Here is a 72,089-nt window from a genome sequence, read left to right on the forward strand (position 1 = left end):
TGGGATGATTGAAGATTGACTTCATTATCCCTGTTATTATGATTCCATTGGCTCGTTCTATGAGTCCATTTGATTCCGGATGTCTCACTGTTGCAAAATGTATTTTTGTACCAATTTGGTCACAAAAAGCTTTGAATGTTTTGGCATAAAACTAAGTTCCATTATCAACTGTGATGGCCTTCGACACACCAAAGTGACAAACAATATTTTGCCAGAAAAACTTTTGAACTGTGGCCGAAGTGATTGTAGCTAGAGGTTTAGCTTCAATCCACTTTGATAAATATTCCACCGCTACTACAACATATTTTAAATTTCCTTGCGCTGGTGGAAGTGGGCCTAGTAAATCTAGTCCCCACCTTTGCAATGGCCAGGTGGGTTGAATTAGTTGAGTTAGAGACGAAGGTTGCTTCTGATCTCTGGCACACTTCTAGCAGTTTCACACTTTTGAACTATATCTGCTGCATTCGAAGCTGCCTTCGTCCAATAAAATCCTTGTCTGAAGACCTTTCCTAGTAAAGGCCTAGACCCAATATGAGCTCCTTACAGTCCTGTATGTATCTCCTCCATCATTTCTTGTCCTTTGGTTCTAGACAAACACTTTAGTAATGGGGAGCAGACTCCTTGTTTATACAACTCTCCCTCTATGATTACATACGGTCTTGTTCTAGCTTCCATTCTTTTGATGTAAGCTTCGTCATCCGAAAGACAATTACCTTGCAGGAAAGACACAATCTCAGTCCTCCAATCTTCGTTGTGTACCGGCGAGATTGTGAGCACTGCTCTCTCCATGAGCTCGACTGAAGGTGCTTTTATTGTTTCAAAAAATACTTCCGGAGGTAACGAAAGCCCTTGTGCCGCTGACTTAGCTAATAAGTTTGCATGTTCATTTTCTCCTCTTGGGATATTCTTTACAGAGAAGCCTTCGAAAGAGGCTTCCATCCATCGGATTGTGTCTAGATACTTCTCGAGCTTCGGGTCTCTTGCTTTAGTGCTTTTGTCAACGTGACCCAAAATAACTTGTGAGTCGGTTTTAAGGATTGCCCTTCTTATCCCCATTGCCTTAAGCTTTCGAAGCTCCAAGAGAAGGGCTTCGTATTCCGCAATGTTATTTGTGCAGTTGAATTCCAGCCTTGTTGCATAGCAGGTTCTGATCCAAGATGGTGAAATGAGAATGACAGTTGCTCCTACGCCGAATGTTCCCCATGACCCATCGCAAAACACGGTCCAAGCTTCATCATCTTTTATTCTTTCTTCGTCCTGAGCCCCTGGTGTCCAGTCAGCGATGGAATCTGCTAATGCCTGAGACTAAATTGTAGATCTATGAACATAATCTATGGTGAATTCATTAAGCTCTGCAGTCCACTTTCCAACTCTTCCTATGGCTTCTCTGTTTCTTATTATGTCTTTGAGAGGCTAAGAAGAAGGTACTATGATATGATAAGATTGGAAATAATGCTGAAGCTTTCTGGAGGCCATCAATACAGCATATAACACCTTTTCCAATTCTGTGTAATTTTTCTTTGATGGACTTAGCACTTTAGAAACGAAGTATACTAGCACTTGCCTCTTTGCTTGGCCATCTTGCTTTTCTTGTACCAATGCTGCACTAAATGCAGCATGAGAAGCAGATACATACAACAACAGTGGGGCTCCTGACGAAGGTGGGGTTAAAGTTGTCAGCTCTATCAAGTATTGTTTCAGCTCCTCGAAAGCTTTTTGCTGAACTGGTCTCCACTGGAAGACTTTGGCTGACTTCAAAACGTCGAATAATGGCAAGTTCCTTTTAGCTGATCTTGAAATAAATCTGTTCAATGAAGCTAATCTTCCTGTCAGCCTTTGGGCGCCTTTTCTTGACTTTGGTGGCTCCATCTGAAGTATTGCTTCTATTTTGCTTGGGTTTGGCTCAATTCCCTTAGTTGACACGAGACACCGAAGAAACATTCCTTTCTTTACCCCGAAAACACATTTTTCTGGGTTAAGTTTGAGACCTGCCTTTCTAAAGTTGGCGAATGTTTCTTATAAATCAGCTATGTGATTTTCTTGCTTGGTACTTTTAACTATAATATCATCTACATATGTTAGAACATTCCTGCCAATTTGAGAGTAAAGGACTTTGGCAGTCATTCTGCTGAAGCTTCCTCCAGCATTCTTGAGCCCCTCAAGCATCCGAAAGTAGCAGTAAGTCTCACTAGGGGTTATGAAGCTTGTCTTAGGCTCGTCTTCTTTCTTCATCCAGATTTTATGATAGCCTGAATAGCAGTCCAATAAGCTCACGAGCTCTGAAGTAGTTGTTGCGTCCATAAGAGAATATATTCTTGGCAATGGGAATTCATCCTTCGGACATGCCTTATTGAGATCTATGAAATCAATGCACATTCTCCATTTTCCATTAGCTTTATTCACCATCACAGTATTGGCCAGGCATTATGGGTATTGTTGGGGGCCTTCGGCTTCTGAAGGTCCTCAAAAAACATGATTTAACAATGTTTCTGGAGTATAATACATGAGCAGGTACCTTCGGACTTGAGTCAAAATCACAGTATGAAGAAGCATAGGGGAAACAAAGGATGGAACAGAGTCGAAGCTGTGTGCAAGGGAGCTTCGGCATAATGACAGGAAAAAGGAAACCGACTTAAAGAGGAAAAGGCTATCTAGACCCCGATGAATTACTATAGAGTTATTAGCAAATACAAAGGGTCTGGATGTAATTTTACATGGGCTGCGACCCGTGCCTATAAATAGATGAACAGTACTCCCGTACTGTTTACGCTGACTTGGCATTCGCTTTTGCGCCACGCTTGCACTTTTACCTTCTTTCAAGCCGAAGGTACATTTGTAATTTGTAATCATTTCTATTTTTCCATAATAATAAAATAGAAATGAGTTGATAATTATACATAACTGTTCATGTTACATTTTATATTTCATGTGCTTCCTTCTTCATTACTAGGTACGTGCCCGTGCGATGCCACGGAACGTGATTACAATGATAACGACAAAATCCGTGATTAAACATAGATACATAACGATATAAATACATAATATTATTATAAATATTTCGATCCAGATATTATTATAAATAACGCACAAAGGAATGTCAGTGTCGCGATAGTGAATCCCTCTGTGTGTTATTTCTTAGACGCCGACATGGGTAAGCCTAGCCCAGATATGCGTGATCAATCTTCTATACATCAAAATTAGTATTTCAGAAAATAAACATATTATAATAAATGTCCTGTCATATTTTCAATAACTAAAACTTTTAGGAGACATTCTAATCAAGGCGCATAGGCCGATGAGTTTGTTCCCTCTCCCATATTCCATTTTGTTCCTATATCCCTTCTCCCATAGTCAATTTTGCTAGGATTTATTTCTCTCTTTCAAATAAAATGTTGGTGCACAATGATTATATAAAAACGAATTAATACATATTACTATTAATCTTAATATCTAACAAATTCTCCTAGTAATTGATTCGCCAACTGAAGAAAATGTCTCATTGAGCTGAATATGCAGTCCCCCATCTCACTTGAGCCATGTCTGCTACTTCTCCTACCAGCTAACAGAGGACCAATGGAATCCATTGATGTGCTTCTCGCATAACCCAGGTGATTCCACTTAGAAACATTACTCCTAGCCAAGGAGCTCTCCATTCTTTCTCAGGATTGTTTCTTTGGCTACAAAGACAGATAACAACCCTGCACAAAAGTCAATGTTATGGCATGAATCGGTAATCCATGATTCATAATTTTCCTTTCTTTTCTTCATTTAAAATTCACAAGTCATATAAATTCTGGAAGCAGGGGAACCAAACAATGTCTAGAACAAAAAATATAGGACAACACATTTATAAGGTATTCAGACAATTTATGCCAAATAGGAACCAAAACAATGAGTAGTGATAGAAAAAGAATTTATAAGATAATGACTCCACGCTTAAGCATAATGCGTTAGTTATGTACCAAAGAATGGCAGGAGAAAGGCAACACATCGAGTATGCAGCATAACAGCGAAGACTATCCGTCATAAACCTTGCTGGACACAACTCTTCCATACTCTAAGCTAATGGTTTTATCACTAAAGAATATCTGCAAGTGATTAAGGATGAAGAAATCCCATAAAGGATTCAAACAATTTCAGGAATGTAACACCATCCTAAAAACCTCAACTTACAGAGTTGATAACTAAGATGTGTAAGGATACTTTGTGAAAGGAATGATCACATGAAACAAAAAAATAGCACAATGAGGGTTCTCACTTCTCACTTAGGGCCTGTTCGGTTGTACCGGAATGAGCCAGGATTCATTCCAGCTCATTAAAATCTATATAAATTAGAGAAGTAATCCGGCTAGGAATTAATTCGAGGCTCCAATCCGGAACAACCGAATAGGGCCTTGATTGAATCACTACCAAGGGTTCCCACTTAATTGAATCAGAGAAACCGACAATAATAGCTATCGTGGTCCATCGTGCAACTTTTGCTGCAAATGAATCTTTCAGAAGATTCAAAGTTATTTGTGAGAGCGTCTTGTCTCCAAACATGAGGTAGCCATGTACATTCATAGCACCATAAATTGCCGTGCATATTGCAAAACTGAATAACACGGTTAGACATAACATTGGGAAAAACAGTTACTGAACAACAAGAGCGACTCCCACCAGAATGTAGTTCAAATTGAGATAGTTATACATACCATATGTAGAGAGCCCTGTTGAATTTGGTACGATCGCACATTGACTAATAAATATTTGGAAACACTGTTTCCAGGACTTGCCGCTGTCGCAAGAAACAGAGGGAAGAACGCCGCCGCCAGAAAATAGGGGAACAACACCGCCACCAGGGCGATGCCCAGATCCTGACGTGTGCTAACAGAAAAAGGGGTCCACAAAAACAAATTACTCCCTACATATTAGAAACTGTTGGAGACCCTGACATTTTTTTCTCCAAATAGTCATTTAGCAACTTGATAATGAGGAGTTTAGAGAGTTTTTTTAGAGAACTACCGGAGATGCTCTATGAGAGTAAGACCAGACTGGTAGTCTGCACAAGTTGCGTTCAAATTCTAATACAAATTCACACTGAATTCTCTAGTTGCTAATGTTTAGGTGCTCCATGTGTTGCTCAAGTAAGAGCTAATCAACACGGTTGAACCAACCTTGAACAGACACTGCATCAGGTGGAACAGACACTGCATCAGTTGATCTGGTTAAGGAGTGCGGAGCTAAAATAAGTCAGATAAGAATTGTGAGTTCATGAGACCAATAAAAAGGGAAAATGAAACAGATCTTTTCTTGATTAAAAACAATTATTGTTTTCTAAGCGGTCATTGGTATGCAGATATCAGTAGTTGCTGCTCCTCCTGCCCTCAAGCAGCTCAATCAAATATTCCCTGGGTGCATTCAGCATTCTGAAGTGGAAAATGATCCCCATCCTTGTGTCTTTGTGTACATGGACAATTGTCGGCCAACCTTGGAGAGCATAGCAGCAGACAACATGCCAGCAGTTAATAGAATCCACCATGCCTAAATATCTATTGAAGTCCCCAACTCCCCATTCTTGTGGTCATGCCGGTGCACAGCAGTTAGGACTACCTCCAGCCGTGAAGAGGAAGATCAGCCTCACAAGATAAGGTTGTACCTCTAGATGGTGGCAAGATTGTGTCTTTGTATGAATATTTAAGATGTCAGTCTATTATCTATTGTATAATTCCTGTCATGACTTCATGCCCAATTGATCACTGGTCAACAGTAGTTTGCTGAAGCATACTTGTTTCATCTTAGTCTCAGTCAAAGTTGTTGAGAAAAAACTTCTCATTCACATTTGTTTACAAGCTTCTTAAAGTGGTGTTATGCTACTACCGTTTGCAGTTACAAGTGTTGAGAGAATATTTTGAGCAGCACATTTTGATAACAAGCTAAGAAATAGTAAAGAAAATCAATATTTGAATGGTTTTTAGTTATATATCAAAAAGAAATCTATTCTTTTTCTATAAGTTAATGATAGTAAAGACACAACCTCTTGTTTACAAAAGACCCCTCATCCAACTAACTTGTAGTATCCATTTTTAGTTTGCAAGATTATGAACCATTATCTTGTATAGATTAAAGAACTATTCGGTTCTTTTATAGATATTTTTCATTAATGGCAAAATATTTTGCTCTTCTGTGCTTTGTACACCCCTCAAGTATTGTGTTAAGAAGAAGACCTCACACAGGTTGAGAAAACCCCCGAACCCCTGCCCCACCCATACACAGCGACATCAAAGCCCATGTGAGAACGACCGCGACCAGAGCCGAGCCTTAGGCCTGTGCTTTGGCATGGGATAGGCGAGGGGATTTTTTTAACCACAGCCTGAAATTCGCTCCCATAGGGAGTCGAACCCAGGACCTGAGGAGTGCTACTCAGACCATCTAACCAACTCAGCTAGAGGCTCTTTCTCTCGCTCACTTAAAACACTTAAAATACAAAAATTAGGAAGAAACTCACCTCTATACGACCGAACCCTATTAGCAAACATTAGACAGTGTCCTGGACAATTCATTGGCTTAAGTCCAAATTCCTGTTTCTGAGAATGGGTCCAACAAGCAATCAACAGATGTTGTAACTCACTAATGAGTCTGACACATGTAATGTACAATAAAATGACATATATTCTGCTGCATTATCTATAAATGCACATACCTCAAAAACAAACATGTTCTCCTTGTAGTTTGCTTAAGTGAAAAAATTTGATTGGTAAGGAGAGAAGCATCACAACAGACCTGTCACAAGTGGCGGCCATCTTGACGATCCTATCCTTGTCATAGCGTGTGCGACAGGCAGGGCAGCGGTCCTCTGTTTCCTCCTTCTCAGCCATGTCTATGATGCGGTGCCAGCACCAAACACAAATGAAATTCAAACATGTGAGCATGTGAAGGCAGCCACCATAAGCACTAATGCTACAACTTGCAATAGGTATTCAATGTTACAACACAAATTTTTTTTTGGCACTGATTGGAATCGAGAGGGGCGACAAGCTAAACCCTACCCGCTATCGAGAACGGACAACACCAGGCACCGCACGCAGGCATCAGCCATGACCTCCACGACGTTCCATGTCCCAGCTATAATTGACTCGATGACCTCCTCCTGCCATGGTTGAATGGAAAATGGTTAGGTCACAACTATTTAATTCTATTATGCTCTATAGGTTGCATGTACACAAGATAGTTCACGGGCAACGCACTGATGAAGTGGTTCCTAAAGAGCTTCGGGCTATATGACAGTAACATACTAATAAAATGTTAATACACAATATGTCTACATATAGGGAAGATATTGTACTGCTTTTGGATGGAACAGAACAGTCCAGAGCCATAATTTTAGGCAAAAGGCAGACTATAGACTGAATCAATTCAAGCAAATAAAGGTTGTATAAACCGCAATGAATTACCTGCAGCAGCTGATGTGCTTCATTGAGACTGTACCCAAGAATCTAGAACATATAAGCTAACTGAAATTTTACAAAGGTTGTATAAGGTTGTGGACTACATTAAATTGTAGCCAATAGTTGTATCCCTTAATTCTATTTTCTAAATAAGTTGCATAACTTGGAAAAAATAGACCCAATCAATCTTGAGGTTATCAAAGCTACAAAGTTGTAGATTGTAGCATTTGTATTTATGTTAGTGCGCTATGGGATGCTGGTGGCAAGAGTATGATAGGTAAGCCATGCTATAAGTAAATTGCAAAATATTGTAAAAGTAATCAATTATATTGCTGAGAAACCATGAACATTTCTAAGATACTGTTTAGAGAAACTTCGATCACAACATTACCAGTTCAAGAAAACAAATTGGGATTCAGATGACCCAAAAACACATATTTGTCTGAGAGTTAAATAAGCAACATGACTTTAATTTGATGGATGTGAAAAAGAACAAGAAATTTTAGTTCAAAAAAGAAGAGAAACTTCTTTTACCTTCCCTGGATCTTTGATGGAACCCTTTGTCCCTTTCCTCTAATCAAAACATGGCACCCAGGTAACGTAGGCACATAGCAAAGCTTAATTTTCCATTTGCTTCTCCAGCCGTCAGGATGGACTACAGAAACAATGGCAATTATACATGAATACGATTCACAGTGTTGTTCTTTGCAGCCTCGGTTGAACAGACGCCTTTTCACAGGTGTCGGGGACCATAATTAGGGGTACCCTCAAGGCTCCTAATTCTCAGCTGGTAACCCCCATCAGCATAAAGCTGCAAAGGCCTGATGGGTGCGATTAAGTCAGGGATCAGTCCATCCGAGGGACTCGATCATGCCTCGCCCGAGCCTAGCCTCGGACAAGGGCAGCCGACCCCGAAGGACCTCCATCTCGCCCGAGGCCCCCCTTCAGCGGTGAACATATTTCCGGCTCGCCCGAGGCCCTGTCTTCGCCAAGAAGCAACCCTGACCAAATCGCCGCACCGACCGACCAAATCGCAGGAGCATTTAATGCAAAGGCGACCTGACACCTTTATCCTGACGCGCGCCCCTCAGCCGATAGAGCCGAAGTGACCGCCGTCACTTCGCCGCTCCACTGACCGGTCTGACAGAAAGACAGCGCCGCCTGCGCCGCTCCGACTGCGGTGCCACTTGACAGAGTGAGGCTGACAGGCAGTCAGGCCCGGCTGCAGGCACCATAGGAAGCTCCGCTCCACCCGACCCAAGGCTCGGACTCGGGCTAAGTCCCAGAAGACGGCGAACTCCGCTCCGCCCGACCCAGGGCTCGGACTCAGGCTAAGCCCCGGAAGACGGCGAACTCCGCTCCGCCCGACCCAGGGCTCGGACTCGGGCTAAGCCCCGGAAGACGGCGAACTCCGCTTCGCCCGACCCAAGGCTCGGACTTGGGCTAAGCCCCGGAAGACGGTGAACTCCGCTCCGCCCGACCCAGGGCTCGGACTCGGGCTAAGCCCCAGAAGACGGCGAACTCCGCTCCGCCCGACCCAGGGCTCGGACTCGGGCTAAGTCCCGGAAGACGACGAACTCCGCTCCGCCCGACCCCCGGGGCTCGGACTCCGCCCCGGCCTCAGCCGTCGGTCACCGCCTCGCCCGACCCAGGGGCTCGGACTCGACCTCGGCCACGGAAGACAGACTCGACCTCGGCTTCGGAGGAGCTTACACATCACCCAACCTAGGGCGCAGACCAGCCACGTCAACAGGAGGCGCCATCATCACCCTACCCCGCGCTGACTCGGGCCACGGGTAGGGGTGGTAATGGATTGTGATCCAAATAGTTCTTCACAAAATATCAAGGCCCTAAATAAATTATAGCTCAAAAATGACTAGAAATAAAGCCCGATCCTAACCCGCTTCGATCCTTAAATCTTATAGTGCAAAATTTATAGCCCATTGTCAGCCCTAGCCACGGGATCAAGACCGGCGTCCCATCTGGCTCGCTCCGCCAAATAGGCAATGATGGCGCCCCGCATACTCTGTGACGACGGCAGCTCTCAGCGCCCTTACGGAAGCAAGAGGACGTCAACAAAGACTCAACAGCTCCGATAGCTGTCCCTCCGCCAGGCTCCGGCACTCCTCCGACGGCCACGACATCACACCAGCTGGGTGCCAAAATCTCTCCGGCTGCCACAACGGCATGTACTTAGGGCGCTAGCTCTCCTCCGCTAGACACGTAGCACTCTGCTACACCCCCCATTGTACACCTGGATCCTCTCCTTACGCCTATAAAAGGAAGGACCAGGGCCCTCTTAGAGAAGGTTGGCCGCGCGGGGACGAGGGCGAGACAGGCGCTCGCTTGAAGCCGCTCGCTCCCTCTCCCGCGTGGACGCTTGTAACCCCCTACTGCAAGCGCACCCGACCTGGGCGCGGGACGAACATGAAGGCCGCGGGATTCCCACCTCTCTCACGCCGGTCTCCGGCCACCTCACTTCCCCCCTTCGCGCTCGGCCTCGCGTCGACCCATCTGGGCTGGGGCACGCGGCGACATTCACTCGTCGGCTTAGGGACCCCCCGGTCTTGAAACGCCGACAGTTGGCGCGCCAGGTAGGGGCCTGCTGCGTGTTGACGAACAGCTTCCCGTCAAGCTCCAGATGGGCAGTCTCCAGCAACCTCTCCAACCCGGGACGGTGCTCCGTTTCGGGAGTCTTGAGTTCGTGTCCCTCGACGGCAGCTACAACATGATACTCCTTCCACCGCCGTGCGACAACGACAATGGCGGCCGACAGCCCGCCCGCCGGCGGTGGAATCGACGGCGTCTTCCCCGCGTGGTGGAAGAACAACATTCGAGCTCACCCCGTCCTCTCCCCCGCCGACGGAGGAGGAGGCGGGGCAACCAAGGCCAAGCAGGAGGCAGCGCCTCGTCGGCTGTCGAGCGAGTCGACGGCGCTAGCACCCCAACGGGGGGCGCACCGGGCATCGACCTCGCGCTTGAGACGAAGACGAGCGCCGTCTCCCCGCAACACGCCAATCTCGAGCAAACGGACGGTGCCAGCATGCTCGCGAAGGGCTTGCTGGACGTCACCCTTGTACCTGAGACGACGGTGCAGTCAGTCCCCGACGTGACCTCATCGCCGCCCGTCGACCAAGAGGTACCGACCGATTCCCATCCCACGTCTTTCGGATTCAGCCTCGACCCGCCTAGCGGCTTCGCTTTGGCGGGTGCTCTCGTAGAGGCGAGTCCAAACCCTCTGGGGTTTCGTATGCGGTCACCTTGGGACCGGCTGATGGACGTCTCGACCTATGGGCCCTCTGGGTCCGAGGAAGACGACGAGCCCAGCATCTGTTGGGATTTCTCTGGACTTGGCAACCCCAGTGCCATGCGGGACTTCATGACCGCATGTGACTACTGCCTTTCCGACTGTTCCGGCGGAAGCTGTAGCCTCGGCGATGAGGACTGCGGCCCAAGCCGCGAATGTTTCCACGTCGATCTAGGGGGCCCCTCCGAAGGCAACCATCTCGGCATGCCGGAGGACGGTGATCTCCCTAGGCTGGTGCCTCGCGTTGATATCCCACGGGAGTTAGCTGTGGTCCCCGTTCAGGCGGGGGGTCATGACCCACAGCTCGAGCAAATCCGCGGGGTGCAGGCCAGGCTCAACGAGGGAGCAGGAGCGCTTGAGCCAATCCGCCGGGATGTCGGGCAGGCATGGGCGGGCCAACCTCCGGCCGGAGAAATACGTCATCTACCCTAGGGCTTCCAGCACCGCATCGCTGACGACGTCAGGGTCAGGCTGCCACCCGCATCCAGTGGGGTCGGCCAGAACCTGGCTGTAGCAGCAATGCTCCTCCGCGCGATGCCGGAGCCATCAACCACCGAGGGGCGGCGAATCCAGGGAGAGCTCAAGAATCTCCTGGAAGGTGCCGCGGTCCGGCGGGCCGAGAGCTCCGCCTCCCGAAGGCAGGGGTACCCCTCGGAGCATCATGCCGCGACTTCCCGATTCATGCGGGAAGCCTCGGTCTACACCGGGCGCACGCGCAAGACCGCGCCTGCGGCCCCGGGTCGCCTCGGCAACGAGCACCATCACCGCGACCGCCGAGCCCACCTCGACGAGAGGGTGCGCCGAGGCCACCACCCTAGGCGTGGGGGACGCTACGACAGCGGGGAGGATCGGAGTCCCTCGCCCGAACCACCCGGTCCACAGGCCTTCAGCCGGGCCATACGACGGGCGCCGTTCCTGACCCGGTTCCGACCCTCGACTACTATCACGAAGTACTCGGGGGAGACGAGACCGGAACTGTGGCTCGCGGACTACCGCCTGGCCTGCCAACTGGGTGGAACGGACGACGACAACCTCATCATCCGCAACCTCCCCCTGTTCCTCTCCGACACCGCTCGCGCCTGGTTGGAGCACCTGCCTCCGGGGCAGATCTCCAACTGGGACGACCTGGTCCAAGCTTTTGCCGGAAATTTCCAGGGCACATACGTGCGCCCTGGGAATTCCTGGGACCTTCGAAGCTGCCGACAGCAGCCGGGAGAGTCTCTCCGAGACTACATCCGGCGATTCTCGAAGCAGCGCACCGAGCTGCCCAACATCACCGACTCGGATGTCATCGGCGCGTTCCTCGCCGGCACCACTTGTCGCGACCTGGTGAGCAAGCTGGGTCGCAAGACCCCCACCAGAGCGAGCGAGCTGATGGACATCGCCACCAAGTTCGCCTCCTGCCAGGAGGCGATCGAGGCTATCTTCCGGAAGGACAAGCAGCCCCAGGGCCGCCCTTCGGAAGATGCCCCCGAGGCGTCAACTCAGCGCAGCGCCAAGAAGAAGGGCAAGAAGAAGTCGCAAGCGAAACGCGACGCCGCCGACGCAGACCTTGTCGCCGCCGCCGAGTACAAGAACCCTCGGAAACCCCCCGGAGGTGCCAACCTCTTCGACAAGATGCTCAAGGAGCCGTGCCCCTACCACCAGGGGCCCGTCAAGCACACCCTTGAGGAGTGCGTCATGCTTCGGCGCCACTTCCACAGGGCCGGGCCACCCGCGGAGGGTGGCAGGGCCCACGACGACGACAAGAAGGAAGATCACCAGGCAGGAGAGTTCCCCGAGGTCCACGACTGCTTCATGATCTATGGTGGGCAAGCGACGAATGCCTCGGCTCGGCACCGCAAGCAAGAGCGTCGGGAGGTCTGTTCGGTGAAGGTGGCGGCACCAGTCTACCTAGACTGGTCCGACAAGCCCATCACCTTCGACCAAGCCGACCATCCCGACCATGTGCCGAGCCCGGGGAAATACCCGCTCGTCGTCGACCCCGTCATCGGCGACGTCAGGCTCACCAAGGTCCTCATGGATGGAGGCAGCAGCCTCAACATCATCTACGCCGAGACCCTCGGGCTCCTGCGTGTCGATCTGTCCTCCGTCGGGGCAGGCGCTGTGCCCTTCCATGGGATCATTCCCGGGAAGCGCGTCCAGCCCCTCGGACGGCTCGACCTTCCCGTCTGCTTCGGAACACCCTCCAACTTCCGAAGGGAGACCCTGACGTTCGAGGTGGTCGGGTTCTGAGGAACCTACCACGCGGTACTGGGAAGACCATGCTACGCGAAGTTCATGGCCGTCCCCAACTACACCTACCTAAAGCTCAAGATGCCGGGCCCCAACGGGGTCATCACCGTCGGCCCCACGTACAAACACGCGTTCGAATGTAATGTGGAGTGCGTGGAGTACGCCGAGGCCCTCGCCGAGTCCGAGGCCCTCATCGCCGACCTGGAGAGCCTCTCTAAGGAGGTGCCAGACGTGAAGCGTCATGCCGACAACTTTGAGCCAGCGGAGACGGTTAAGGCCATCCCCCTCGACCCCAGCAGTGACGCCTCCAAGCAAGTCTGGATCGGCTCCGAGCTCGATCCCAAATAGGAAGCAGTGCTCGTCGACTTTCTCCGCGCGAACGCCGACGTCTTCGCGTGGAGTCCCTCGGACATGCCCGGCATACCGAGGGATGTCGCCGAGCACTCGCTGGACATCCGAGCTGGAGCCCGACCCGTCAAGCAGCCTCTCCGCCGATTCGACGAGGAGAAGCGCAGAGCCATAGGCGAGGAGATCCACAAGCTAATGGCGGCAGGGTTCATCAAAGAGGTATTCCATCCCGAATGGCTTGCCAACCCTGTGCTTGTGAGAAAGAAAGGAGGGAAATGGCGGATGTGTGTAGACTACGCTAGGCTCAACAAAGCATGTCCGAAGGTTCCCTACCCTCTGCCTCGCATCGACCAAATCGTGGGTCCCACTGCTGGGTACGAAACCCTGTCTTTCCTCGATGCCTACTCAGGGTATCACTAAATCAGGATGAAAGAGTCCGACCAGCTCACGACTTCTTTCATCACACCCTTCGGCATGAGCTGCTATGTCACCATGCCGTTCGGCTTGAGGAACGCGGGCGCGACGTACCAGCGGTGCATGAACCATGTGTTCGGCGAACACATTGGCCGCACGGTCGAGGCCTATGTCGATGACATCGTAGTCAAGACGAGGAAAAGCCTCCGAACTCCTTTCCGACCTTGAAGTGACATTTCGATGTCTCAAGGCGAAAGGAGTCAAGCTCAATCCCGAGAAGCGTGTCTTCGGGGTGCCCCGAGGCATGCTCCTGGGGTTCATTTTCTCCAAGCGGGGCATCGAAGCCAACCCGGAGAAGATCGCAGCCATCACGCAGCACCCCGAGCCCTTGTTGGAGACACCCGGGGGCTACACGCACCCCTGGGAAGAGCCGCTTGTCATCGCCAAAGTTCTGAAGCCCTGGACGAACGAGCTGGCCGACAGTCAAGGCAAGGCCTACACCAACACTTCAAACGTCTAACAGCTACGTCGCTTCTACCCTTAAGATGCTTTCAAGTTGTCCCCTGACCTTGCCCCCGCGCAAGTTTTAGTCGTCAAGGAAGGGTCAGCCTTGCCTCGGCAGAGCCCGACCCTCCCTCGGGGGCTAAAAAGGGGGAACCCCTCTGCGTCAAAATTTTCAATCGAAAAGGCTTTTGTGCTCCCCTGACTATGTCGGAAGCAGGACCCCAAGGAGCGAACGCGGGTGCATGTAAGTGGCAAGGCAGACTGAGCCGAGGGACTCCTACGCCTCCGGGTTACGGACACCTCACTCGTCACCCGCCACGAAAAGTGACCCCTACTTGGGGAAGCCACCCTGCTACTGACAGGCTGGGCCGGACACGCAAAATGAAAGGGAAAGGAGTACAACTTCATGCAACGGTAACAAAGTGTTCAGGCCTCAGCGGCCGCAGAAAGACACACGTGCATCCAACAGAAACTGCTCCAACAGAGTTAGGCGTCGCCCCGGGAAGGAGCCGCGCCCTCGGCTTCGCCCCCGCCCTCGGCAAAGTCCATCCCGGCTTCGGACGACGGCGCAGACAGGAGGATCTCTGCCTCAAAGGTGGTCGCCAGCACTGCGCTCGGACCCGCGGCGGCCGCATCGAGCCTCTGGAATTCTGCCAGGGCGGCTTCATCTTCGTCAGGAAGGCAATACCCCTCGCTGACCCGCTCCAGGTCCACGACGTAGTGGGAAGCGAGCACGGCGAAGGCCCGCCTGACACCGTGGTGAAGCGCCTCGCGGAGTCTGCCGCACACATGATCGCCCAAGACCTGCAGGCGACTTTGAGGGGAACTTCCTGAGGGGACGTCGCCGGAGCCAAGGACCCGGCAAAAGTCCGAGACGGCCTCGGACATGGCCGCATGGTCGGCCTCCCTCTGTTCGGCCGCCCCGGCAAGCGCCTCGGCAACCGCCTTGGCGGACTCATCAAGGGCGGACTCGAGCTCTGCGAACAACCAGAAGAAAGATCTCAAACACAAGCGGAGGAAACAAGCAGAAACAAAAACCGAAAATGGCCAAGGCGTACCTCCGGCTCGGGCACGCTGCTCCGAGGCTGCGACCTGGGCTACGGCTAGGTCGGCGGCAAGGGCTTCAGCCCGGCTTTCGGCCTCGGCAGCCCGACCCCGAGATTGGTCCCGCTCATTGACGATCCGATCGAACTCCGACTGCTGTCGTTGCGCTTCCGCGTGCGCCGCGGCCGCCTCCGCGCGTGCCGCTACCGCTTCGGCTCTCAGATCGGTGCAGAGCAACCGAAGGTCCGCCGCCTCGGCACCCTGCTGAGAGAGGCGCGCAGTGGCCCCGGCGAGCGAAGTCCTCAGGGATCGCAGCGAGCCCCAGACGTCGACCTCGCGGCGGTTGAACGACGACTTGGCGGCGCTCAGATCCGTCAGATCCTAAGGGAAGGAAGCGGGGCGTCACGAAAGACGCCTTGGTCACAAAAGAGAAAAGGTATGCCTGAAACCGTTACCTAGAGGATTTTGGGGACGTCCCTGCAGAAAACCTCCAACGACGACCAGAGCGACCCCACCGTTGCTTCGGCGCACTCGCGGAGCTCGTCCCAGGACCGGTCCTCCCGTTTATCGTCGAGAATGAAGACGGGATCCGAGGCCTCACGGGTCTAGAATCGGAGCAACTGGCGCCGACCCTCGGAGCTCTGCCGCACAGCGACAAGGCTGCCGCCCGGCGGGGCAGATCGCGTCTCCACGCCCCCCTCCTTCGGAGCACCAAGCGTCGACGCCTCGGCCGACTCAGCGTCGGCAGCGACCGGTCGCTCCCCGACTGGGACGACGACGGATTTAGTGGCGACGGGTGCCAGCACCGCCGGCACGTCCGGTGGGGCCGGGGCCACGTCCGCGTCAGCCGCCTCCTCTAGCACGATGGCCGCCTCGGCAGAAGAGCCGGCCTCGGGAACTCGCTCCACGGCGACTGGTGCCGCCTGAGCCCCCTGCTGTGGAGCACCTTGCGAAAAGGTCAGCTGAACAGCAAGGCCCGAAGCGGCGCCAGCCGTGCAAGCCGACGCGGTCTTAAGGGCCTTTCGGGGAACCAGGTCGGTCAGGCCATGGCTTCGCTTGCTGAGGGGAAAAGAAAAATCACGGCCGGGACATACGAATGAAAAGCCAGGACGAAGACGTTCCAAGATACTTACCCGCTCCTAGCCATGATCAACCGTGCCTGGGGGAGGTCTCTCGGATCTCGACCCCCGAAGGCGCCGCCGAGGTCCGCTTCGTCGGCAGCTTCGGCACCACCCTTGCCTTGGGCGCTCTGAGTGCCCGGGGGACGGATTGCCCAGGCACTGCCACGTCGACCTGAGGGTCGCTCTCCTGCGCTGCCGGCGTGGGCGACAGCTCTTGGGGAGTAGGCGCCTCGGCCTGGCTCCCCGGGGTCGCCTCAACTCCCCCAGCCGAGGGGTCAGGTACCCTCTCGGATTGCCCCCGCTCCTCGGGTCGGGACCCCAGTGTCCCGACTCCGGGGACTAACGGCATCAGCCCGCTCGGGGGCTGGCTTGACGGCTCCTGGCCTAACCTCAAGCTAGGGCTGAGGCCAAGGCGGGCAACCATGTCGTCTTCCTCGTCATCATCTTCATCATCGTCGTCGTCATCAGGCGTTTCCGGCGACGGCTCCCTCGGGAGCCCCTCCCTCTCCTGCCGACGACGAAGCTTTTCCAAGGCGTCTCGAGCCCGCATCCGCTCGCGGGCCCGGGCCTTCTCCACGTCTTTCTTTTTCTTCTTCTCCTCCGCGGCAACACGCCGCGCTGCTCGGTCCACCGCATCCTGCGGGACCCGTGGCAGGGAAGGCTTGTGCCACCCCACCTCCTGAAGACGGAGGGAAATCCCGACCGTAAGAACCAGGAGCAACCCGATGCAAGAAGAAGGAAGGAGCGGACACTCACCAGAGTCACGCACCCTTGGTCAGGGCGCATCAAGGGCTAGGAGAAGGCACCGGGGTCCGGTTTCCCCAACGCGACGGCCACCCGCCCATAGAGGACGTCGAAGGGAAGAGGATCCGAGGACATCCGCGAGCCCTCCAAGTCGGCCTCCGGTGTCATCTCCCAAAGCGGCAGCCGACGCTCCGCCAAGGGAAGCACCCTCCGGCGGTGGATGGCGGCAATCACTCCCGCGGCGGTGAGTCCCCCTTTCCGCAACGCCTCCAAGGCCTTGAGAAGGGGTTCGAGGTTCTTCTGTCTCTCGTGCGGGGTCCCGTGGCGCCAAGCGTCGGCGACGATGGTGACTACTCGCTGGGAGAACGGCGGAAGCAACTCGCCGTCATTCCGGAGGTAGAACCACCGGCGCTGCCACCCTTTGTTCGAGGATGCAAGGATGGCGGGGATATACAGCGACGCCCGCGACTGCCTCAACTGAAGGATGCAGCCGCCGGCCCGCACTGCCGTGTGGACCTTTCTCTCCCCCGTCGGCGAAGCGAAAAGCTCCGCGAAAAAGAGATGAGTCCACAAGTCCCAGTGGGGGGCGATCCCCAAGTACCCCTCACACACCGATACGAAGATGGCGGCCTGCGAGATGGAGTTGGGGCTGAGGTTGTGCAACTCCACCCCGTAGTGGTGCAGAATCGCCCGCATAAAGCGGCTCGCCAGCACACCAAATCCCCGCTCGTGGAAGGAGACGAAGCTTACGACGTACCCCGGCGGTGGGGACGGAGCGGCTCCGCCCACGGGAGGGATCCACTCCGGCCGCGTCTCATCAGAGAGAGGGCGAAGTAAACCCTCAGCAACAAGATCCTCTAGATCGCCCGCCGTCACTGTGGAGGAAGGCCATGGGTCGCGCGGCGAGACGATGGTCACCCGGTCAGCCATCACCGAGCAGGAAGGGTGGCGGCGCAAAGGACAGGGTGGGCGGTTTCCTTTTCTCTGGCTAAATCTCTCGGGTTGCGAAAACCTAAGAGGGAGGCAGGAAGCGGAGCAAAGAACCATCGCCAGACCCTCTTCCAAGTATATAAAGATCAAGGCGAGACCGGTTCAACGTTCCGCCCGGACCGGCCGCGGAATTCAAAAACATGAAGCGAAACAGCCGTTCCTCGAACGGCTCGCGCACACGTAGGGGTGGTAACGGATCACGATCCAAATACCTCTTCACAAAAAGTTAAGGCCCTTAAATAATATTAGTTCAAAAATGAATAAGAATAGGGCCCGATCCTAATCCGATTCGATCCTTAAAATTTGCAGTGTAAAGTTTATAGCCCATTACCACCTCTACGCACACGCAACGGCCACCCCGCGAACCGCACGCCCCGTCGCATTAACTCCGCGGCAGGAAAGGCGGCGCCTCTGGCAGGAGAAGGGAGCGACGCTTCGCCTTCACCATAATGATCGCGTCAAAAAAGGTACGCCACGTCATTCAACTTCGTATCCTTTTCCTTTTTTCCTCTTTCTCTCTCTTGCAATAGGGACCGGGAAAGGGGGATACCCCGAAAAGGATCCTTCCCCGTGAAGGAACCAGGCCCCGAGCCTCCCTACTGATCAGAGGTTCGAAGGCCGGCCCCTCGGAAGGGTTCAACAGCCGCCTCAGAGCGCGTGGGTTCCACACCCACTACTGGTCAGAGGTTCGAAGGCCGGACCCTCAGAAGGGTTCAACGGCCGCCTCAGGCTACTCGGGCTCCGCGCCCACTACTGATCAGGGGTTCGAAGGCTGGCCCCCGAAGGGTTCACAGCCGCCTCAGACACAGAGCGAGGGATGACCATGGGTACGTTCGATACATAACCAAGGCTCGGGCTGCGCTCCCGAGGTACCCTAGGACATTTCCGAGACCAGCGGGAACGATCTTGTAACAGAATCCCATCAGAGGGAGGCATCGAGCCCTCGGACCCCGTCGCTAGGGGACCGGGTCCGGCAGATCACCCGCAGGTACTTTTGGGCGCGCCTCTGGGCCTCTAGCCGACCCCTAACGAACGGGGCATGGACGTCCACTCGGATTACCCGTCTGCAGCTCACCGGGGACACCATGTTTGGCGCCCGCTGAGGGCAACATGGCGCTCTCCCCCCCTCCTCCTTGCGGAAAGGCGACGCAGGGGCGTATGTAAAAATGTCGAGTCTGACCCTGATCGCCCTCTCGCCCTGTGCAGAGGCTCGGGGGCTGCTCTCGCAAACCCGGCTCCAGCCACACCGTTGACAGCATCAACATACCAGCCCGAGAACTTGGGACCCGACCGTACACCCGGGCTACGGCCAGCTCGCATGAGGGAACGACCAGACCAGCCGAAGCATTACGCGAGGCATTAAGACCTCGGAGGAGTCAAACCACTCCTCCGAGGCCTCGGGGGCTACACCCGGCGGGTGCGCTCGCGCGCACCCACCGGAACAAAACGCAACCGAGAAAGGCTGGTCCCCCTTGCAAAAAAGTGCGACGAAAGCCTCCAAGCGAGTGCTAACACTCCCTTCGAGGCTCGGGGGCTACTGTCGGGGACCATAATTAGGGGTACCCTCAAGGCTCCTAATTCTCAGCTGGTAACCCCCATCAGCATAAAGCTGCAAAGGCCTGATGGGTGCGATTAAGTCAGGGATCAGTCCATTCGAGGGACTCGATCACGCCTCGCCCGAGCCAAGGGCAGCCGACCCCGAAGGACCTCCGTCTCGCCCGAGGCCCCCCTCCAGCGATGAACATATTTCCAGCTCGCCTGAGGCCCTGTCTTCGCCAAGAAGCAACCCTGACCAAATCGCCGCACCGACCGACCAAATCGCAGGAGCATTTAATGCAAAGGCGACCTGACACCTTTATCCTGACGCGCGCCCCTCAGCCGACAGAGCCGAAGTGACCGCCGTCACTTCGCCGCTCCACTAACCGGTCTGACAGAAAGACAGCGCCGCCTGCGTGTAACACCCCAGGTGTTACTCAGGGTGTCCACCCTAGGGTTACCCCCTTTTACCCATTATCACATGAAGATTGACTTGGGCAAAGTATACCACACTTGGAATTCTAGGTCCTAAGCAGGTGTAATCCACTTTGGATGTCATGCCCTAGCTTATCATGCACATCTAAGTGGGGATCTCCCAAAACCCTAGAACAAAACCCCCATAGGCAATTATAACCCTAATTGAAGCCATGATCAAAAGAGCATGTAAACATCATGATCATGGCTTGGACCAAATATAAAAGTTGTAATACACTCAATAACCTACCATTAATAGTAAGGAAGTACCCCCAAAAAGTTTTCAGAAAAGTCCTAAAAAGATCACCAAAGGTTGAACACAAGGGAAAAATGCAGATTTTGCCTAAGTTAAAACCCAACCCTTGAGCAAAGATCCCTCATGTTCACCTTGATCCCCTTTTCAAAACCAGTCGACCCAATTAGCAAAGTGGCGCCAAATGAACCCTAGAATGCCCTGGAAAAGTTTGAACCCAAGCCAAAACCATTTGACACGAGTTGGCACTGGTTTTGTCTCGGTTTGCACAGGGCAGACAGACAAGACTTGGCGCTACCGTATCTCTTCAACCAGACCACATCTACCCTTGGAACTTACATGAACTAGGTAGCCCTAGGTGCAGGGAAGAAATCTCCCACAGGCGGTAGGGCAAGATTCGTACGCCTGGCCGCTCAGCAGAGTGAAGAACACGGGCAGAAGCAACGCGCCACGTGTTCGACGCGCTCTGAGCTCGCCAGAGCACGCCCGCGCGCGCGCCCCGCGTGCCCGCGTCGCGCCAAACGGTGGAGCCGGCGCCCCGTCCGCGTCCGCGCCTATAAAACCTGCCCCAGCGCTCGGTTGCCTTCCCCGTTACCTCCTCCGTACTTCGCCGGACTCGCCCGAGCCAGCCATTGCCTCCGGCAACCTCCCCGCGACCCGCCAGTGCCGACCAAGAGCCACCGCCGTGGCCAACCCCTCTCCAGTCCCCCTTCGTTCGATTCAAGCCCCAGATAGCTTCCTGGTGAGACCGTGAGCTTGGCTCAAGCTTGAACCGAGAGCCCGCGTCACCGGAGAAGCCGAATCGCGCTCACCGGAGTTCAAGCACTCGCCGGCGCACGTGGACCGGGTAAACCCCTTCACCATTTCTCGATTCGTTGCGCGCACGGCCTCTGTGTCACCCCGTGAAGCGCCTCGTGCACCCTAATTGACCTACGCCGCCGTGGTTTGGCCGGAGCAGGCGTCGCCGTCGATCCCCGCCGCCTGTGTTCGTGGCCAGGGGAGCTCCGACCACCTCTGACGCCGACCCGCACATCGACGTGACCGTCGCGACCTCCTGAACATCACCGACCACCTCGCCGGACCTCCCTCGCCGCCGGTAAGCCGCGCCACCCTTTCCTTTCCTGCGGCTACTGTTTCAGTTAGGGGAGGGACTGCGGGTGTGAGGGAGAGAAATCCAGGGGGTTAAGTGAAAAGTCAGAGACCCAAGTGAATAGTAGCGTAAGGGTAGATCTGCGAGGTTTGATTCAGTTTAAACCCAGGGACCTCGGCGCAAACTGTTTTTCCAGAAAAACTTAATTAAAACCTGATTTAAATTCAAACAGAAACTTTAAAAACCTATAACTTCTGTTTGGTTTACCCAAATTTGGTCAAACTAATTTTGCCAGACTCTAAATAATGTAACCTGTCTAAGAAAAATATAAAACCACATAAGTACTATAGAAAAATGTAAGGTCCTGATTTAATTACAGTTTGAACCAAAAGCTTAATAATAGCAAGAAAAATGGTTGTATTATTTAACTAAGGTTAGAAAAATTTAGAGAAGTTATTATCTACCTACTGACCTAGTTAAAAATGTTAAACACCTCTGTCCACTACATTAGGATATATTTTACCCCTTATCCCATAATGTGTTTAAGATTAAGAAAAATAGGAAAGGTGACATAAATAAGGAACGAGAGGGCACCCCTATTTTTGTTGAGATACTTATTCAATATAGTTCACTGGAAAAATATATCATACCCTGGTTTAGTACAGATTAAGTAGGATATCTTTTATTTTATTAAAACAAGGATAACTTAGAAAAACCCTACAAAAATGACCCCAAGGTAAAAACACCCCCACCCTTGGGATAACTATTGATTTATCAGAAAGAACTTAGGAAAAATAAGAAATCTGCTGTTTGATATTTTTCAAATAATAATGTAGTAGAAAGTGCCTTTTTGACATTAAACTTGAGAAAATCATAGCTAATTAACCACCCCTTAGTTTCCTGTGATTTTTAGCACAAAGACCTATTATTACCAGGGGATGCCAACAAATATAACCTTTAGGACAGAGCCTACCCCTAACTAGGAGGTGTAGTGTAAAGTGCCCCTTTTTGCCTAACTTTTGTTATTTTTGTTTAAGGCCTAACTTTTATACCTTAAGCCTCAAATTCTTAAAACAAGCTAAAATAGCCAGTGACAACCCACTGTAATTTTTACAGAATTTTTGGAAATTATTAAAACCCTGTTGTAGTTCAAACCTACCCTAGAAAACCTAAATGGAAATTAAGGGAAGAGAAATAAAAGATATGAATAAAGGTTGTCCCTAAAAACTTTATTTGCTGTCCACAAAAATATATCAAAGCAATACCAAACCAATATGTTGTCCTAAATGAAAACCTAAGTCCAAAGAGTAATAAGTCTATCTATGTACCACTAGAAGCCCCGCATAACTAAGAAAACCCTAAGTTACTTCTTGACTTAGTCTCTTTTTGCATAATGTTATTAAATCATGCATAATCATGACATACATGTTCATTGCATTCGCTAGACTGTAATCTTGCTGACGGAGAGTACATCCTCGTGCCGGAGCAAGGAGCTGCTCAGGAGGTAGCCCCAGATCCAGCACCAGAGCCAGCACCAGAGGACCTGCCTGCCACTGCTTTGGAAGGCAAGCCCCGGTTTTATGCATAACCTGTTATTATACTATTTTACTTCACTTAATGCTTGTAGGATTGATTGTGCACTTAAGTGTAGGAATTGTTTGAAACCCTAGTTGCATGATCTCAGGAATCCCATTGAGATGAATACTAGTATGATAGGTCGAGTAGTTGCTTTATTTAAATAGGATCTCGGTAGAAGACGAGTGATTTTTCTAGCACTCGCGCGAGATCAGGGAATTGATTGTACCCACTTTCACATTATCATGATACTGGTTGATGGACAACAATCCATGGGGATTGGTTGTCTATGAGATGAAATTTGAATAAGGATTAAGGTGTGGTACCGTGTGTCAAGCGTTTGAACGTACTAAACACATACCGAGAAATATGGTAAATCGGTAAGCCTAGTACCTGATTGAACCTGGCAGTAGACTTTGCCCCTCACGCGACCTGAGACGAGGTCTCCCATTCCGGTTATGGTGGGTACAAGTGCGGTCACTGCACGACGGCCAGTCGGGGTCAGTGAGGCATTGTACGCCAAGGCGGTGAGCCCTGTTCTGCTGACGGGGAATCGATGGGGACGGTTGATGTGTGTGGGGACGGAGTGCCCCTGCATGTCGTGTGTTTAGGTTTACCTTGCAAGGATAAAAACTCGATTCGAATCGTCTGCTTCTCGCAGTTAATGAGACTGCTTGATCCATGCTGCTACATTGAGTAATAAGTGGAAGTATGATGAGTTGAGATAAGATGTTGATTGTTAATAATGCTTGCTACCATGTATGAGTAGATAGTTCACTTTTAGCCTTAAGAGAGTCACACTTAACTTTGACTAAGTTAAAATCTTGATTTAGAAACTCAGCTAGTGCTTTTGGCAACCAAACCCCACAGCCAAACAGCTGCATGTCTAGAGGTAGAGGAGTAGACTCCTCACACCGGGTAAGTCTAGCTGAGTATTAGTATACTCAGCCTTGCTTGTGGCATAATTTTTACAGGTTCTCTGGAGGAGATGGTTGCGGGGATAACTTGGCCGACCACCCTGCCACCGGGTTGGACTGTCGAGTGGGACCCTGCCTCGGCTGAGGAGGAGCATGAGGAGTGATGGGACATGCTTCCCCATCTCTCTGTTTTATTTACCGTTAGTTCTATTCCGCTGCACTTCGAACAATGAGGGATACTTTTGCAGAAACTCCGATGATGATGATGGTGATGTAATAATTCAACATTATGACATGTATGGTTTTATGCTTTATTGTATTTGCTCTGTGACTCGCCTTCGAGTGAGATTGTGGTACTTGATCCTGTCAGTGGCCGTGTCGGACTAGATCCGAGGGATTGACGGGTTATTCCCATTTAAGTGTGGTCTAGCCTCTAAGGCGGGACTTGGACACTTAAGTTGGAATAATTCGGGCAGTTCCGCCACACTGCGCCGCTCCGACTGCGGTGCCACTTGACAGAGTGAGGCTGACAGGCAGTCAGGCCCGGCTGCAGGCACCATAGGAAGCTCCGCTCCGCCCGACCCAGTACTCGGACTCGGGCTAAGTCCCAGAAGACGGCGAACTTGAGAGCACCTAGAGGGGGGGTGAATAGGTGATCCTGTAAAACTTTAAACTTATAGCCACAAAAACTTGGTTAATCGTTAGCACAATAATTGCCAAGTGGCTAGAGAGGAGCCAAAACACAATAACCACAAGAAATCAATCACAGAGATGACACGGTGGTTATCCCGTGGTTCGGCCAAGTACAAAACTTGCCTACTCCACGTTGTGGCGTCCCAACGGACGAGAGTTGCACTCAACTCCTCTCAAGTGATCCAATGATCAACTTGAATACCACGGTGTTCTTCTTTACTTTGATCTTTTCCCGTTTGCGAGGAATCTCCACAACTTGGAGTCTCTCGCCCTTACAATTGAATTTCACAAAGAAGTATGGAGTAAGGGAGGGAAGCAACACACACAAATCCACAGCAAAATGCGCACACACACGGCCAAGAATCGAGCTCAAAAGACTATCTCAAAGTTCTCACTAGAACGGAGCTCGAATCACTGAGAATGACAAACGAATGCGCAAAGACTGAGTGTGGATGATCAAGAATGCTCTTAGGTTGCTTGGTTATCTCCGAGGGATTGACGGGTTATTCCCATTTAAGTGTGGTCTAGCCTCTAAGACGGGACTTGGACACTTAAGTTGGAATAATTCGGGCAGTTCCGCCACAGCTGGTATCGGAGCTTGTACCACCACAGAGGAATCAATAAAATGTAAATACCATCAATTTTTCTAAATAAAAATTGATAGAAACAAGGTTGGATAGATAGTAGGACGAGCAGGATAGACCTAGGACGTGAAGCCTTAGGTTACTAGAAGGGTAGCTAGGTGGCTAAGTAACTAGGCCCTACAGGCCACTTTTACAGGATGGGAGTTCCTCCCTATTCCTTTTAGCTTGTTGTGAGGTCGTTCAGGACGAGCATGCATGCATTCATAATTAAGCAAATGGATAACTGAGTAAAAGACTTAAAAACAAGATAACAACCAACTAGGTCCCTAGTGCCTTTTTACTTAACTAGAGGAGGGCTGAGTTTTATTCTCCTTGTTCTTTTTACCATTCTTTTTCTTTTACTTACGCTTAACCGTACACAGATGACTTCCCACGGATCCTCCGATGACGGAAATGCACTGACCCACACGGACGGACTTGCACGAGAGGGTTTTCCCCGCATTTTGTGGGAAGTACTTCAGGGGGCTGGATACACGACACCCCCTCAGTACGCGGTGCAGCAGTTCGAGAAGCACCGAGTGCCCCGCTGTAGGGTGAGGATGACCTTGGAGCCTCATCCCCTGCAGCCAGGCTGGCGCTCCTTGGACTCGGAGTCTTTCGGGTACCGGGCAGAGGACACGATCGAGGCGATCGCTCTGCATGGATTGACTACCTTCTGCGGGTTCCATCCCTTGGAGCTGGCTACCCATCCCATTGGCTTGTTCCCCGCTGAAAAGGAGGACGACCCAATGTGGAAGGATCGGGTGGAGCATGCCAAGGACATCTGGGCCATCTACCCAGGTCAGACTGCGCACTTGACAGTACGGTGCATGAATGCTCTGTACCGTCTGCAAGTGATGCGCGGTGAGGCCATGTCCCATCTGATGGCACTGCTGGAGGCAACAAAGATCACGCTGGATGACAGAGAGGAGCTCGTGGTGGACTTATCTCAAGAATTAGTGGAGAAAGACTTGCAGGTGGAGCAGCTATCCACCGATATTCAAGAGTTGGAGGAGTTGGTGGGTACAAGGGAGAACACCATTGAGGTTCTCGAGGATCAGCTCCTTAACACTCAGCAACAGCTTGCTGAGGCTAACAAGCACCTGGACATGCATCACCAGGAGATCCAGGACCAGGAGGACAACGAGGACGTCGACATTGAGGGAGGAGATGAGCCTGCCTCCAGTGTGGACACTGCTGGCTCGGGAAGACCACCTTCCCCCGAGTCCAGTGTTGCTTCGTTCGCTCACTAGGTGTCCAGGGTAGGCTTAGAAGTCGGACAGTCGGACTCCTTGCAGCTAGCTTAGCTTTTGCACCCTTGGGGTACTAGGCTAGATAGAGTTGAGTCATTTTGGAACAATTTGATGTAACCGTGTTAAACTATCTTGGGAGCTTGTTTGATGGATGTTATTGTCAGTTTAAATTGGAAGGAAGAATTTATGCCTCTTAAAGAATCCCTTTTGTTGAAGTCAGATCTTTCATGCTGTTTTTAACCAGTCCTCGTGATAAAAAAAAATCTTGAATGATTGGAATTATGGTGTTAAATAAGTATGTGGATTTTTCAGATGGCCGGGAGGCAGCGTCGTGGCCAGAACGAGCGCGTTCCTCCACCGCCACCACCACCTCCCACTCTGCAGGAGCTCATGGCTCAGCAGAATGAGATCCTGAGGCAGCTGGCTCAACGTCAGCCACCACCCCAGCATTATGGTGGTGGAGACCACCAGCGTCACCCCGCGGCGGCCACCTATCAGGAATTCCTCAGCACCCAGCCTCCACTGTTCACAAGGGCGGAAGACCCACTTGACGCAGATGTGTGGCTGCGAGTGGTGGAGTCCAAATTTCCACTGCTCCATGGAGTTTGCTCAGAGGTCACCAAAGTCAGGTTCGCCACCCAACAGCTTCGCGGACCTGCAAGGACTTGGTGGGATCACTTTCTTGCTATGCAGCCAGAGGACCGAGAGGTGGAGTGGAGGGAGTTTAAGGCAGCTTTTAGAGGACACCATATACCAGCCGGGATCATGGACAGGAAACTCAATGAGTTCTTGGCACTCACTCAGGGCAACAGGACAGTGTTGCAGTATGCCCAGGCCTTTAATGACTTGTGCCAGTATGCGGGATATCATGCGGATACAGATGAGAAGAAGAGGGACAGATTCAGAAGGGGGCTCAGCACTAAGCTCCGGGATCGTCTCAACACCGTCAGGGCCAACAGCTACAATGAGTTGGTCAACATGGCTATCTCCCAAGAGGACTGCATTACAGCTAGGCAGGCAGAGAAGAAAAGGAAGACCCCTGTGGCAGGACCCTCAGCTCAGCCACAGCGTTTCCGGATTGTGTCCGACACCCAGGGCAGGGGACCCCAGCAGCAGCAAGGGCGATGGGTAATTCGACCTCAGCAGCAGCAGCAGCAGGCACCCAACCGCAACTAGTTTCCAGCACAGCGGAATAATCAGCAGCAGCAGTACCGCCAGGCCAATGACAACAGATGTTTCACTTGTGGCAACACTGGGCATTATGCCAAGAATTGCCCCAGGAACCAGCAGAGGCAGGGGCAGAATGCTAACCAGAACCAAGGCAAGAGGCAGAAGGTGCAAGTGAGGCAAGGCAGGCTGAACTTCACCACCATGGTTGATATCCCAGAGGGAGCACCCGTCTTGACTCGTATCTTTACAGTTTTGAATTATCCTGCTATTATTCTTTTTGATTCTGGTGCATCACACAGTTTTATCAGTACCAAATTTAGTGCCAAGTGCCAATTGCCTTTTCACCACACCAATGGGGGTATCACAATCTCAACACCAGGGGGCAGGGTTGCCTCCTATCAGATCTGTAGGCACGTACCAATTAAGCTGGGTAGTCTCATTTTCAAAACTACCCTAATGATAATGGGATTGGATAGTGTGGATATCATCTTAGGGACTGATTGGTTGTCACGACACCACGCAGTGATTGATGTCGCAGCTAGAGCCATAGAACTCCGCTCCCCTGTTGATGGTGAGATTTCCTTATATCTACCCGACCAGGGATGCACCCGTTCTTGTGCTTTTGCTATGATAGAAATCCCCAGTGGAAAAGATCCCAGTGGTCTGTGACTATCCAGATGTTTTTCCGGATGAATTGCCAGGAATGCCGCCTGACCGAGACATTGAGTTCGCAATTGAGTTGCAACCCGGGACTGCTCCGATCTCCAAGAGACCGTATCGGATGCCTCCCGCGGAATTGGCAGAATTGAAGAAGCAATTGCAAGAGTTGTTGGACAAGGGGTTTATTCGTCCCAGCACTTCACCATGGGGATGTCCAGCCTTATTTGTGAAGAAAAAGGATGAGAGTTTGAGGATGTGCGTTGACTACCGTCCTCTCAATGCGGTGACCATAAAGAACAAATACCCGTTGCCTCGCATTGATGTTCTGTTTGATCAATTGGTTGGAGCCAAGGTATTCTCCAAGATAGACCTTCGCTCAGGATACCATCAAATAAAGATCCGCGCTAGTGATATTCCCAAGACAGCTTTCTCTACAAGATATGGACTGTATGAGTTTCTGGTGATGTCTTTTGGGCTGACCAATGCCCCGGCTTATTTTATGTACCTGATGAATTCAGTGTTTATGCCGGAATTGGATAAGTTCGTGGTTGTCTTCATTGATGATATTCTGGTTTATTCCAAAAATAAAGACGAACATGCTGAGCACCTGCACATTGTGCTTCAACGATTGCGCGATCATCATCTTTATGCTAAGTTGTCTAAGTGTGAGTTCTGGCTGAAGGAGATCAAATTCTTGGGTCATACAATTTCTCAGGATGGGGTATCAGTTGATCCTGAGAAGGTGCAAGAAGTGATGGATTGGAAACCCCCGACCACAGTAAAGCAAATTCGGAGTTTTCTGGGATTGGCAGGGTATTATCGACGATTTATTCCGGATTTCTCCAGAATTGCCAAACCAATGACTGAACTGTTAAAGAAGGGAGTCAAATTTGAGTGGAGCCAGAAGTGTGAAGATGCCTTTCATACCTTGAGGCAGCATTTGACAACAGCCCCAGTGCTAGCCCAACCTGACAACACCAAGCCATTTGAAGTTTATTGTGATGCTTCTGGTACTGGTTTGGGATGTGTCCTGATGCAAGAGAACAGAGTGATTGCTTATGCTTCCCGGGCACTCAGGCCCCATGAGCAGAACTACCCTACACATGATCTAGAGTTGGCAGCTGTAGTTCATGCTCTAAAGATATGGAGACACTACTTGATGGGAGCTCACTGTAACATCTATACTGATCACAAGAGTCTCAAATACATCTTCACTCAGGCAGATCTGAACATGAGGCAAAGGAGATGGTTAGAATTGATCAAGGACTATGATCTGGAGGTGCATTACCACCCTGGTAAGGCCAATGTTGTGGCAGATGCCTTAAGCAGAAAGGCCCAGTGCTATTGCATGAGCATGGATGTGGGAGTTACCACCCTGTGTGATGAGTTGTGCAGATTAAACCTGGAAGTTGTTTCTTCAGGTGACCTAAGCTATATCTCGGTAGAACCCACGTTGCAGGAGCAAATCATAAGGGCTCAGGTTGAGGATAAGGGTGTTCAGGTTATCAAGGATATGATCAAGCAAAAGGCAGAGAAATACAAGTGTTTCCGGCAGGACAGCAAGGGAATCCTATGGTTTGGAGATCGATTGGTTGTTCCTAAGGACCCTGAGCTCAGAAAGAAGATACTAGATGAAGCTCACCTTTCCAAATTCTCCATGCACCCTGGTAGCACCAAGATGTACCATGACCTCAGATCTTTGTATTGGTGGACTAGAATGAAAAGAGAAATTGCCAAGTACATATCCGAGTGTGATACTTGCCAGAGGATAAAGGCTAGTCACTTGAAGGCAGCAGGCCCTTTGCAACCCCTTCCCATACCATCTTGGAAATGGGAGGACATTTGCATGGACTTTATAGTGGGATTACCCAATACCTCCAGGCACCATGATTCTATTTGGGTTATCGTGGACAGGTTGACCAAGACTGCTCATTTCTTGCCAGTGCATACCACCCACAGGGCAGAGAAGTACGCTGAAATTTATATTGATCAGATAGTAAGGTTGCATGGTATTCCCAAGACCATTGTATCTGACAGAGGAGCACCTTTTGTGGCACGATTTTGGGAGCAATTGCAAGAGTCACTTGGGACCCATGTCATCCGAAGCTCAGCCTATCACCCCCAAACCGATGGCCAAACAGAAAGGGTGAATCAGATTTTGGAAGACATGTTGCGAGCATGTGCACTACATTATGGAAAAGATTGGGACAAGTGTCTGTCTTTGGCAGAGTTCTCTTACAACAATAGCTATCAATCCAGTCTGAAGATGGCACCTTTTGAGGCATTATATGGGAGAAGGTGTAGGACCCCACTGAATTGGTCTCAAGTAGGAGAAAGGGAAATTTTTGGGCCAGACTTAGTACTCGAAGCAGAGGCAAAGGTCAGGGTCATTACCAAGAACTTGGAAGCTGCTCAGGCTAGGCAAAGGAGCTATCACGATAAGAGGCGGAAGCCTCTACAGTTTGAGGTGGGAGATCATGTATATCTTAAGATATCACCCACCAAGGGTGTTCAGAGATTCGGGATCAAGGGCAAGTTAGCTCCTCGCTATATTGGACCCTACGAGATCAAGGAGGCTTGTGGACCCGTAGCCTATCAAGTGGAATTGCCACCTCACATGTCGGCAGTTCATAATGTGTTCCATGTATCTCAGCTGCGGAAATGCGTTCGTCTACCCACTGAAGTACTCCCGGAACCAGACATTGAGATAGAACCAGACTTGTCCTATCAAGAGTACCCCGTCAAGGTGTTAGATCAAAAGGAGAGATCAACTCGGGCAAGTCGGTCAGAATGTATAAGGTTCAGTGGAGTCACCATTCAGCAGAAGAAGCTACATGGGAGACTGAGGATTTTCTACGCTCTCGCTTCCCCGACTTTCTACCCAAAGGAGTCGGTATGTAACCCCAGAAACCCCCCCCACCTGCCCTTTGAATCCAATTATGAGAAAAACTTAGATAACAAGGGTAGTCTAAGTTGCGGATTTAACTTAAGAAGGGCTTCCTTCTGAAGTTGCAAAGAGAATGACATTCGAAGAGCAGTTAACAAGAGAAACTTAAGTGTAAAGGAAAAAGCAACACCAGCACACCTTCAAGCACCCTCCAAGGGACTCTACCTAAATCTCGGGGCGAGATTCCTTTAAGGGGGGAGGGCTGTAACACCCCAGGTGTTACTCAGGGTGTCCACCCTAGGGTTACCCCCTTTTACCCATTATCACATGAAGATTGACTTGGGCAAAGTATACCACACTTGGAATTCTAGGTCCTAAGCAGGTGTAATCCACTTTGGATGTCATGCCCTAGCTTATCATGCACATCTAAGTGGGGATCTCCCAAAACCCTAGAACAAAACCCCCATAGGCAATTATAACCCTAATTGAAGCCATGATCAAAAGAGCATGTAAACATCATGATCATGGCTTGGACCAAATATAAAAGTTGTAATACACTCAATAACCTACCATTAATAGTAAGGAAGTACCCCCAAAAAGTTTTCAGAAAAGTCCTAAAAAGATCACCAAAGGTTGAACACAAGGGAAAAATGCAGATTTTGCCTAAGTTAAAACCCAACCCTTGAGCAAAGATCCCTCATGTTCACCTTGATCCCCTTTTCAAAACCAGTCGACCCAATTAGCAAAGTGGCGCCAAGTGAACCCTAGAATGCCCTGGAAAAGTTTGAACCCAAGCCAAAACCATTTGACACGAGTTGGCACTGGTTTTGTCTCGGTTTGCACAGGGCAGACAGACAAGACTTGGCGCTACCGTATCTCTTCAACCAGACCACATCTACCCTTGGAACTTACATGAACTAGGTAGCCCTAGGTGCAGGGAAGAAATCTCCCACAGGCGGTAGGGCAAGATTCGTACGCCTGGCCGCTCAGCAGAGCGAAGAACACGGGCAGAAGCAACGCGCCACGTGTTCGACGCGCTCTGAGCTCGCCAGAGCACGCCCGCGCGCGCGCCCCGCGTGCCCGCGTCGCGCCAAACGGTGGAGTCGGCGCCCCGTCCGCGTCCGCGCCTATAAAACCTGCCCCAGCGCTCGGTTGCCTTCCCCGTTACCTCCTCCGTACTTCGCCGGACTCGCCCGAGCCAGCCATTGCCTCCGGCGACCTCCCCGCGACCCGCCAGTGCCGACCAAGAGCCACCGCCGTGGCCAACCCCTCTCCAGCCCCCCTCCGTTCGATTCAAGCCCCAGATAGCTTCCTGGTGAGACCGTGAGCTTGGCTCAAGCTTGAACCGAGAGCCCGCGTCACCGGAGAAGCCGAATCGCGCTCACCGGAGTTCAAGCACTCGCCGGCGCACGTGGACCGGGTAAACCCCTTCACCATTTCTCGATTCGTTGCGCGCACGGCCTCTGTGTCACCCCGTGAAGCGCCTCGTGCACCCTAATTGACCTACGCCGCCGTGGTTTGGCCGGAGCAGGCGTCGCCGTCGATCCCCGCCGCCTGTGTTCGTGGCCAGGGGAGCTCCGACCACCTCTGACGCCGACCCGCACATCGACGTGACCGTCGCGACCTCCTGAACATCACCGACCACCTCGCCAGACCTCCCTCGCCGCCGGTAAGCCGCGCCACCCTTTCCTTTCCTGCGGCTACTGTTTCAGTTAGGGGAGGGACTACGGGTGTGAGGGAGAGAAATCCAGGGGGTTAAGTGAAAAGTCAGAGACCCAAGTGAATAGTAGCGTAAGGGTAGATCTGCGAGGTTTGATTCAGTTTAAACCCAGGGACCTCGGCGCAAACTGTTTTTCCAGAAAAACTTAATTAAAACCTGATTTAAATTCAAACAGAAACTTTAAAAACCTATAACTTCTGTTTGGTTTACCCAAATTTGGTCAAACTAATTTTGCCAGACTCTAAATAATGTAACCTGTCTAAGAAAAATATAAAACCACATAAGTACTATAGAAAAATGTAAGGTCCTGATTTAATTACAGTTTGAACCAAAAGCTTAATAATAGCAAGAAAAATGGTTGTATTATTTAACTAAGGTTAGAAAAATTTAGAGAAGTTATTATCTACCTACTGACCTAGTTAAAAATGTTAAACACCTCTGTCCACTACATTAGGATATATTTTACCCCTTATCCCATAATGTGTTTAAGATTAAGAAAAATAGGAAAGGTGACATAAATAAGGAACCAGAGGGCACCCCTATTTTTGTTGAGATACTTATTCAATATAGTTCACTGGAAAAATATATCATACCCTGGTTTAGTACAGATTAAGTAGGATATCTTTTATTTTATTAAAACAAGGATAACTTAGAAAAACCCTACAAAAATGACCCCAAGGTAAAAACACCCCCACCCTTGGGATAACTATTGATTTATCAGAAAGAACTTAGGAAAAATAAGAAATCTGCTGTTTGACATTTTTCAAATAATAATGTAGTAGAAAGTGCCTTTTTGACATTAAACTTGAGAAAATCATAGCTAATTAACCACCCCTTAGTTTCCTGTGATTTTTAGCACAAAGACCTATTATTACCAGGGGATGCCAACAAAAATAACCTTTAGGACAGAGCCTACCCCTAACTAGGAGGTGTAGTGTAAAGTGCCCCTTTTTGCCTAACTTTTGTTATTTTTGTTTAAGGCCTAACTTTTATACCTTAAGCCTCAAATTCTTAAAACAAGCTAAAATAGCCAGTGACAACCCACTGTAATTTTTACAGAATTTTTGGAAATTATTAAAACCCTGTTGTAGTTCAAACCTACCCTAGAAAACCTAAATGGAAATTAAGGGAAGAGAAATAAAAGATATGAATAAAGGTTGTCCCTAAAAACTTTATTTGCTGTCCACAAAAATATATCAAAGCAATACCAAACCAATATGTTGTCCTAAATGAAAACCTAAGTCCAAAGAGTAATAAGTCTATCTATGTACCACTAGAAGCCCCGCATAACTAAGAAAACCCTAAGTTACTTCTTGACTTAGTCTCTTTTTGCATAATGTTATTAAATCATGCATAATCATGACATACATGTTCATTGCATTCGCTAGACTGTAATCTTGCTGACGGAGAGTACATCCTCGTGCCGGAGCAAGGAGCTGCTCAGGAGGTAGCCCCAGATCCAGCACCAGAGCCAGCACCAGAGGACCTGCCTGCCACTGCTTTGGAAGGCAAGCCCCGGTTTTATGCATAACCTGTTATTATACTATTTTACTTCACTTAATGCTTGTAGGATTGATTGTGCACTTAAGTGTAGGAATTGTTTGAAACCCTAGTTGCATGATCTCAGGAATCCCATTGAGATGAATACTAGTATGATAGGTCGAGTAGTTGCTTTATTTAAATAGGATCTCGGTAGAAGACGAGTGATTTTTCTAGCACTCGCGCGAGATCAGGGAATTGATTGTACCCACTTTCACATTATCATGATACTGGTTGATGGACAACAATCCATGGGGATTGGTTGTCTATGAGATGAAATTTGAATAAGGATTAAGGTGTGGTACCGTGTGTCAAGCGTTTGAACGTACTAAACACATACCGAGAAATATGGTAAATCGGTAAGCCTAGTACCTGATTGAACCTGGCAGTAGACTTTGCCCCTCACGCGACCTGAGACGAGGTCTCCCATTCCGGTTATGGTGGGTACAAGTGCGGTCACTGCACGACGGCCAGTCGGGGTCAGTGAGGCATTGTACGCCAAGGCGGTGAGCCTTTTCTGCTGACGGGGAATCGATGGGGACGGTTGATGTGTGTGGGGACGGAGTGCCCCTGCATGTCGTGTGTTTAGGTTTACCTTGCAAGGATAAAAACTCGATTCGAATCGTCTGCTTCTCGCAGTTAATGAGACTGCTTGATCCATGATGCTACATTGAGTAATAAGTGGAAGTATGATGAGTTGAGATAAGATGTTGATTGTTAATAATGCTTGCTACCATGTATGAGTAGATAGTTCACTTTTAGCCTTAAGAGAGTCACACTTAACTTTGACTAAGTTAAAATCTTGATTTAGAAACTCAGCTAGTGCTTTTGGCAACCAAACCCCACAGCCAAACAGCTGCATGTCTAGAGGTAGAGGAGTAGACTCCTCACACCGGGTAAGTCTAGCTGAGTATTAGTATACTCAGCCTTGCTTGTGGCATAATTTTTACAGGTTCTCTGGAGGAGATGGTTGCGGGGATAACTTGGCCGACCACCCTGCCACCGGGTTGGACTGTCGAGTGGGACCCTGCCTCGGCTGAGGAGGAGCATGAGGAGTGATGGGACATGCTTCCCCATCTCTCTGTTTTATTTACCGTTAGTTCTATTCCGCTGCACTTCGAACAATGAGGGATACTTTTGCAGAAACTCCGATGATGATGATGGTGATGTAATAATTCAACATTATGACATGTATGGTTTTATGCTTTATTGTATTTGCTCTGTGACTCGCCTTCGAGTGAGATTGTGGTACTTGATCCTGTCAGTGGCCGTGTCGGACTAGATCCGAGGGATTGACGGGTTATTCCCATTTAAGTGTGGTCTAGCCTCTAAGGCGGGACTTGGACACTTAAGTTGGAATAATTCGGGCAGTTCCGCCACACTGCGCCGCTCCGACTGCGGTGCCACTTGACAGAGTGAGGCTGACAGGCAGTCAGGCCCGGCTGCAGGCACCATAGGAAGCTCCGCTCCGCCCGACCCAGTACTCGGACTCGGGCTAAGTCCCAGAAGACGGCGAACTTGAGAGCACCTAGAGGGGGGGTGAATAGGTGATCCTGTAAAACTTTAAACTTATAGCCACAAAAACTTGGTTAATCGTTAGCACAATAATTGCCAAGTGGCTAGAGAGGAGCCAAAACACAATAACCACAAGAAATCAATCACAGAGATGACACGGTGGTTATCCCGTGGTTCGGCCAAGTACAAAACTTGCCTACTCCACGTTGTGGCGTCCCAACGGACGAGAGTTGCACTCAACTCCTCTCAAGTGATCCAATGATCAACTTGAATACCACGGTGTTCTTCTTTACTTTGATCTTTTCCCGTTTGCGAGGAATCTCCACAACTTGGAGTCTCTCGCCCTTACAATTGAATTTCACAAAGAAGTACGGAGTAAGGGAGGGAAGCAACACACACAAATCCACAGCAAAATGCGCACACACACGGCCAAGAATCGAGCTCAAAAGACTATCTCAAAGTTCTCACTAGAACGGAGCTCGAATCACTGAGAATGACAAACGAATGCGCAAAGACTGAGTGTGGATGATCAAGAATGCTCTTAGGTTGCTTGGTTATCTCCTCCATGCGCCTAGGGGTCCCTTTTATAGCCCCAAGGCAGCTAGGAGCCGTTGAGAGCAATCAGGGAAGGCAAATCTTGCCTTCTGTCGCGTGGCGCACCGGACAGTCCGGTGCACACCGGACACTGTCCGGTGCCCGATTCCCTTCCTTAATTGGCGAAGCCGACCGTTGGCTGGCTCGGAGCCGTTGGCGCACCGGACATGTCCGGTGCACACCGGACAGTCCGGTGCCCCCTTCTAGCCGTTGGCTCGGCCACGTGTCCCGCGCAGATTGCGCGGCCGACCGTTGGCCCGGCCGACCGTTGGCTCACCGGACAGTCCGGTGAATTTTAGCCGTACGCCGTCGGCAAATTCCCGAGAGCGGGCACTTCACGCCGAGTCAGCCTGGCGCACCGGACACTGTCCGGTGCACCATCGGACAGTCCGGTGTGCCAGACTGAGCTGAGTCTTGGCTGTACACAGCCAAGTCTTTTTCACCTCTTTTCTTTTCTTCTTCTTTCTGTTTCTAACACTTAGACAAGTATATTAGTACACAAAACCAATGTACTAAGGCTTAGAAACATACCTTTACTCTTGATTTGCACTTTGTCCATGCATGAGCATAAATTCACATTTAAGCACTTGTGTTGGCACTCAATCACCAAAATACTTAGAAATGGCTTAAGAGCACATTTCCCTTTCAATCTCCCCCTTTTTGGTGATTTATGCCAACACAACATAAAGCGACTAGAACAAGTGCAATATCACTTCAAATAAAACTCAAATTTATTTTGATTCAATTTTTGGTATATATGGATCATCCTTTGCCACCACTTGGTTTGTTTTTGCAAATCAGACTCAAATCTCTATCTCTAAGTCAAACACACATGTTGAAGCATAAAGAGAGTCATTCCAAAAGAGATTGATCAAAGATTTCAAAAACTCCCCCTATTTCCCATAATCAACACTTCTCCCCACAAGAGGCCAACTTTTGACAAAAGAGACAATGCAAGAGTTTTGACAAAACAAAAAGCTCTATTTTACTATTTTTCAAAATTTCTCAAGTGGTAGCTGATCCATTTATTGCTTTGGCCTTTATTTTCTCCCCCTTTGGCATGAAGCACCAAAACGGGATCAATCTTGGCCCTTGAACCCCATTGCCTCACCAAAATCTTCAATTAAGAGCAAATGGCAATAGGAGTTCATGAGATGAACTTGGAATAAGTTACCCTCTCATTGAAGTCCAGTGGAAGTCTTTCATGGTCCAAGTCCACCTTTTCCCTTTCAATTCTCCTTCGAGACTAAAACAAGCAAACTCAAGCATATGGTTAGTCTCAAAGGGTCAAGTTGTAACACAACTCCCCCTAAATATGTGCATCACTTACACAAGGACTTGTGAGGTCCAGGGAATGTTTGTACAACTTGAGCACCACAATAAGCAACAAAATGCAGAATGAACATGATCAAAGACATAAACACATGTATGCTACAATTCAATCCAAGTTCCGCGAATCTAAGACATTTAGCTCACTACGCAGCCTGCAAAAGGTCTTCTCATCTAGAGGCTTGGTAAAGATATCAGCTAGCTGGTTCTCGGTGCTAACATGAAACACTTCGATATCACCCTTTTGCTGGTGGTCTCTTAGAAAGTGATGCCGGATGTCAATGTGCTTTGTGCGGCTGTGTTCAACAGGATTTTCCGCCATACGGATTGCACTCTCATTATCACATAGGAGTGGGACTTTGCTCAGATTGTAGCCAAAGTCCCTGAGGGTTTGCCTCATCCAAAGTAGTTGCGCGCAACACTGTCCTGCGGCAACATACTCGGCCTCAGCGGTGGATAGGGCAACGGAAGTTTGTTTCTTAGAGTTCCATGACACCAGGGACCTTCCTAAGAATTGGCACGTCCCCGATGTACTCTTCCTATCGACCTTACATCCAGCATAGTCGGAGTCTGAATATCCAATCAAGTCAAAGGTAGACCCCTTTGGATACCAGAGCCCGAAGCAAGGCGTAGCAACTAAATATCTAAGGATTCGCTTCACTGCCACTAAGTGACACTCCTTAGGATCGGATTGAAATCTAGCACACATGCATACGCTAAGCATAATATCCGGTCTACTAGCACATAAATAAAGTAAAGACCCTATCATTGACCGGTATGCTTTTTGATCAACGGACTTACCTCCTTTGTTGAGGTCGGTGTGTCCGTCGGTCCCCATCGGAGTCTTTGCGGGCTTGGCGTCCTTCATCCCAAACGGCTTCAGCAAGTCTTGCGTGTACTTTGTTTGGGAGATGAAGGTGCCGTCCTTGAGTTGCTTCACTTGGAACCCAAGGAAGTAGTTCAACTCGCCCATCATCGACATCTCGAATTTCTGCGTCATCACCCTGCTAAACTCTTCACAAGACTTTTTATTAGTAGAACCAAATATTATGTCATCGACATAAATTTGGCACACAAAAAGATCACCGTCACAAGTCTTAGTGAAAAGGGTTGGATCGGCTTTCCCAACTTTGAAAGCATTAGCAATTAAGAAGTCTCTAAGGCATTCATACCATGCTCTTGGGGCTTGCTTAAGTCCATAGAGCGCCTTAGAGAGCTTACACACATGATCGGGGTACCGTTCATCCTCGAAGCCAGGGGGTTGCTCCACGTACACCTCCTCCTTTATTGGCCCATTGAGGAAAGCGCTCTTCACATCCATTTGGTACAACCTGAAAGAATGGTGAGCGGCATATGCTAGCAAGATACGAATTGATTCTAGCCTAGCCACAGGAGCAAACGTCTCCTCAAAGTCCAAACCTGCGACTTGGGCATAACCTTTTGCCACAAGTCGAGCCTTGTTCCTCGTCACCACCCCGTGCTCGTCCTGTTTGTTGCGGAACACCCACTTGGTTCCCACAACATTTTGCTTGGGACGAGGCACCAGTGTCCAAACTTCATTGCGCTTGAAGTTGTTGAGCTCCTCCTGCATGGCCAACACCCAATCCGGATCTAGCAAGGCCTCTTCTACCCTGAAAGGCTCAATAGAAGAGACAAAGGAGTAATGTTCACAAAAATTAACTAATCGAGACCGAGTAGTTACTCCCTTGCTAATATCACCCAGAATTAGGTCGACGGGATGATCCCTTTGAATCACCGCTCGAACTTGGGTTGGAGGTGCCGGTTGTGCTTCTTCCTCCATCACGTGATCATCTTGTGTTCCCCCTTGATCACACGCCTCCTTTTGATGAACCTGTTCATCGTCTTGAGTTGAGGGATGCACCGTTGTTGAGGAAGAAGGTTGATCTTGTTCATCTTGTTCATGTGGCCGCACTTCTCCAATCGCCATGGTTCGTATAGCGGCCGTCGGAACATCTTCTTCATCTACATCATCACAATCAACAACTTGCTCTCTTGGAGAGCCATTAGTCTCATCAAATACAACGTCGCTAGAGACTTCAACCAAACCCGATGATTTGTTGAAGACTCTATACGCCTTTGTATTTGAGTCATAACCTAACAAAAACCCTTCTACAGCTTTGGGAGCAAATTTAGAATTTCTACCCTTCTTCACTAGAATGTAGCACCTGCTCCCAAATACACGAAAGTAAGATACATTGGGTTTGTTACCGGTTAGTAGCTCATACGAAGTCTTCTTGAGGAGGCGATGAAGGTAGACCCTGTTGATGGCGTGGCAAGCCGTGTTCACGGCTTCCGACCAAAAACGCTCGGGGGTCTTGAATTCTCCAAGCATCGTCCTCGCCATATCGATTAGCGTCCTGTTCTTCCTCTCTACCACACCATTTTGCTGTGGTGTGTAGGGAGCGGAGAACTCGTGCTTGATCCCTTCCTCCTCAAGGTATTCCTCCACTTGAAGGTTCTTGAACTCGGACCCGTTGTCGCTCCTTATCTTCTTCACTTTGAGCTCAAACTCATTTTGAGCTCTCCTGAGGAAGCGCTTGAGGGTCCCTTGGGTTTCAGACTTATCCTGCAAAAAGAACACCCAAGTGAAGCGGGAAAAGTCATCAACAATAACTAAACCATACTTACTTCCTCCTATGCTCAGATAGGCGACGGGTCCGAAGAGGTCCATATGTAGCAGCTCCAGAGGTCTTGAGGTGGTCATCACATTCTTGCTGTGATGTGCTCCTCCCACTTGTTTACCTGCTTGACAAGCTGCACAAGGTCTATCTTTTTCGAATTGCACGTTAGTCAAACCTATCACGTGTTCTCCCTTTAGAAGCTTGTGAAGGTTCTTCATCCCCACATGTGCTAAGCGGCGATGCCACAGCCAGCCCATGCTAGTCTTATCTATTAAGCATGCATCTAGACCGGCCTCTTCTTTTGCAAAATCAACTAAATAAAGTTTGCCGTCTAATACACCCTTAAAGGCTAGTGAACCATCATTTCTTCTAAAGACAGCCACATCTACATTTGTAAATAGACAGTTATATCCCATATTGCATAATTGACTAACCGATAGCAAATTATATCCAAGAGACTCTACTAAAAACACATTAGAGATAGAGTGCTCATTAGAAATTGCAATTTTACCTAACCCTTTTACCTTGCCTTGATTCCCATCACCGAATATAATTGAATCTTGGGAATCCTTACTCTTGACGTAGGAGGTGAACATCTTCTTCTCCCCCGTCATATGGTTTGTGCATCCGCTGTCGATAATCCAGCTTGAACCCCCGGATGCATAAACCTGCAAGGCAAATTTAGGCTTGGGTCTTAGGTACCCAACTCATGTTGGGTCCTACAAGGTTAGTGCAAATATCCTTAGGGACCCAAATGCAAGTTTTGTCTCCCTTGCATTTTGCCCCTAACTTCCTAGCAACTATTTTCCTATTCTTTCTACAAATAGCAAAGGAAGCATTTAAAGCATAATAAACTGCAGAAGGTTCATTCACTACTTTCCTAGGAATATTAACAACATTTCTCCTAGGCATATTATGAACAGCATTTCTCCTACCAACATTTCTATCATGCACATAAGAAGAACTAGAAGCAACCATGTTATGAGAATCAAAAGCATCATATGCGTTACATCTCCTATAAGCATTTCTAGATTGTCTCCTATCATGGTACATAAAGGCATGGTTCTTTTGCACACTACTAGCCATAGGGGCCTTCCCTTTCTCCTTGGCGGAGATGGGAGCCTTATGGCTTGTCAAGTTCTTGGCTTCCTTCTTGTAGCCAAGTCCATCCTTAATTGAGGGGTGTCTACCAATTGTGTAGGCATCCCTTGCAAATTTTAGCTTATCAAAATTACTCTTGCTAGTCTTAAGTTGAGCATTAAGACTAGCCAATTCATCATTAAGTTTGGAAATTGAAACTAGGTGTTCACTACAAGCATCAATGTCAAAATCTTTACACCTCTTGCAAGTTTCAACAATTTCTACACAAGATGTTGATTTATTAGCTATTTCTAACTTAGCATTCAAATCATCATTAACACTTTTTAATTTAGAGATGGACTCATGACAAGTAGATAATTCACTAGAGAGCATTTCATTCCTTTTAATTTCTAGAGCAAGAGAATTTTGTGCACTAACAAATTTATCATGCTCCTCATATAAAAGATCCTCTTGTTTTTCTAGTAATCTATTCTTGTCATTCAAAGCATCAATCAACTCATTAATCTTATTAATTTTAGATCTATCTAATCCCTTGAATAAGCATGAGTAATCTATCTCATCATCATCACTAGACTCATCCTCACTTGAAGAAGCATAAGTACTAGTATCATGAGTGCTTACTTTCTTCTCCCTTGCCATGAGGCAAGTGTGACGCTCGTTGGGGAAGAGGGATGACTTGTTGAAGGCGGTGGCGGCGAGTCCTTCATTGTCGGAGTCGGAGGAGGAGCAATCCGAATCCCACTCCTTTCCGATATGTGCCTCGCCCTTGGCCTTCTTGTAATGCTTCTTCTTCTCCCTTTTGTTCCCCTTTTCCTGGTCACTTTCATTATCGGGACAGTTAGCAATGAAATGACCAATCTTACCACATTTGAAGCACGAGCGCTTCTCCTTTGTTTTGATCTTGCTTGGCTGTCCCTTGTGACCTTTAAGCGCCGTCTTGAAGCGCTTGATGATGAGAGCCATTTCTTCATCATTAAGCCCGGCCGCTTCAATTTGAGCCACCTTGCTCGGTAGTGTCTCCTTGCTTCTCGTTGCCTTGAGAGCAATGGGTTGAGGCTCGTGGATTGGACCGTTCAACGCGTCATCGACGTATCTCGCCTCCTTGATCATCATCCGCCCGCTTATGAATTTTCCGAGTACCTCCTCGGGCGTCATCGTCGTGTACTTGGGATTCTCACGAATATTGTTTACGAGATGAGGATCAAGAACGGTAAAGGACCTTAGCATTAGGCGGACGACGTCGTGGTCCGTCCATCGCGTGCTTCCATAGCTCCTTATCTTGTTGACAAGGGTCTTGAGCCGGTTGTATGTTTGGGTTGGCTCCTCCCCCCTTATCATAGCGAATCTCCCAAGTTCGCCCTCCACCAACTCCATCTTGGTGAGCATGGTGACGTCGTTGCCCTCGTGAGAGATCTTGAGGGTGTCCCATATCTGCTTGGCATTGTCCAAGCCGCTCACCTTATTGTACTCTTCCCTGCACAAAGATGCTAAGAGAACAGTAGTAGCTTGTGCATTTCTATGGATTTGTTCATTTATAAGCATAGGGCTATCTGAGCTATCAAATTTCATTCCATTCTCTACAATCTCCCATATGCTTGGATGGAGAGAGAATAAGTGACTACGCATTTTGTGACTCCAAAATCCGTAGTCCTCCCCATCGAAGTGTGGAGGTTTGCCAAGAGGAATTGAAAGCAAATGCGAATTCGAACTATGTGGAATACGGGAATAATCAAATGAAAAGTTCGAATTGACCGTCTTCCTGTAGTCGTTGTCGTCGTCCTTTTGGGAAGAGGAAGATTCGTCGCTGTCGTAGTAGACGATCTCCTTGATGCGCCTTGTCTTCTTCTTCTTCCCATCTTTTCGTCTGTGGCCCGAGCCCGAGTCGTTGGACTTGTCATCCTTTGGCTCGTTGATGAAGGACTCCTTCTCCTTGTCGTTGATCATGATTCCCTTCCCCTTAGGATCCATCTCTTCGGGTGGTTAGTCCCTTTCTTGAAGAGAATGTGCTCTGATACCAATTGAGAGCACCTAGAGGGGGGGGGGGGTGAATAGGTGATCCTGTAAAACTTTAAACTTATAGCCACAAAAACTTGGTTAATCGTTAGCACAATAATTGCCAAGTGGCTAGAGAGGAGCCAAAACACAATAACCACAAGAAATCAATCACAGAGATGACATGGTGGTTATCCCGTGGTTCGGCCAAGTACAAAACTTGCCTACTCCACGTTGTGGCGTCCCAACGGACGAGAGTTGCACTCAACTCCTCTCAAGTGATCCAATGATCAACTTGAATACCACGGTGTTCTTCTTTACTTTGATCTTTTCCCGTTTGCGAGGAATCTCCACAACTTGGAGTCTCTCGCCCTTACAATTGAATTTCACAAAGAAGTACGGAGTAAGGGAGGGAAGCAACACACACAAATCCACAGCAAAATGCGCACACACACGGCCAAGAATTGAGCTCAAAAGACTATCTCAAAGTTCTCACTAGAACGGAGCTCGAATCACTGAGAATGACAAACGAATGCGCAAAGACTGAGTGTGGATGATCAAGAATGCTCTTAGGTTGCTTGGTTATCTCCTCCATGCGCCTAGGGGTCCCTTTTATAGCCCCAAGGCAGCTAGGAGCCGTTGAGAGCAATCAGGGAAGGCAAATCTTGCCTTCTGTCGCGTGGCGCACCGGACAGTCCGGTGCACACCGGACACTGTCCGGTGCCCGATTCCCTTCCTTAATTGGCGAAGCCCACCGTTGGCTGGCTCGGAGCCGTTGGCGCACCGGACATGTCCGGTGCACACCGGACAGTCCGGTGCCCCCTTCTAGCCGTTGGCTCGGCCACGTGTCCCGCGCAGATTGCGCGACCGACCGTTGGCCCGGCCGACCGTTGGCTCACTGGACAGTCCGGTGCACACCGGACAGTCCGGTGAATTTTAGCCGTACGCCGTCGGCAAATTCCCGAGAGCGGGCACTTCACGCCGAGTCAGCCTGGCGCACCGGACACTGTCCGGTGCACCACCGGACAGTCCGGTGTGCCAGACTGAGCTGAGTCTTGGCTGTACACAGCCAAGTCTTTTTCACCTCTTTTCTTTTCTTCTTCTTTCTGTTTCTAACACTTAGACAAGTATATTAGTACACAAAACCAATGTACTAAGGCTTAGAAACATACCTTTACTCTTGATTTGCACTTTGTCCATGCATGAGCATAAATTCACATTTAAGCACTTGTGTTGGCACTCAATCACCAAAATACTTAGAAATGGCTTAAGAGCACATTTCCCTTTCAGAACTCCGCTCCGCCCAACCCAGGGCTCGGACTCGGGCTAAGCCCCGGAAGACGGCGAACTCCGCTCCGCCCGACCCAGGGCTCGGACTCGGGCTAAGCCCCGGAAGACGACGAACTCCGCTCCGCCCAACCCAGGGCTCGGACTCGGGCTAAGCCCCAGAAGACGGCGAACTCCGCTCCGCCCGACCCAGGGCTCGGACTCGGGCTAAGTCCCGGAAGACGACGAACTCCGCTCCGCCCGACCCCCGGGGCTCGGACTCCGCCCCGGCCTCAGCCGTCGGTCACCGCCTCGCCCGACCCAGGGGCTCGGACTCGACCTCGGCCATGGAAGACAGACTCGACCTTGGCTTCGGAGGAGCTTACACATCACCCAATCTAGGGCGCAGACCAGCCACGTCAACAGGAGGCGCCATCATCACCCTACCCCGAGCTGACTCGGGCCACGGGAACAAGACCGGCGTCCCATCTGGCTCGCTCCGCCAGATAGGCAATGATGGCGCCCCGCATACTCTGTGATGACGGCAGCTCTTAGCGCCCTTACGGAAGCAAGAGGACATCAGCAAAGACTCAACAGCTCCGACAGCTGTCCCTCCGCTAGGCTCCGGCACTCCTCCGACGGCCACGACATCACACCAGCTGGGTGCCAAAATCTCTCCGGCTGCCACAATGGCATGCACTTAGGGCGCTAGCTCTCCTCCGCTAGACACGTAGCACTCTGCTACACCCCCATTGTACACCTGGATCCTCTCCTTACGCCTATAAAAGGAAGGACCAGGGCCCTCTTAGAGAAGGTTGGCCGCGCGGGGACGAGGATGAGACAGGCGCTCGCTTGAAGCCGCTCTCTCCCTCTCCCGCGTGGACGCTTGTAACCCCCTACTGCAAGCGCACCCGACCTGGGCGCGGGACGAACACGAAGGCCGCGGGATTCCCACCTCTCTCACGTCGGTCTCCGGCCACCTCACTTCCCCCTTCGCGCTCGGCCTCGCGTCGACCCATCTGGGCTAGGGCACGCGGCGACATTCACTCGTCGGCTAGGGACCCCCCGGTCTCGATACGCCGACAACAGGTGTCAGTTTCAGGAACACATACAGCTCCAATAGAAATGCTAGAAGAACACTGAAGCAAATCAAATGGCAGGAAAATCTGAAAACCTGTTTCTGGTCATCTAATCTTCCCTCATTTTGATTTTTCTCTTCTAGTTTAGCTGTTCCACGATCATCTTTTGATTTTTTCCCTTTTTTTACAGAATATGGCAGGTCATCCACTGAAGTCGTCTCAGACTTCGAGATCATGTGTTCTTTATCAGCCTCTTGTGAATCATCACCTGGCTCAGCTGGATCCTCATCGCTCTCCTCAGATTCGCTACCCATTCCCTCCTCGGTTTCAGTATCATCATCATACTCCATCTCATCTTTCTCTTGCCGTTTCATCTTTTCTGCATCAGTTCCCAAGTCAACATCATTATCATTTTGATCATCATCATCACTTGTACCAGTGTCTCCTCCATCAGCATGTCTACTTTGAGATTCTTCATCACCATTTAATAATGAGCCCTCTGTATCTTCTATCTTAACAACACGGATTTCATTTATTTTGTATAGCAGATCTAGATGCTTTTCAATTGCATGTTCCATTGCCTCAACAAAAACTGTTCTCAAGATTGCCTGACACTCATCTACAGTAAGACCTGACTCAAGCTGGTCTTGTGGATAGAGTTTCATCTGTAACTTGTACAGGGTTGAAACACACCCATTAGAGTTGTAAAAAGGAACTGTGCAGACTTCAATTTTCTCCACTATATCAGCCACACGAACCCTCCTAAGCTTTGCAACCACCATTAGCATCATCCCTAGGCATTCACCAAAAGAAAAAATGAATGCACATACCTCAGAGATTGGTGCACGTGAAAGTCATAAATGTATGTGCTTTGATATAGTAATGAAAATACAGTAGAAACAAAACTCAAGTGTTCATCATACTAAAAGAATTAAAACTCACTCAGAAATATGTTCGAGCAAAGGACACTTCATAACAGGCGTCCTAATATTATCTGATGCAGTCATCAGTATTTCTTTCAGCCGGGGTATACCAAGAGTTACATTCATGTCACCCCTTCCAGCAAGATGAAAAGTGTTGAGCCTGCAATGCATAGTAAACCAATATTTGAGTTGTTATATTCAATTTCTGAAATATAACATAGATAAACAGTAGTACAACACAAGCAAAATGAGGACAAAAATCTTGCTAGTAGTAGTGTGGTAAATAAGAAAAAGAGGGGATGGGGATTCACTTTGCTGCTGGTGAAGAGGAGTTCCTCGCCGCGGCCGTTCCTCCATGAGACGACCTGGCCACCGCACAGGCTCACCTGCAAAGCAAATCAGGCAATCCAGCCAGTGACGGCAAAACCCCGTCAAAACCACGACCAGTCAATCAATGCGGAGCCGATCGATCGCCCAACAAGACGAAGAGAGGAGAGGGTGGCATCGAGTCCGTACCCATGCAGAGGCTCCCTTGGCAAGAGTATGATATTGGCAAGAGTATGATAGGTAAGCCATGCTAGAAGTAAATTGCAAAATATTGTAAAAGTAATCAATTATATTGCTGAGAAACCATGAACATTTCTAAGATACTGTTTAGAGAAACTTCGATCACAACATTACCAGTTCAAGAAAATAAATTGGGATTCAAATGACCCAAAAAAACATATTTGCCTGAGAGTTAAATAAGCAACATGACTTTAATTTGATGGATGTGAAAAAGAACATTTAGTTCAAAAAAAGAAGAGAAACTTCTTTTACCTTCCCTGGATCTTGATGGAACCCTTTCCTCTAATGAAAACATGGCACCCCAATAACAGCTCTGAGTCTTTCCACCGCACGAGGGCGGGCAGCGGCTCTGTGATGGCGAATGGTTGGTTCAGAATTGAGAGAGAGAGAGAGAGAGAGAAAGAAGAGGAGATTGGCTACTCACTATCTGGAGTTGCCAAAGTCGTCGTTAGCGCTGCTGGCGATGGAGTAGAGCCTGACCTTGTGTGGCTTGCCGTTCTTGTCAACGTCGTTGGCGATGACGCCGATGGACTGGCCCTCTTGTATGGGGTCTTGCCTGTGTTTAGACCATGCTGAAGAAATTGGTTCCTCTCTTCCCTGTCCCTGTCAGAGCGGCAGTGACCAATGGGGGCGCGAGCACTTGGCGATGAAGAATCTGAACCGAAGGTCGCGGAGCAGGCGTGAGTCGTTGAGGAGGTGGAGTGCGTGGTGGAATTGGCGACGTGGGAAGAGACGGTACCGTTGGTTGGTGCTCATCGGGACGTGTGAGTCGCGGGCGTCGCACTTGGGGTCGATGACAGAGAAGACGGTGTAGAAGAGCATGAAGGTGTCGAGCCCATCCCTTCCACCTTGTTGGCGCTGCCCTCCTCGTCCTCGTCCTACTCGAACTCGACATGGACGGGGAGTTGGGGCGACGCGAAGGCAGATTGGAGTTGTGGGAGCCATCGTCACGCGGGCCTCATCGACATCCTTGCTGTCAGGCTTGGCGTGGGGCCGGCAAGGGCAGAAAGCGGGGGCGGCGCAGAAGTAGATTGGAGGCGCTGAAGCTGCCGTCATGCGAGCCTCATTGACATCTTCGCCATTGGGCTCGGTGTGGGTAGGGAGTTGGGGCGACACAGAAGTCGCGGGGGCGAATCAGACCCACGAAGGCCGCCGTCAAGCTCGGCGCGGGTGGGGAGCAGGGGCGACGCGGTGGGGAAGAGGCCGACAGACGCGACCTCTGCGGGGATGGGGCGGGCACCGATGCGATATAGACGAGCTGGGATGGCGTGCCGCTGCGAGATTGGCGGGGGGGAGGGCGAGGGCGGAGGCATGGTGACACCGGTGGACGCCGCAGATCCCATGGACGATGGGGAGGCAGCAGGAGACTCGGCAACCGCGGAGCCCATGGAGGACGACGCGCCCACGTCCACGCCGTCGGCCACCGCGGCCATTGACGACTTCACCGTCGCTAGGCGGCCGTAAGGGAGGGGCACACCGACATGAGGCGTGGAGGGCGAGGGTGGCGCCATGGATGCCGCGGCGAGATTAGCTGGGGGGTTGGGCGAGGGCGGCGCCATAGATCCCGCGGCGCAGCGAGATTAGCGGGGGGAGGGGAGGGAGGGCGAGGGCGAGGGCGGGATGCAGGGAAGGGACGACGCGGGCGGGGGCGGGATTGCAGGGAAGGGACGGTGCGGGCGGGATTGTAGGGAGGAAGACGGCACGGGCGGGGGTTGGAGCGGGGGCACAGTGAGGGTGGTGGACGCCCTCGCTCCAGCCTTAAGGTGTAGTAGAGATTTATGTGTTGTATTGACGAAGGTACGTCTTTCATAACCTTCGTCTGAAAATCATTATCTCCCAAGGGAAATAATGCTTCGAAGGGCGAATGACTTTTATGTTTAACATTTTCTGTGTTGTCTTGTTCTTAACTCATAGCATTTGAGAACAAGCCCCCAACATTGGCGCCCACCTCCGGTGAACCCTTTTCGACCACCTTCGGCAAGCATCGACCTTCGTCATGCCGCCAAAGAAAGCTTCAGCGACAGGAGCTGCCGCTCTGCAGCCGTTGGATCCAAACCAGGAGACACTTTCTCTTCGAGAGGCCCGAAGCCAGAAGAGAAAGGCCACTAGTCCAACGCCCTAGGAGGACGAGCTGGACCAAGAAATCAGGAATATGGAGATGCTTCATCAACAAGTACAAAAGAAGAAGGAGAAGATGGCTCGACTGGCCGACCTTCAGAGGCAGATCGACGAAGCTACGGAAGAAGTACGCCATCTTGCTCAGGATGAGCAAGAGCGAGGGCCCCAACATAGGGAGCTTCATCGGGAAGGCTTCTACAATGAGGATGAATGGTATGAAGATTTTCATCTAGGAAATTTTGCTTTTGATGATGCTTCTCCTCTGTCAGCAGAACTACAGGCTACACCTTGGCCCTCGTCATACAAGCCACCCCAGGTCCCCATGTATGACGGGCACTTAGATCCGAAGCAGTTTCTGATGAGCTACGAAGCCACCATATCTTCGTATGGAGGCAATACTGTAGTCATGGCGAAATCTTTTGTCATGGCAGTCAAGAATGTTGCACAAACCTAGTACTCCTCTCTTCGGCCAGGAACAATCACATCATGGCAGAAGCTGAAGGATATGTTGATTACCAGTTTCCAAGGATTTCAGACAAAGCCGGTTACTGCTCAAGCTTTGTTCTAGTGCACACAAGATCACGAAGAATACCTTCAGGCGTATGTCCGAAGGTTCTTGCGTTTAAGGGCACAAGCGCCAACAGTGCCCAATGAAATTGTCATTGAGGCCATGATCAAGGGACTTCGGCCAGGACCTACGGCCCAATACTTCGCTAGGAAACCCCCTCAGACCCTGGAGAAACTGCTTCAGAAGATGGATGAATATATCCGCGCAGATAATGACTTTCGACAAAGAAGGGAGGAAGCTTAAGGTTCTCCGAGATGACCAGGGGCTTCAGAGGGAGAGTTCACCCTAGGCACGTAAGATCAATCCACTCTACTCAGAATGACGACAGGGGAAGTCAGCAACAGAGGCTGCAGTATTCCTCCCAGGCTTCGGGGCAGCAACAGAGTTATCCTCGGCCCCCAGCTCCAAGGGGCAGAGGCGCCAGGGGCTTCGGAGGAAGGTTTGGGGATCAGCCCAAAAAAATTTATTGCCTATTCAGCAGTGAGGACAAGGGCCATACTACCAGGATGTGCCATGTCACCATCCAGAAACAAAAAGAGATAGCAGAAGCTGCAGCCCAACAGAGCCAGCCGAAGCAGGTTATGCATACTGCTTCGTACCACTCACCGTACATTCTAGAGTATGTGGGTAACCATCCTGCAGTTTCTGTTGCTTCGGCAAGCCAACCTCAGGCATCTTGGCAACAACCTCCACCTCCACCACCAATGCAACCCGCTTATCCCCAAGGCCAGCAGCCAGAAGGGAGCCAGCAACTCACCAGCAGCGAGACTTCAGGGAGCAGTCCGAAGCTCGCATAGTCAACAGTACTGTGCCAGAATCGAAGCACATTTACTAAGAAATATCCTACCTCTAAAACAGTTTTTACATTTGTTATCATTTACCTTTATTCAATAAAGAGCAATCATTGAAAGTTTAGTTCTTTTGTTGATTTCAATTTCTTGTAATAGCTTCGTCTTTATCATAATGTAATATACCTTCTTCATAAATTGACGAAGTTCCAAAAGTTTTGACGAAGCAACAAAAAACCGTTTTAAGGAACGCATGGCAAGTCCTTGTCGGAGCAACAAAAGTCGTTCTTAAGAGAACGCAGCGTAAGTTTTTTGCTCAAAAGTCGTTCTTAAGGGAACGAAGCGTAAGTTTTCTGCTCAAAAGTCGTTCCAAAGGGAATGCATAGCTTACAGCGAAAAATAAACGCCGATACCGCCGAAATAAAAGGCGAAGAAGCTCCTAAGGGAGGCTTACAGCGAAAAATAAATGCTGATACCGCCGAAATAAAAGGCGAAGAAGCTCCTAAGGGAGGCTTACAGTGAAAAGTCAACGCTGATACACCGAAAAATAAACGGTGAAGCCGAAAAATAAACGGCAAAGAGACTATTCTACTATGGTAATGTGTGTGTACCTTCGGCATAAATATCATCATTGCATATCATAGCACCATCACATCATTCACATAAACATGACATCATACATCATATTGCATCAATGGCACAAGAAGGGAATACAATATTAATCTTCGGAAATTGTTTTCGAAGAAGTTGTGCCAAGGCACAAAATAAATTTTGAAGAAGTACAATATCGTCAACTTTAGTATCAGAGGAAATTTGTTGCTTACGAAGCATAATATTTTCACCAATATGGATATTCTTTACGAAGCATGAAAAGAAGGGAAGGTGTTTTTTTTGCCAAAGGCTCAAAAACGGTATGTATGTAAAGTTTCATGCATCGTAAAGAACTGAATTACATACAGCTTATATATATTACTTTCAAAACTATAGAATATTACACACTTTGTTCAACAAATATTACATCAGTACTCCGAATGTTTTTACAACAATAGCTAGTCTTCTTTTAGAACTACTTCCGCAACTTCGTTTAGCAGTTGAGTTACAACTTTGTCCATAATAGCTTCGGCCATCTTAATAATTTCATCTTCACTTTTTGCTTTGGGGCTCGTTTGTGACTCAAAGGGCTCCAGGGGAGGAGATAATTCGGCTGCAATACAAAATATGAATAAGCTTGAAGTCACAAGGATAAAACATAAAGTCAAAGGCAATCAGACAATACCTATCTGTCTTTCAAGTTCTGCAGTTTTTTCAACTGCCTTTGCTGCTTCTCTAGCTTCGTGGGTATCTTTTTCACTCTTTTTTATAATTTCGTGGGCCATCTCTCGGCCACCATTTTCCCAGATATCGGTAAAAAACTTTCCGCCAATTAGGCTTGCCTCAGCCGAAGGGTCTTTCACATCTTCAGTAGAAAACACAGCTTCAGCTTGAGCCAGAACCTTCACATGCTCGCATCCTGCCTTCTCTAAGATAGTCGCAATTCCTCTGGAACCTAAGAAGGCGCAGACATCTCCACTGCCACTCAAAACTTCCTCAAAGGCTTCGGCTTCGCCCTTGATCCATTCGATTGGACCTTCGGGATCGCCTACCACGAAGTTGTCTTCATTTGAGTATGCGCCAATATTGGCGAAGCTGGTTTTTATCTTTTCTACACACGCCATAGATTTTTCATAGCATCTCTCTTTTGAAGAACAAAGCTCCACAGCTGTTTTCTCCCAGTGATTTTTCCAGTATTCAGTGGCATCTCGGTCAGCTTCGGCAACCGCACATTTTAATTTTTCTTCTGTCAGCTGTTTCCGAAGATCTTCAATTTCGCGCTTCTGGGTCTCAGATTGGGCTTTCGAAGTTGCCTCATCTTCTTTTATCTTGTTTATCAGTGAGCTTAATATTTTGTCTTTTTCAAGACCTTCGTTCCTTAGCTCAATTACTTCGGAACGAAGGTTATTCAAGGCCATGGTATATCCTTCGTCTTCGGCGCTTTTTTGCGTCCTGAGGGCGTTGCTAAGAATAAGGCCCTGCAAAAAAAGTGTGTTATTAAGCAAACGAAAAAATCTTGTTTTTAAACACAAAAATCTTGTTCTTTCACCTTTAAGCTGTTGTACGCCAAGCTGTCGGCCAATTCATCTTTTGATAGAACTGAGAGCCCGTCTTCTAGCGTCGGGAATCCGAAGCTTCTTCCCATCTCTCGGCAGACAGAGATCTCCTTGCTGTCTGGGAGACAGTATAAGAAGTCTTCTTCTCCGCTGCCATTGAAAATCAATGCCCCCTTCGAATATTTCAATTTTTGGGCATAGAACTGAGCCTCTTGCTTTTCTTTTTCAGTCAACTATTTTCCCGAAGCATGTCGCAAAGTATAATTGAGAGTTTCGGAAAATGCTTCGGGGGTGGCAGTGCCAGTTTCTTCAATCAAAATTTGTTCTGCTGTTTTTGTTTCTTTTTCTATGGTTCCCAAAGATTTCACCTTGGCGGGCTCTGAAGCCCCAGCTTCAGTTTCAGCTTGGTGCTTTGCAGCTTCGGCATCAGAGGCTGTTGTCTCAATTTGCACTTCGGGAATTTCGGCAATTTTCTTCGGAGTGGAGCTCGAAGACTTTATTGTTTCCAATACATCTAGAACATTAACCATCCTTTTTCTTTTTGGGGTCACTGCTGGACCTTTTTGAGTTTTTGGCACTTCAACTTGAGCTGAAGGACTTAAAAATTCTGATGTTTTTGTCCCTTCAGCTCTCGGCTCTTCAATTTTATCAGCCTTCGACGTTGCAGCTGGCTCTTCATTCTTCTGTGTAAGAGCAGGCCCTTTGGTTTCAATAGCCATAGAGGTCTCACCACCAAATTCGGGCACTGAGGCCGGTTCGATAAAGCGCGGTCGGTGAGTAAGGACCTTCACCTTCTTCCTCTTTCGCGCGGCCTCGCTTAGAGCAACTGAAACATCTCCTTTTCCAGAAGTGGCGCTTTTTCTCTTTTGCCCTTTCAGAGGGTAGCGGTAATCAGGATACATAAAACCAATAGCATCAAAAACTCTATTCAACCTTGAGAGCACCTAGAGGGGGGTGAATAGGTGATCCTGTAAAAACTTGAAACTTAATCCACAAAGCTTGATTAGGAGTTAGCACAGTAAAGCCAAGTGGCTAGAGGAGTTCTTGCAAAACACAATAACCACAAGAAGATCAACACAGATAGGCACAGTGATTTATCCTGTGGTTCGGCCATGTCCAACACTTGCCTATTCCACGTTGTGGCGTCCCAACGGACGAGGGTTGCACTCAACCCCTCTCAAGCGGTCCAAAGACCCACTTGAATACCACGATGTTTTGCTTTGTTTCACTATATCCTGCTTGCGAGGAATCTCCACAACTTGGAGCCATCGCCCTTACAATTTGATGTTCACAAAGAAGCACGGAAGTAAGGATGGGATGAGCAACGCACACAAGACACAAAATCAGAGCACAAACACGCACACAAGTCACAACTCGAGCTCTCAACACAACCCGGAGAGTTCTCTACTCAAATGGAGCTCTAGTTGCTATCACAAAGAATCAAATGCGCGGAATTGAAGTCTTGGTGCTTAGGAATGCTTAGAGAATGCTTGATCTCATCCTCCATGCGCCTAGGGGTCCCTTTTATAGCCCTAAGGCAGCTAGGAGCCGTTGAGAGCATTACAGGAAGACAATTCTTGCCTTCTGTCGCCTGGCGCACCGGACAGTCCGGTGCACCACCGGACACTGTCCGGTGCAGATTTCTTTCCTATTTTGGCACAGCCGACCGTTGAAGATCCTGAGCCGTTGGCGCACCGGACACTGTCCGGTGCCCCCTTCTGACCGTTGGCTCGGCCACGTGTCTCGCGCAGATTGCGCGGCCGACCATTGGCCCGGCCGACCGTTGGCTCACCGGACAGTCCGGTGCACCACCGGACAGTCCAGTGATTTATAGCCGTACGCCGTTGATCGCTTCCCGAGAGCGACGACTTCGCCTATGAATGGCTCACCGGACAGTCCGGTGCACCACCGGACAGTTAGGTGATTTATAGCCGTACACCGCCGTCGAAGTCCCGAGAGCAGCCAGTTGACAGACGCCAGCCTGGCGCACCGGACACTGTCCGGTGCACCCAGACTGCGCAGAGTCTTGGCTGCTCAGCCAAGTCTTTTCCAAATTGGTCTTTTCCTGTTTCTAGCACTTATACACAATACATTAGTCTCCAAAACAATGTACTAAGTCTTAGAAACATACCTTTACTCTTGATTTGCACTTCTTAAGTCTTTGGCACAAATATTACTCAAAGCATTTGTGTGGAGCACTTAATCACCAAAATCTTATAGAAATGTCCCAAGGGTACATTTCCCTTTCAATCTCCCCCTTTTTGGTGATTAATGCCAACACAACAAAAAGCAACTAAAAGAAGTGCAACATCAATGCAAATAAGAACACAGATTTGTTTTGAATCAAATTTGGCATATTTGGATCATTCTTTGCCACCACTTGGTTTTGTTTTTGCAAATCAACCTCAATTTCCTATCTCTAAGTCAAACACACTTGTTGAGACATAAAGAGAGTTGTTCCAAGAGAAATTGATCAAAGATTTCAAAAACTCCCCCTTTTTCGTATAATCAACCATTCTCCCCACAAGAGGCCAACTTTTGACAAAAGAGACACTAAGAGATTTTTGACAAACCAAAAGCTCTATTCTACTATTTTCAAAATTTTCAAGTGGTAGTTGATCCATTCATTGCTTTGGCCTTATTTTCTCCCCCTTTGGCATCAAGCACCAAAACGGGATCAATCTTGGCCCTGGAACCCCATTGCCTCACCAAAATCTTCAATTATGAATAAAAAGGCAATAAGAGCATGGAGATGAACTTGGAATAAGTTACCCTCTCATCGGAGTGCAGTGGAAGTCTTGCATGGTCCAAGTCCACATTTTCCCTTTCAAACCTCCTTTGAGACTAAATTAAGAAAACTCAAGCACATGGTTAGTCTCAAAGGGTCAAGTTGTAGCACATCTCCCCCTAAATATGTGCATCATGGACTTTTGAGGTCTGGGGAGTGTTTGTACAACTTGAACACCACAAATACATAATAAAATGCATAAAGGAACATGATCAAAGCATAAGACACATGCATGCTACAAATCAATCCAAGTTTCGCGAATCTAAGACATTTAGCTCACTACGCAGCCTGCAAAAGGTCTTCTCATCTAGAGGCTTGGTAAAGATATCGGCTAGCTGGTTCTCGGTGCTAACATTAAACACTTCGATATCTCCCTTTTGCTGGTGGTCTCTCAAGAAGTGATGCCGGATGTCTATGTGCTTTGTGCGGCTGTGTTCAACAGGATTATCCGCCATGCGGATAGCACTCTCATCATCACATAGGAGTGGGACTTTGCTCAGATTGTAGCCAAAGTCCCAGAGGGTTTGCCTCATCCAAAGTAATTGCGCGCAACACTGTCCTGCGGCAACATACTCGGCCTCAGCGGTGGATAGGGCAACGGAAGTTTGTTTCTTAGAACTCCATGACACCAGGGACCTTCCTAGAAATTGGCACGTCCCTGATGTACTCTTCCTATCGACCTTACATCCAGCATAGTCGGAGTCTGAATATCCAATCAAGTCAAAGGTAGACCCCTTTGGATACCAGATCCCGAAGCAAGGCGTAGCGACTAAATATCTAAGGATTCGCTTCACGGCCACTAAGTGACACTCCTTTGGATCGGATTGAAATCTAGCACACATGCATACACTAAGCATAATATCCGGTCTACTAGCACATAAGTAAAGCAAGAAACCTATCATAGATCGGTATGCTTTTTTATCAACGAACTTACCTCCTTTGTTGAGGTCGGTGTGTCCGTCAGTTCCCATTGGAGTCTTTGCGGGCTTGGCGTCCTTCATCCCAAACCTCTTGAGCAAGTCTTGTGTATACTTCGTTTGTGAGATGAAGGTGCCATCTTTGAGTTGCTTCACTTGGAACCCAAGGAAGTAGTTCAACTCGCCCATCATTGACATCTCGAATTTTTGAGTCATCACCCTGCTAAACTCTTCACAAGACTTTTGGTTAGTAGAACCAAATATTATGTCATCGACATAAATTTGGCACACAAAAATATCACCATCACAAGTCTTAGTGAATAAAGTTGGATCGGCTTTCCCAACCTTGAAAGAATTAGCAATTAGAAAGTCTCTAAGGCATTCATACCATGCTCTTGGGGCTTGCTTAAGTCCATAGAGCGCCTTAGAGAGCTTACACACGTGATCGGGGTACCGTTCATCCTCGAAGCCAGGGGTTGCTCTACGTACACCTCCTCCTTGATTGGCCCGTTGAGGAAAGCGCTCTTCACATCCATTTGGAACAACATGAAGGAATGGTGAGCGGCATAGGCTAACAAAATACGAATTGACTCTAGTCTAGCCACAGGAGCAAAAGTCTCCTCAAAGTCCAAACCTGCAACTTGGGCATAACCTTTTGCCACAAGTCTCGCCTTGTTCCTTGTCACCACCCCGTGCTCGTCCTGTTTGTTGCGGAACACCCACTTGGTTCCCACAACGTTTTGCTTGGGACGAGGCACCCGTGTCCAAACTTCATTTCGCTTGAAGTTGTTGAGCTCTTCTTGCATGGCCAACACCCAGTCTGGATCTAGCAAGGCCTCTTCTACCCTGAAAGGCTCAATAGAAGAGACAAAAGAGTAATGCTCACAAAAATTAACTAATCTAGAACGAGTAGTTACTTCCTTGCTAATGTCACCCAATATTTGGTCGACGGGATGATTCCTTTGAATCGTCGCTCGAACTTGAGTTGGAGGTGCCGGTTGTGCTTCTTCCTCCATTACATGATCATCTTGTGCTCCCCCTTGATCACATGCCTCCTCTTGATGAACCTGTTCATCGTCATGAGTTGGGGGATGCACCATTGTTGAGGAAGATGGTTGATCTTGCTCTTTTTGTTCCTGTGGCCGCACATCTCCAATCGCCATGGTGCGTATTGCGGCCGTTGGAACGTCTTCTTCATCTACAGCATCAAGATCAACAACTTGCTCTCTTGGAGAGCCATTAGTCTCATCAAATACAACATCACTAGAGACTTCAACCAAACCCGATGATTTGTTGAAGACCCTATACGCCTTTGTATTTGATTCATAACCTAACAAAAACCCTTCTAGAACTTTGGGAGCAAACTTAGAATTTCTACCTTTCTTCACTAGAATGTAGCATTTACTCCCAAATACACGAAAGTATGAAACATTGGGTTTGTTACCGGTCAGAAGCTCATACGAAGTCTTCTTGAGGAGGCGATGAAGGTACACCCGGTTTATGGCGTGGCAAGCCGTGTTCACGGCTTCCGACCAAAAACGCTCGGGCGTCTTGAATTCTCCAAGCATTGTCCTTGCCATGTCTATGAGCGTCCTGTTCTTCCTTTCTACCACACCGTTTTGCTGTGGTGTGTAGGGAGCGGAGAACTCGTGCTTGATTCCTTCCTCCTCAAGGTACTCCTCCACTTGAAGGTTCTTGAACTCGGACCCGTTGTCGCTCCTTATCTTTTTCACTTTGAGCTCAAACTCTTTTTGGGCTCTCCTTAGGAAGAGCTTGAGGGTCCCTTGAGTTTCAGATTTATCCTGCAAAAAGAATACCCAAGTGAAGTGGGAAAAATCATCAACTATAACAAGACCATACTTACTTCCTCCTATGCTTAGATAGGCGACGGGTCCGAAGAGGTCCATATGAAGCAACTCCAAAGGTCTTGATGTTGTCATCACATTTTTGGTATGATGAGAGCTTCCCACCTGTTTACCTGCTTGACAAGCTGCACAAGGTCTATCTTTTTCGAAGGTTACATTTGTTAGACCTATCACATGTTCTCCCTTTAGAAGCTTGTGAAGGTTCTTCATCCCCACATGAGCTAAACGGCGATGCCACAGCCAGCCCATGCTAGTCTTAGCAATTAAGCATGCATCTAGACCGACCTCCTCTTTTGCAAAATCAACTAAATAAAGTTTGTCGTCTAGTACACCCTTAAAAGCTAATGAACCATCACTTCTTCTAAAGACAGATACATCTACATTTGTGAATAAGAAATAATATCCCAAATTACACAATTGACTAACCGACAAAAGATTATAACCTAGTGACTCTACTAAAAATACATTGGAGATAGAGTGCTCATTTGAGATGGCAATCTTGCCTAAGCCTTTAACCTTGCCTTGATTCCCGTCACCGAATATGATTGAATCTTGGGAATCCTTGTTCTTGACGTAGGAGGTGAACATCTTCTTCTCCCCCATCATGTGGTTTGTGCATCCGCTGTCGATAATCCAGCTTGAACCCCCGGATGCATAAACCTGCAAGGCAAATTAGGCTTAGGTCTTAGGTACCCAACTCTTGTTGGGTCCTGCAAGGTTAGTAACAATAGTCTTAGGGACCCAAATGAAAGTTTTGTCTCCCTTGCATTTTGCCCCTAATTTCCTAGCAACCACTTTCTTATCCTTTCTACAAATAGCAAAGGAAGCATTGCAAGCATGGTAAATTGTAGAATGTTCATTACTTACTTTCCTAGGTACATGAACAACATTTCTTCTAGGCATATGATGAACATTTTTCCTAGCCAAATTTCTATCATGCATAATAGAAGAACTTGGAGCAATCATGTCATGAGAATCAAAAGCATCATAACTTCTATGAACATTCCTAGAATATCTCCTATCATGGTACATGAAGGCATGGTTCTTATGAGCACTATTAGCCATAGGGGCCTTCCCTTTCTCCTTGGCGGAGATGGGAGCTTTATGACTTGTTAAGTTCTTGGCTTCCCTCTTAAAGCCAAGCCCATCCTTAATTGAGGGGTGTCTACCAATCGTGTAGGCATCCCTTGCAAATTTTAGTTTATCAAATTCACTTTTGCTAGTCTTAAGTTGGGCATTAAGACTAGCCACTTCATCATTTAACTTTGCAATAGAAACTAGGTGTTCACTACAAGTATCAACCTTAAAATCTTTACACCTATTGCAAATCACAACATGTTCTACACAAGAGTTAGATCTATTTGCTAATTCTAGTTTAGCATTTAAATCATCATTAACACTTTTTAAACTAGAAATAGTCTCATGGCAAGTAGATAGTTCACAAGAAAGCATTTCATTCCTTTTAACTTCTAAAGCAAGAGATTTTTGTGCCTCTGCAAATTTATCATGTTCTTCATACAAAAGATCCTCTTGCTTTTCTAACAATCTATTCTTATCATCCAAAGCATCAATTAATTCATTAATCTTATCAATCTTAGTTCTATCTAAGCCTTTGAACAAACTAGCGTAGTCTATTTCATCATCGCTAGATTCATCATCATTAGAAGAAGCATAAGTAGACTTTTGAGTGTTTACCTTCTTCTCCTTTGCCATGAGGCAGGTGTGATGCTCGTTGGGGAAGAGGGACGATTTGTTGAAGGCCGAGGCGGCGAGTCCTTCGTTGTCAGAGTCGGACGACGAACAATCCGAGTCCCACTCCTTTCCAAGGTGTGTCTCGCCCTTAGCCTTCTTGTAAGCCTTCTTCTTTTCCCTCTTCTTCTCTTGTTCCTGGTCACTATCATTATCGGGACAATTAGCGATAAAATGACCAATCTTACCACATTTGAAGCAAGAGTGTTTCCCCTTCGTCTTGTTCTTGTTGGGATGCTCCTTGCGACCCTTTAGCGCCGTCTTGAAGCGCTTGATGATGAGGGTCATTTCATCTTCATTTAGCCTAGCCGCCTCAATTTGTGCCACCCTGCTAGGTAGCGCCTTCCTGCTACTTGTTGCCTTGAGAGCAATGACTTGAGGCTCATGGATTGGGCCGTTCAACGCCTCATCGACGTATCTTGCCTCCTTGATCATCATCCGCCCGCTTACGAACTTTCCAAGTACTTCTTCGGGCGTCATCTTGGTGTACCTAGGATTCTCACGAATATTGTTTACAAGATGTGGATCAAGGATAGTGAAGGACCTTAGCATTAGGTGGACGACGTCGTGGTCCGTCCATCGCGTGCTTCCATAGCTCCTTATTTTGTTGACGAGGGTCTTGAGCCGGTTGTACGTTTGGGTTGGCTCCTCTCCCCTGATCATCGCGAACCTTCCTAGTTCGCCTTCCACCAACTCCATCTTGGTGAGCATGGTGATGTCGTTCCCCTCATGCGAGATCTTGAGGGTGTCCCAGATCTGCTTGGCGTTATCCAAGCCGCTCACCTTATGGTATTCATCCCTGCACAATGATGCTAGAAGAACAGTAGTAGCTTGTGCATTTTTGTGAATTTGCTCATTGATAAATATGGGACTATCAGTACTATCAAATTGCATTCCACTTTCTACTATCTCCCATATGCTTGGATGGAGAGAGAACAAGTGACTACGCATTTTGTGTCTCCAAAATCCGTAGTCCTCTCCATCAAAGTGAGGAGGTTTACCAAGTGGAATGGAGAGTAAATGAGCATTGGTACTTTGAGGAATACGAGAGTAATCGAAAGAAAAATTAGAGTTAACCGTCTTCTTTTTCTCGTAGTCGTTGTCGTCGTTGTCCTTTTGGGAAGAAGAGGACTCGTCGCTGTCGTCATAGTAGACGATCTTCTTGATGCGCCTCTTCTTCTTCCCTTCCTTCTTCTTTTGACTCGAGCCGGAGTCTGTAGCTTTGTCGTCCCTCGGCTCGTTGAAGATGGTCTCCTTCTCCTTATCATTGACCACCATACCCTTTCCCTTAGGATCCATCCCTTCGGGCGATTAGTCCCTTTCTTGAAGAGAACGGCTCTGATACCAATTGAGAGCACCTAGAGGGGGGGTGAATAGGTGATCCTGTAAAAACTTGAAACTTAATCCACAAAGATTGATTAGGAGTTAGCACAGTAAAGCCAAGTGGCTAGAGGAGTTCTTGCAAAACACAATAACCACAAGAAGATCAACACAGATAGGCATAGTGGTTTATTTCGTGGTTCGGCCAAGTCCAACACTTGCCTATTCCACGTTGTGGCGTCCCAACGGACGAGGGTTGCACTCAACCCCTCTCAAGCGGTCCAAAGACCCACTTGAATACCATGGTGTTTTGCTTTGTTTCACTATATCCCGCTTGCGAGGAATCTCCACAACTTGGAGCCTCTCGCCCTTACAATTTGATGTTCACAAAAAAGCACGGAAGTAAGGATGGGATGAGCAACGCACACAAGACACAAAATCAGAGCACAAACACGCACACAAGTCACAACTCGAGCTCTCAACACAACCCGGAGAGTTCTCTACTCAAATGGAGCTCTAGTTGCTATCACAAAGAATCAAATGCGCGGAATTGAAGTCTTGGTGCTTAGGAATGCTTAGAGAATGCTTGATCTCATCCTCCATGCGCCTAGGGGTCCCTTTTATAGCCCCAAGGCAGCTAGGAGTCGTTGAGAGCATTCCAGGAAGGCAATTCTTGCCTTCTGTCGCCTGGCGCACCAGACAGTCTGGTGCACCACCGGACATTGTCCGGTGCAGATTTCTTTCCTGTTTGGCGCAGCCGACCGTTGAAGATCCTGAGCCGTTGGCGCACCGGACACTGTCCGGTGCACACCGGACAGTCCGGTGCCCCTTCTGACCGTTGGCTCGGCCACGTGTCTCACGCAGATTGCGCGGCCGACCGTTGGCTCACCGAACAGTCCGGTGCACCACCGGACAGTCCAGTGATTTATAGCCGTACGCCGTTGATCGCTTCCCGAGAGCGATGACTTCGCCTGTGAATGGCTCACCGGACAGTCTGGTGCACCACCGGACAGTCCGGTGATTTATAGCCGTACACCGCCGTCGAAGTCCCGAGAGCAGCCGGTTGACAGACGCCAGCCTGGCGCACCGGACACTGTCCGGTGCACTACCGGACAGTCCGGTGCTCCCAGACTGCGTAGAGTCTTGGCTGCTCAGCCAAGTCTTTTCCAAATTGGTCTTTTCCTATTTCTAGCACTTAGACACAATACATTAGTCTCCAAAACAATGTACTAAGTCTTAGAAACATACCTTTACTCTTGATTTGCACTTCTTAAGTCTTTGGCACAAATATTACTCAAAGCATTTGTGTGGAGCACTTAATCACCAAAATCTTATAGAAATGTCCCTAGGGTACATTTCCCTTTCAAACCTCTTCTTCTTCCGGCCTCCGAAGGTCGCAGACAGCGCGTTATCCTCCGCCTTTGAATATGGTCCAAGAAGTTCGTCGCTTGTAGCTTCGATACATTTCAGCCAATCATCATCTGGCTCAATAAATTTACCCTCATATCTTAAGGTGTATTTCAATCTAACCAGTCCGCCTTTGTCAGATTTACTGATAGTTTCCTTTGACATTTCCCATTGCTCTACAAGCGGCCACACTCTAAAGGCTATGTGCTCCTGGACTAAATCCCTCGTCCCGATGAAACAACATATTGTGCCGAATGCCTTTTGGCATCTTTCGGCTGCTTCATCAATTTCCACCTTCAGTTTCCGAAGGCCGAAGCGTTGCCAGATAGGATGCATAATAATATCTTTAATGTCCTCTCATGCCTTTAAATCATTTTTTACGTAAAACGATTCCTTCATCCAGTCCCCAGGCCATCTTTTCTGGAAGGTTGGCACGGGGCAGCTCGATCCAGAACGAGCGACGAAGCTATAGCAGCCAAAGTTTTTATGATATTGCTCTTTGCCCCAGGGTTTCGTCTCATAAAGCAGTTCGTGCATACTGTAGAAACTTTTTGCATTTGGCTCCAAGCCCTGGCTTCTCATGGCCCAGACGAAGATTCCCATTCTTATAATCGCTTTAGGGGTAATTTGATGAAGGTAAACCTGATAGATCTTTAAAACCTCAACCACAAATTTGCTTAAGGGGAACCGAAGCCCAGTTTTAAAAAACTTCGGAAGATCACAACTTCATTCTCTTCGGGAGTAGGCACAATTCTTTCTCCGTCATCAGCCCTCACAATAGACATGTCTCGAAAATATCTTCCCCTCATGTTATCAAGATGATTCTGTTTAATACTCGATTTGCCGAAGACTGCGTGACTAGGACGCCACGGTCGATCTTCGGAGTCTTCACCTCCACTTTCTATATCATAGCTGTCACTTTCACCAGTATCCTCAGATAAACCTTCTAAAATCTCCCTAGTGATTTTCTCTGTGTTTGTCTTTGCTATCGATTCAAGAAACCCAAGATTCTTGTCTTCAGAAAGGCTCAGCTTTGATTCGGCGACAACCTTGTTATCTTGAGACATCTTCGGAAATGTTGAAAAAGTGCTTTTAAGGCCGAAGCTAAAGAGTCTAGAAAGCCAGGCAAGCGTTGGTGTGCAAGAGCTAAAATATTGAGAAAGCAAGAGCAAATGGCAAGAAAGCGTGCCAAGTGTGCCCACAATGCGCTCTTATATATACGCCCAGTGCGTTGCAAGTGGGAGGGCCCCGCCTGTCATTGACTGTTGCTATTTTAGCAAAGAGAAGGTGTTTTTTCGGACCTTCGGCTTAAGGCCTTCGTCCATATCGCAATCTGAATTTATTATCCTAACAAATTAATATTGCGAGGGGCTACTGTTGGGGGCCTTTGGCTTCTGAAGGTCCTCAAAAAACATGATTTAACAATGTTTCTGGAGTATAATACATGAGCAGGTACCTTCGGACTTGAGTCAAAATCACAGTATGAAGAAGCATAGGGGAAACAAAGGATGGAACAGAGTCGAAGCTGCGTGCAAGGGAGCTTCGGCATAATGACAGGAAAAAGGAAACCGACTTAAAGAGGAAAAGGCTATCTAGACCCCGATGAATTACTATAGAGTTATTAGCAAATGCAAAGGGTCTGGATGTAATTTTACATGGGCTGCGACCCGTGCCTATAAATAGATGAACAGTACTCCCATACTGTTCACGCTGACTTGGCATTCGCTTTTGCGCCACGCTTGCACTTTTACCTTCTTTCAAGCCTAAGGTACATTTGTAATTTTTAATCATTTCTATTTTTCCATAATAATAAAATAGAAATGAGTTGATAATTATACATAACTGTTCATGTTACCTTTTATATTTCATGTGATTCCTTCTTCATTATTTATGTGTTGTATTGACGAAGGTACGTCTTTCATAACCTTCGTCCGAAAATCATTATCTCCCAAGGGAAATAATGCTTCGAAGGGCAAAGGACTTTTATGTTTAACATTTTCTGTGTTGCCTTGTTCTTAACTCATAGCATTTGAGAACAAGCCCCCAACATTGGCGCCCACCTCCGGTGAACCCTTTTTGACCACCTTCGGCAAGCATCGACCTTCGTCATGCCGCCAAAGAAAGCTTCAGCGACAGGAGCTGCCGCTCTGCAGCCGTTGGATCCAAACCAGGAGACCCTTTCTCTTCGAGAGGCCCGAAGCCAGAAGAGAAAGGCCACTAGTCCAACGCCCCAGGAGGATGAGCTGGACCAAGAAATCAGGAACATGGAGATGCTTCATCAACAAGTACAAAAGAAGAAGGAGAAGATGGCTTGACTGGCCAACCTTCACAGGCAGATCGATGAAGCTATGGAAGAAGTACGCCATCTTGCTCAGGATGAGCAAGAGCGAGGGCCCCAACATAGGGAGCTTCATCGGGAAGGCTTCTACAATGAGGATGAATGGTATGAAGATTTTCATCAAGGAAATTTTGCTTTTGATGATGCTTCTCCTCTGTCAGCAGAACTACAGGCTACACCTTGGTCCTCGTCATACAAGCCACCCCAGCTCCCCATGTATGACGGACACTTAGATCTGAAGCAGTTTCTGATGAGCTACGAAGCCACCATATCTTCGTATGGAGGCAATACTGTAGTCATGGCGAAATCTTTTGTCATGGCAGTCAAGAATGTTGCACAAACCTGGTACTCCTCTCTTCGGCCAGGAACAATCACATCATGGCAGAAGCTGAAGGATATGTTGATTACCAGTTTCTAAGGATTTCAGACAAAGTCGGTTACTGCTCAAGCTTTGTTCTAGTGCACACAAGATCACGAAGAATACCTTCAGGCGTATGTCCGAAGGTTCTTGCGTTTAAGGGCACAAGCGCCAACAGTGCCCAATGAAATTGTCATTGAGGCCATGATCAAGGGACTTCGGCCAGGACCTACGGCCCAATACTTCGCTAGGAAACCCCCTCAGACCCTGGAGAAACTGCTTCAGAAGATGGATGAATATATCCACGCAGATAATGACTTTCGACAAAGAAGGGAGGAAGCTTATAGGTTCTCCGAAATGACCAGGGGCTTCGGAGGGAGAGTTCACCCTAGGCACGTAAGATCAATCCACTCTACTCAGAATGACGACAGGGGAAGTCAGCAACAGAGGCTGCAGTATTCCTCCCAATCTTGAGCTGAAGGTCCTCCTGAGAGAAGGTGATTGGAATGTGTGACCATTTGGATTTGATGAAGGGTCCTTGCACTCAACATGTTGTACCCTTCTTTGTGCCTCTTTTTTCTACTTCTTGTGGGCTGGCTCAGACCTTGAACCGCCCATGATTGGGAACACCAGCTTCGTAGCCGAAGGTGTCGTGGCCCGAGCTCCTCGCAAAGCCATTGTCACTGTTGTGGTTGGAAGTGAGTTCACCGAAGGTGGGCGCCAATGTTGGTCACTCGTTCTCAAATGCTGTGAACTAAGAACAAGGCAACACAATTATTATTTATTAGGGACCTTCGTCTTCTGAAGCATTATCTTCCTGAGGATATAATGCTCATCAGACGAAGGTCATGAAGGTCACAACTTCTTCATTTAATGTGTGGACAAGAATGCAAAGAGATGAAAGTAGTAACTGCATCTCGTTAATCCACTCATATTTTTATTCTTTAAACTATGCACAAATATTGACAAAATTCATATTACATTGATACCTTCGGCTGGCTCGAAGGTGAAGGCGCGAGAGAGTGATTACGATCCAGCGTGAACAGGACAGTGTTACTGTTCATTTAGTTATAGGCACGAGACACAGCCCGGGTGAAATTGCATTCATGACCCTCAACATTCATTTGCAGACAACTTAGATTACTAAGGTCTATCTGGTCTTTTCTTCTTCTGCTTGACTTGAACCGAAGTTGATGGTAGCTTCGACATTTGGCAATGTTGCTTATACTCAAGGCCTTTGTCTTGAGAATCTTCGGCGGAGGAAGGAAAGACCTCTATATCATTTTGCCAAAAGTGTTTTTGTCTTGAGGACCTTCGGCGGAGAAGAAGACCCCCAACAGTATCATTAAGCATTCATTTGTTGTGATTGACTTGTAGAACATCTAGAAGAAGAAGTAGAAGTTGAAGTGCAAGAGGAGACAATTCCTCAATCTCTCTTGAGGTTGCTCTAGTGGGCTTTGCAACTAGCTGCAATATTTTGGTAGAAGAGTCTGACTCTTCTCCTCATCAAGGCAAGCACTGGTACATTTAACCAATTACTTGTGTTTTCAAAACTTTTATTACTTATATGGTGCATTAGATGATAAGAGTTCAATGATTAAACCTTTGTTGCATGACTTTTCCTTGAAATATTTATTATCATTCTTGGCACCTGTTTTACAAAGTTTATAAATGTTTAGTTATGATTATAGATTAGGAACAATTATGTTTTTGATCTATGAATCCTATTTTTACAAAAGAAAATGGCTTGGAATTGATGAAGGCACCAAGGCCTTGATGAATTCAGCATTCAAGTGTGGTACCTCTGACAGATACAAGGTTTTGAGAAATAGTGTAACATGAGACCAGACATTGATCAAGGACCTTTTAAGTGGCCACATACCTCGTCATGGGTAGGCTTAGCCTCGGTGGACCAATACCATAAAGGATGACTCCGTAATGGGAGTCGAGAGATGGCGAGAGTATCGTCTTATCTCAATCTATCAATCTTACATTGACTATTCTTTCAAGATTGGCCCAAAGGTGAATTGAGTTGTTATATCACTAACTTCATATTCATCTTTAGCAAGAACTTGTGTTGTAGGGAATAAAGATTAACCTTTGTGGGAATCAAGCAAAAGGCCTACAACCAAGGGATATCCAAAGGATGGTAACAATTAAATATTAAGTGCACAATGATTTTAATTAGTATATTCTGTTGGTCACTTGTTCTCAAATGTTGTGAGTCAAGAACAAGGCAACACAATTGTTAAGTATTAACGACCTTCGTCCTCCGAAGCATTATCTCCCCACGGACATAATGATCATCAGACGAAGGTCATGAAGGACATGCCTTCATCATCTTATAGATGAATCAGAATACAAAGAGATAGAAATGGCAAGTATAACTCATTGATCCATTCATGTTTGCATTCCGTAAAGTATGTATGAGTATTAATAGAATCTATATTACATTGATACCTTCGCCTTGCTTGAAGGTGTTGACGTGAGAGCGATTACAATCCAGCGCAAACAGTACAATGCTACTGTTCATCTATTTATAGGCACGGGACGCAACCCGGGTAAAAGTACATTTATGACCCTGACATTTACTTATGATCATAACATAAATCATTAACGACTAGCTAATCTTTTCCCCTTTCCACCGACATCATGTTCAGTCTTCATCACCATTATAAGCCGAAACTGTTATTCTCTGGTCATAACTTCAGCGTTCAATCTTATGTCCTTCGGATCATATCTTCACCTCATATGCCTTTATTATGGGGAGAAACTTCCATCCTGAATTCGAAGCTCCCTGTAATAATCTATACCATGCTGAAAACAAATGGTTAATCAAGTTTTTGAGGACCTTCGGAAGAAGAAGGCCCCCAACATATTCCTTTGTGTCTTTTGTAGCCACATAAAGAAAAATGAAGCACTTGAGAATGAACTTAAAATATTTTACCTTGTCTTGGAAAAGTTCCAATCATATGGTAGATTGCATATTTGTTATTCTTATATGTGGCAATCTACATACTTTAATTGATGATAATTAATTTGTTGCATATTTTAAATGAATTATCGTATTATTGCCATGACCTAGACATAAAGAGGATTATCCTGAATTCTTAAATGGATAGAGTGCTATGTAAAAAATTCAAATTCTTAAAGCACTTATCAAAAGGGGAATTCTCTATATGACTGGAGTTGTGACACTAATGTTTCTATCTAAGTGTTTATGTAGTCTCACAACATGAGAATGTGTTTCTCACATGGAATGTGCTATTCAACATTCAAAGAAGATCAATCCAATACTATGTGATGTATTCCTTCTTGTTTAAATTAGTTTTTAGTCTTCTACATTAATCTCTCACTATGGTATGAATTAAACTTGCCATGTAAACTTAATTAAATAATCATGATATTTTCACCTTGTTTAAATCAGTGTTATGCATGATGCTTGTAAGGATAATTTAATTCATATCATGAGATTTCCTTATTTTAGTAAGCTTCTTGTCATTCATATACTAGAGGTTGCTAAATAGGAAACTATTGCTTGTGTTTCTAATGCAATATCTTTTAAGCTATTTCATGAAAATTCATAAGTAGAGATTGTGCTCTTTCAATTGGTAAAATCACAAGCATTAAAGGTTAATCTTCACCTAAAAGAAAGATTAGAAATGCTCAAGGCAAAGGTATGGAACTAGTTGTTTCATTTGGTATGTGATCAATAATAGTTCCTTTCAAGTGGCATTCTTTCAATTGGTAATAATCTATTCTATGGAAAGAAATGTCAATATGAAGGCTAAATTCCCATTGGTTTAAATTTGTAAATTGGTGCATATTATTAATTCACTCCTCCATGTGCATTAACTTAAAAGGAATTTAATTTATGACTTTATGCCTCATAAATGATGATTTGTTTGCCACTCATATATAAATATCATCATTCATTAAATACTTCCTTGTACTATTAATATCTCTTTTCAAAGTGCTTCTTCGACTAGTTTTAAAAGGAAAAGAGATAACAAAGAAGGAAGTCTCCACAAATGATGAAAAGAAGAATACTAAGGTGACACCACCACAGATAGTAAGATCTTTCAAATTGGTATAACAAACGGTACGTTCTATATGGTGGTAAGTATTCTTAGGCATAAGTTAATTCATTGCAAATTTGTCATGCCTTGATCAACATATGTAATGTACTCCTCATGAGACTCTTAACTGAATTGAAAGTGCATTTGGTAAGTCATTCAAATACTTAATGCACATATCTAGTGGGAGAACATTATATATCTTGTGTCATAGAGAATAAGTTTCCCTTGAGTAAGCTATACTAAGACAATCCATATTGGTAAATTTGTATCTCATTTATATGGATTGTAATCTTCGTTTTCTAAATAGCTACTCTTGATGTAGTCTAAAATTTCCTCTATCTTATATCAAGTGCATAATAATCATTTTTGTTGATATTCATCATATGCATATGCACTAACATGAATATGATTTTTGAACTATAAAAGGTGCAATTAGTGATCCATACTCTCTAGATTCTAGAAACCTACAAATTGATATCTTAGAAATCTACTTCAATCGGTATCCATATGCTTCACACTGGATTGGATCACTAAGTTCTAAATTCCATGCATAACTTATCCTCATTGGTTAAGATATGACATGAATGCTTGTGCGACTAACCTTGATAAGCTAGGTGCACTCAAGGTCAAGATAGATACATTATCAATAAGACAACCTTCAAACAATGATATATCAAGAAAAGGTAATGCCAAGTATAAGCCCCTAAGAAACAACCATGGAAGAAGGGCACTTGGCGGTAACCCATCCAAGCTCATAACAGGATCAATATGTGTTATTTGAAGAGCAAAATAAGAAAAATGATCACTCCTTCAATGGATCAAGCTGGGTGCTCGATAATGGATGTATAAATCATATTTGGAGTTAGTAGCAATGGTGGTAACAACTGAATCTCAAGTGTATATTATTTTCAAATCTTACCTCTTGTGTGACTTGTGTAGCCACTAAGGAAGAGGAAGCACTTAAGGTATACATCAGTTGTTGATTATGAAATTAAGGTCTAAATGGAAGATAAATGAATCTTATCATATGGTCAATACTTCAAAACTATGTGATGTATTCTCACTCTATTTAATTTGGATTTGATTCTTTCATATTAGACACTCACCATAATATGGATTAAGTCAGCCCTTTAGACATCATTGAATAACCATGCACATTATCCATGTCATTCAAAATATATTGTGCATGAGGACTCAAGGGAATTTAGTCCATATTATGAGGTTTCTCTATTTTAACAACTAGCTTACCTTCCACATATAAAGAGTTGCTAAATAAGAAACTAGTGCTTGTGCTACTAATGCCATCTCTTGTGTTGAGTTTATACATAGAAAATCTATATTAAGAGATGGTGATTGTCTTAAATTGGATAAATCACAAGCTTAAAGGATACTATTCAACTAAAGTAAGATGAAGTCGATAAGAGGCCAAGGTATGAAGACTTACTCTCCTTCAGTTGTTTTAGTATTCTATCCTTAGTGGGATGTACCGTAGTATAGGTTAAATTCCTTGCAATATAAAATGTTCAATAATGCATAACACTTTGACATTAACTATATGTGTGCACTAAAATGAAGGAATTTAGTCTATCCTTTTGGGTTTCAAGAATGATGATTCATTTGCCATCTGCATATAAGGATCATCATTTGTGAAACCCTCCCTTGTTTTTAATGCTCTCTTTTCTAAGTGTTTCAACAAGGTCATTCCAAGTGCCTTCAAGATGGATTCAAAATCTACAAATATAAGAGTCTTGGTTCTTTCAATCATTGAGTTTCAATGGGTCTCATATCAAGTATGATCGAACCAAGCAAAGATGAATGGAGTTCAAGATCGCTTGGTTGGATGAAATCATAAAGAGAAAAGAAATCACAGTGAATCAAGAAGGAAGTTGAACTATCCTGAAAACCAAATAGTGAAGAAGTAGTGACATAATCATATAATATCCTTCATTATGAGGTTTGATGTTCATATTAGCGTGCTTTACCATTTAAGATTTCAATTGATATACTTTTAGTTCTTAAACTTTCAATTGGTTTAATTTTCATCATCTATGTAAAGCATGTTATGTTCAACCAAGATATAGTGTAAACATCTCCTTTAACCTCGTAATATTGATG

At 47.7% G+C, this 72,089-nt stretch overlaps 1 protein-coding gene across 1 annotated transcript; it reads right to left on the minus strand.

Annotated features, from left to right (window-relative positions):
* Positions 1–7,024: 7,024 nt before the first annotated feature.
* On the minus strand, positions 7,025–47,123 carry LOC109942860 (DNA-directed RNA polymerase I subunit 1). The gene is made up of 4 exons (XM_020545415.1): positions 46,985–47,123; positions 46,138–46,835; positions 7,434–7,475; positions 7,025–7,129 (listed from the first exon to the last, which is right to left on the minus strand). The coding sequence occupies exons 2-4, from the start codon at positions 46,831–46,833 to the stop codon at positions 7,025–7,027; spliced, it is 843 nt and encodes a 280-aa protein (XP_020401004.1). The 5' UTR covers positions 46,834–46,835; positions 46,985–47,123.
* Between the last annotated feature and the right edge of the window lie 24,966 nt (positions 47,124–72,089).

This window comes from Zea mays, chromosome 10 (genome assembly GCF_902167145.1).
Source record: "Zea mays cultivar B73 chromosome 10, Zm-B73-REFERENCE-NAM-5.0, whole genome shotgun sequence".
NCBI lineage: Eukaryota > Viridiplantae > Streptophyta > Magnoliopsida > Poales > Poaceae > Zea > Zea mays.

What these genes read in the sequence shown, in the direction of transcription:
- LOC109942860 (XM_020545415.1), bottom strand. Translation starts at nt 46,833, where the DNA reads ATGATGCTAATGGTGGTTGCAAAGCTTAGGAGGGTTCGTGTGGCTGAT. An exon ending in GATTAGATGACCAGAAACAG is followed by an intron (nt 7,476 to 46,137) that starts GTTTTCAGATTT and finishes TATATGTTCTAG; the next exon opens with ATTCTTGGGTACAGTCTCAA. An exon ending in AAGCACATCAGCTGCTGCAG is followed by an intron (nt 7,130 to 7,433) that starts GTAATTCATTGC and finishes CAACCATGGCAG; the next exon opens with GAGGAGGTCATCGAGTCAAT.